We start from the raw sequence: 55,015 nt of genomic DNA, 5'->3' as shown, positions 1-55,015 counted from the left end.
ATTTCATCTTAGATCAACTCTTTAAATCTTTCATGGGACTAAAGCTGCAATATATCTCATTAAGATCTCATTAGTCTCTAATTTGGATGTCATCGATACACCAAAACCCACATAGAGGGCAAATGCACTTTCAGTTACGCCCAAGAAAAAAAGTGCGCGCGGTTACAATCAGGCGGGGTCCGCACCTGTCCTTTCTACGGGGCAACACATGGGAGCGCGTGCGACCACTCGTTCAGGGTGCATGCGGCGCGTGGGGCTAGGCTCGTGCATGCGCGTGACCACAAAGAGAGGACTGGCTGCCTGCTGCGTCCGCTACTGGCTAGAACAGCCGCCTAGGCCCCTAGCCATATGTGCCTAGGGCCGCTGGTCTCCCTGCCCCGCCTGCCCTCTGCTACCTAGCACCTAGGCTTATTGCTGCTTGTCGTGCTACTTTTCTCTCTCTCTATGTTGTATGCGCCCAGGCCAAGCTGCCCCTGCCGCATGTTGCCTGCTTGCGTTGCTGCTTTGGCCGACCGGCTTATGCGCTTAGCCAGTTGCAGGGCTGACCAGTCTGCTTGCCTGTTTGTGAGAGGAGTGCGGACCCACATCTGCATGGCAGCTGAGTGCTGACCCAAATTTTTCCGTCACTCCATGGTATCGAGCTCCGTTTCATACGTTTCAGATGTGTGTTTCATCTGGATGTTGCAAATGTTTTATTTGATGTTGCATATGTTTTAGTGGCCATACACATAGGTTGCAAGCGTCTGTTCAAAATGTTTCATTTGTTTCAGACGTATGTTGCAAGTGCTTTATCTATATGTTACAGTTGCTATACACATATGTTGCAAAGCATATATTGTAAATGTTTTAACTATTTCATACGGTGAGACACGCAACTCCATGTGTACATGTACCAGTAAGTGGGGCGGGCGTGTAGGCGCAGCAGTTACGTGTGGCATCCAAGGGTGGGCGTGAAGGTGCAATAATTGCATACGGGGCAGACGCTGTATGCAAGGTAGGCACGGATGTCCGGACGGAGGCTAGCGTCCATACGTGCGCTAGCCACGCCCTTGATAAAAGAGACCACTGAAGTATGTACGGTATTGTTTTCGGTCCAACCGTTTTGATCAGCTTGGGTAGTGTTTAGTTCCCAAAATTTTTTAAGATTCTCCGTCACATCGAATCTTTGGACGCATGCATGAAGCATTAAATATAAATAAAAAATAAAACTAATTACACAGTTTAGACGAAATTCACGAGACGAATCTTTTAAGCCTAATTAGACTATGATTGAACATTAATTACCAAATAACAATAAAAGTGCTACAGTATCATTTTTCAAAAAAAATTCGTCAACTAAACAAAGGCCTTATTGGGGGGAGGCCGTGCTCGGCCTGCACAGCACAAGAAATCTCGTCCCAAAGAGGACCAAAACATAATCTGAACAAGCCGTGGTCGGAAAGTACCACGTACGCTGTACGCGCCGGCGCGTGGCGCGGCTCGTTCCACACTTCCTCCTGCCCGAAACATATCGGCCACGCCGTTGCCATCCACGGCCACCAAACCATCACAGACTCAAAATATCTGCCTCACCGATCGCCACCGCGTTGTAGACTAGCCACACGACGATTTCACGGTTCATCGCCCTCGCAGGAAACGAGCTACGAGCTAGATCGAAATTCTCCAGCAACCAGGAATCAAGCGAGCGAGCAGTCCGCCATGGCCATGGTCGCGTCCACCTCCTTCGCGTACCACAAGGTATGTAAGCGCACGGTCACCGCTGTGATGTGATAGATATCCCAGATCGAACAGCTAGCTAGAGTTGCTGCTGTGAAAATCAATAGCAGATCGCTAAACTCTCTTGCTGCTGCTTCAAACTGCATGCAGCCGCGTTTCGCGGTGGTATGCAGGAAGAACAAGGACGGCCGGGACAGGGAGCGGGAGCGGGAGGACAAGGAGCACAAGCACCCCTACAAGGTCGTCGAGATCACGCCGCCGCCGCGGTGCCTCGGTGTCCGCTGCTTCCCCACCGTACGCGACATCTCTCTTCCCATATGTTTTCTTCTTCCATGTATGCTGCCATGTAGTATCTATAGAATGGTACTCACTAGTCACTACTCCGGTTAGCAACCCTTCGAGCTCTGAAGCTTGCATTCAGTTGATGTAACCTGACAGGTGCAGGGTTTGACACGAAGCAACTCGCAGATACTAAAGTTCAGTCGATGTAATCGGCTAGAAGGACTTTATTACCTTTCGCAAAGAAAAAAAAAACACTAACTTTAATTTGATGCCAAGAATATTCTTTCATCTGTCTGTAAAAGGAAAAAAAAAGGAAAACCCTTTCACGTATTCAATGCAACAATAATAACATAGCACTCACCAGTAGACGGCAAAATGCTCATTCATCCTGATTATAAGGCTGCAGCGACCAACAATAACACAGGCACTATGAGCAAGTGGAGTGGAGTAGCATCGTGCCCGCAGCCTGCTTGTCATGTTCAGAAACTGAATTTGCTGCACGCGTTCGAAAATTCACAGCTCCTTTGCTCAGATTCTGAACTTGTTGTTCTGAACATTTTTTTTCAGAGCTCCTTCTTCTGAATATTCAGTATTCGGAGAACGTCAGCAATTGCTGTCGCCACGAGTACTCTGCTAAAAAAAACACTGACGTAGTTTTCACATAGCTTGCCGCAGGGAGCTTCATATAGTTTGGTGCCTCTTTTTTATATATATCTCAACCTCTCTACTCTAGTACTCTTTGCATTGCATCTGCACTGCACACACAAGTTATCACTGAACTGCTGGCCGGTTCCTAGCTGACGATGTTGTTGTTCTTGGTTGTGTTGTGTGGCGGGGCATGGATGGCGACGGACGGACACGGACTACGCCAAGCAGAACATCCACTGCGGCGAGAGCGTGACGATCGAAGGGCAGGCGTACACGGTGTCGGCGGTGACGCATCGGTACCAGCTGCGCAAGGGGCGGTACGAGCCGAGCGAGAAGCGCCTCGACGTCCTCTCCACCGGCAGATACATCCTCAACCTCTACCTCCAAAACCTGCTCGACCAGTCCTAGCTAGGCGGATACATACCTAGCTACTGTCTGTCTGTATCTGTACATCAGCATCGCTTCACTCTATATACCACGCTATTATATATCTATGTAGATGTAAATAACAATCGATCGGTTCGGCTGCTGCTCCTGCTATGTCCATCGAACACTTGTCCCAGTGGGTGGTGGACGATCATGTCCGATCAATCGATCATGCGTCAGGGGATAGTGTTTCCCTTCGTGCTGCTCTGTGTAACTGAAAAGGCGAGATGAGGCATAAAGTTCACTAAAAAGGTTTCATATCTTTTCTGAAAACAAAAAAGTTCAGTAAAGGCGATGATGCCACTCGTGCGTGCTTAGCTTAATGCATCTTATCTGATCTGAAAGGAATAATCCCTCCTGTCCCTGTCATCAATTCATCATCGCCACGCCTCGGCGGCCTGCGCTAGTTTTCTGAAGAAGCCCTGAATGGATGACGATGCATCGATGGCGATACGCATCATCGATATACAGCCATACAGGTGTAAAGGCCGTTGGCGTCTCGCGGCCTCCCTCGTCATCCGGGCTCCCCTCCCCTCCGTCGGCCTCCCGTCGCCGTCGCCCATGTGACTGGCCAGCGCGAACGACACAACGTTCAGAAACGGAAGGAAGAAAAAAACAGGTTTCAGGCGTGAACGACGACCGTCTGGCGGGCTTTCTTGCCGCCGCCGCGGCTTTCCGCGTCAGCTGACGAGCAACGTGCGACACTGACGGCCATCTGGAGCTAGCGTCCACCGGCGGCGTCGCGTCGCCTTCCGGTTACGGTCTCGCTCTCGCTCCAGCCACGTGGCCGCCCTCAGCCCTGACGTGGCCGCGCCAAATCCCCACGCCGCCGCCCATCCCCCACCGTTGGGCGTTGGCGCTTGGCGGGGGTTCGCTGCATGGACGGCGTCCATACGCCGCTCCTCCGCGGGCGGTGACGTCCGATCACCAGCCGGTGTATACACCCGTTCTATCTGCATGTGCAGCCCCGCCCCCACAGCCGAAACAATCAACCGCGCAGCTCAACAGCCTTGCGCCACTGACAAGTGGGTCCGACTGCTAGTCTCGTCGTGGGCATGGCGGTGCTTTTGCCTGCTAGGGAGGTAAGAAAAGAAAACACGAGAAGGGAAAATGGAGCCTTGGATTTTTACCATTTAACCCCGGAGGGAGGACTAACTTAACACACCCGGGGTAATGATAATTAGGGGGGGCATATAAATGATTAACCGTCACAACGGGGGTGACCGGGTGAGGCCGATAGATAAAACGAGAAACTCCCTCTCGCCCCCTCTGCCCCCCTCGCGTCCCCTCTCGCTCGCGAACTCGCCGCGCGGCGGAAACGCCACGCCCGGGGTGAGATCTGCGCCGGCCTCCGCCGTCCTCGTCACCGCCCCGCGGCCTCCGATCTCCACAGGTGCGACCGACGCCCGCTCGTCCCGGATCGTCCTGCGCTGCGCTCGCAGCTTTCGGATTCGATTTCGCTCGATTTTGTTGCTGATTTTTGGTTCCTGTGTGGCGCTGTGCTGTGTGCGTACGTGTGGTGTAGGGCGTGCGGAGGAGGAGGAGGACGGGGGCAGAGGGAGATGGCGGCGGAGGAGGGGGCGATGTCGCCGACGAGGATGCTTGCGGAGGGGCACCTGCGGGTGGCCACCGGCGGGGGCGCGCCGGCGGACGGCGGGATCGCCGTCAGACACCTCCCGCACCATCACTCCACTAAGAAAGGTGACCGCTTTTCATCCGTACGAGTATATCTTTCGCTCTCCTAAGCACCGATTGTGTTATGAGATGCTACTGTGGCCAAATAAATGTTTAGAGTCGCTGTAGATACTGAACTTGAATGGAAATGTTTGGTTCTGTTGTTGCTTGAGGTTTTGGCCCTTAGATGCTTCCCCTATGGTCAGCACTGGTCATGATAGGAGAGGGATCTGTTGCCGTTAGGGCTGCCCAATCCTTGTTGCCCTGCGTGCAAATAGGTTATCTTCAATCAAGTTCAGTGATGTGTTTGAAGCTGGTGGGTATATTTCAGCATAGCATGAATGCTAGCGACTTAAGATTGTTTCTTTTTTTTTGGAAATGCTTATTTCCGCACGCCCGCGAGGGAACGTTTCCGCGCGCATGCACGAGAAGACAAAAAAAAATCCAGGACAACTCACCCATCACTACCACCGCCACCGCCGGATAAGAAGGCCGCGCTGTATCGCGATGGCGCTCGCCTTCTCTCTCCTTCTCTTCTTTCTCAACTCTGGCGGGATTAGAAGGGGCTCGGGGGAGGCAGTCCGCCCAGGCGGTGGGGACGGCGGGAGGGCGGCATTGGGGTTCCAGCGGCGTAGTTGGTGGCCAGGCCAGGTCGGGGTGGGGGCGCCCATAGCCATGGCGGCGGCGGAAGGGGGGGGGGGGGGGGGGGGGGGGAGGGGAAGAAGCAGGTCTCCGCGGGCGGTGGGCAGCGGCGGGGGCGAGGACGAAGACGAGGAGGAGGGCGGGGCTGAGAGGTGGGTGGCGCGGCCAGCAGCGAAGGAGCCGCTGGCCGGGGGTGGCGGGGGAGGAGGTGGGGGTTGGAAATGATTGGCTATGGTGTCTAGTGATTCTAGGCTCTCGTGCACTTGTCCGAAATGATTGGATCCCTGATTTCATTATGAAGCAAAATCCTTGCACCTCAGAAATCCAACAAAGTTAGAGCGCCCCTGTTTCCTTTGGGAAATAGTTCGTGCATTTGGTAACTCATTGGTCAGGTTTTCAATAGTGCCCAAATACTCCATGATTGATTGCTATATGTCATCAGATCTTTGGAGTGGCTTAAGCTTGAGCTTAAAGCCGACCAAGCTTCTGTCGGTACTGATGACATTTTTTTAATTGACAGAAAGGGTCGAAACACTCTATAGTGTTGATTTTTTTTTCTTCTAATTGGAAGTTACATTGTAATGATGTGCTATGGGCCAGCAATTATTATGCATTTGTCCGCTTCAAATTTCAGTACATGTTGAAGTTTCTGTTCTTTTGTTTCACAACCAATAGATATTTATGGCTAAGTGTTTGGGGATACTTAAGTTTGAGCACAAAGCTGCCATAGGATAAACCCAAAGTATGTGCCTTTCCTTCTTTTTTCTGTAAAAAGGTTAACTATGATTTGTTGTGAACCTCAAGTTATATGAAGGTAGTTTATTGGGTAGTTTTTTTTTGTTCGCAAACAGAACCCTTGTGGTCTGAATGAAATTTATGTGATATGTGCACCCTTAAAATTTTGGTGTCATTGTTTCAGTGGCATGGTTGTATGATCCATTTCTTAAATATCATGTTCAGCTGTGGCTGTCTAGACAATATTTAACTGTTTATTATGAATGCCTAACTTTTTGGCTCTTAGCAAGCCATGTCTAACTTGGCGTTTCAATGTCTTGTTTTGGCATTTTTATTTTAAAATCATCTGCACATTTCTTGATTACATGTTTGTGACTTTGCAATATGAATTTGTGAACATGGCAACTGAGAATCATTTATTTGCTATTGCGATGCAAATTGTGATGATCAGTAAGGCTTGATACTTGTATTTAGCCTGTGTCACGTCTTGCCAGAAAATAAGTAGAGCAAGTTACTAAAATTTATAGTCTAGAGCACGCAAAACCTGGCTATCTATATATAGAAGTGATGGTGATGAAATGGTTATGTATGAGGCATGTTTATATTTAGAAGCGGTAATGATGAATTGGTTATGTGATTTTTTTTAGTGTGGTTTGACTACATGCAATGCTTTTCTAGGAGGGTTTCTTTCATGCTGGTATCACCTAACTCCATGGTTTTATTTCAGATGGTGTTGGTGGGAAAACTGAACAAGACAATCATGAAGGTGTTGATTCTTTACCATCTCAAGAGTTGAAAAAACTAGCTAATGGGAATAGCAAGGTTCGATATACACTCCATGATGTTGCTTTCATTTATTATTTGTTGATATGGTACGCTTATTTAACAATGCTCTGTATCAATGCAAATGCAGATTCCTGGTACATTAGATGACTATAGAAAGCTTGTAGTTCCAATAATTGAGGAGTATTTTAGTACAGGAGATGTGGAATTTGCAGCTTCTGAGCTAAGGGGTCTTGGATCTGATCAGTTTCATTATTACTTTGTGAAGAAGCTCATATCTATGGCAATGGATCGCCATGACAAAGAAAAAGAAATGGCATCAATTCTGTTATCTTCTTTGTATGCTGATCTACTGAGCTCCTACACAATCAGTGAAGGTTATATGATGCTTCTGGAGTCTACAGAAGATCTGACTGTTGATATACCAGATGCTACTGATGTCTTGGCAGTTTTTATTGCACGGGCTATTGTTGATGAAATTTTACCTCCTGTTTTCCTCACTCGAGCTAGAGCACTACTTCCAGAATTTTCCAAGGGCATTCAAGTTCTGCAGGTTGTTGAAAAGAGCTATTTGTCAGCTCCCCACCATGCAGAGTTGGTCGAACGCAAATGGGGTGGAAGCACACACTTTACTGTAGAAGAAGCAAAAAGGAGGATTCAGAATATTCTCAGAGAGTATATTGAGAGTAGAGACATAGATGAAGCCTTTAGGTGTATAAGAGAGCTTAGCCTTCCGTTTTTCCATCATGAGGTTGTGAAGCGTGCTCTCACCTTTGGTATGGAGAACATATCCTCGCAGCCATTAATCCTTAAGTTATTGAAGGAGGCAGCTGCAGGTTGCTTGATCAGTCCTAATCAAATCTCAAAGGGTTTTTCTCGACTAGCTGAGGGTGTTGATGACCTGAGTCTTGATATTCCTTCTGCTAAAGCTCTTTTTGACAAGCTGGTTTCAACAGCTATATCTGAAGGATGGCTTGATGCTTCTTTTGGTAAATCTGCTGCCCCTGACGAAGAGATGCAAAATACAAGTGCTGTAAAGGTGAAGCGTTTTAAAGAAGAATCTGGCCACATAATTCATGAGTATTTTCTCTCAGACGATGTCCCAGAACTTATTCGAAGCCTTGAAGAGCTCTCTGCTCCAGAATTCAATCCCATTTTCCTCAAGAAGCTTGTCACACTTGCTATGGACAGAAAGAGTAGAGAGAAGGAGATGGCCTCTGTACTCCTTTCTTCACTGAGATTAGAATTGTTTTCGACTGAAGACATCATGAAGGGGTTTGTAATGCTCTTGCAGTCAGCCGAAGACACTGCCCTTGACATTGTGGATGCTCCAAGTGAACTTGCCCTCTTCCTAGCTAGGGCAGTGATTGATGAAGTATTAATTCCGCTGAATTTGGATGAAATCAGCATTAAGCTTCGCCCGAACAGCAGTGGTAGCCAAACTGTCCAGATGGCCCGTGCCCTACTGTCAGCTCGCCACTCTGGTGAGCGGATACTGCGGTGCTGGGGTGGTGGCACTGGATGGGCTGTGGAAGATGCCAAGGACAAGATCACTAAGCTCTTGGAGGAATACAACACGGGTGGTGACCTGGGAGAAGCCTGCAGATGTATCCGTGATCTTGGGATGCCCTTCTTCAACCATGAGGTGGTAAAGAAGGCACTAGTCATGGCGATGGAGAAGCAAAATGACACCAGCATCTTGGCCCTGCTGCAGGAGTGTTTCGGCGAGGGGCTGATAACCATCAACCAGATGACTAAAGGTTTTGCTCGTGTCAAGGAAGGCCTTGATGATCTGGTCCTCGACATCCCGAATGCCCAGGAGAAGTTTGGAGAGTATGTGGAGCTCGCAACAGAGCGCGGCTGGCTGCTGCCGACCTTCGCCTCCATTCCCTGAGCTTCCACCACTGGCGATACCTTCCCTGTGTGTACATTTGTGCCCATGATGTCATTAGCTCCATACCAAAGTTTTCCTGTTCCTAGTTTACTTATGTTATCGTATACTGGAGGATTGTAGGATGGATGTGGTGTCACTTGTTGAGATAGTGTTCTATTGGTCTGGTCTGGGAGGGTACTTTTGAGAGTTAAAAGAATAAAACCATTTCGTTTCAGGTTATGAGATGTATGCCGTAACCTTTGGTATTTTTGTAACTAGCTCCGCATGGTTTCTGTTTTTTCCCCGTATCTGGGCATCTGCCCTTACAGCAATGCTGCTCATTTTCTCCTACTCGGTTTCGTGTATAACTATAACCATAACTTAACTATATATATATTATATACACTTTCTTTAACAAGCCAGGAATTCCTGGCCTCTCAGGGTACTGTAGCTGACGCGAAGGTTTTTATATTTTATATATTTTTTTTTTCCCTTTCCACTTTTTCCTTTTCCCATTTTTTCTTTGCTTTTCATTTCCCGTTTCCCCTCTGCGTGTCCATGGATTCTGGCGAGGTTGTCAATGATGGTGACATCTAAAGGTGAAAATGGCGAAAAAGATGGTTTCCGGTGCTTCTCGTATACGGACAGTAGCGAATACGAATACAGCCAATACGACTACGTATTCAAATATGCATTTTTTTTCCCATAAACTTAAAGTTGGAGGAATTTGGTAAAACATTTTACATTGTCGAACAAAGGGATTGGATTAGTTAGTAGTCAAACAGTTTACATTTGATAAATGGCGTTAAATTTATAAAGAAATATTCCAAATAACTTAAAAGTCCGATATGGTTGCTAAATTTAAAAACACACTCCAACTCAATTTTGATGGTTGTTTTGGTTGATATGGTATGTGGCTCCACATATATATTTTAGTCTTACCATTTTTATTGAATATTTGGTTCCTATAAAAGATCTTAGATAAAAAAAATTAACTAAAAAGTTTCAGATTTATTCGTGTCTCCATCCAAGGTTATTTGGAAAATTTAAAAGTTCAAATTTCATAATCATAGAACTTAAAACAAATATTCGAGGCTCTAATAAACGGTCTCAAATTAAAAATATATAAACTATAAAGTTATAGATCATATTAAACTCAATAACTCTGGTATAGACCATATCAATATCCGAGATGATTTAAAAAAAACTAAAAATTAGATTTTAAAATTAATATAAATTAAAATAAAGAGTAAAACATGTGAGAAGTCCTTGAACTTGTCCCAAGGTGACACATACCCCCCCCCCCCCCCCGCCTCTTAAGATGCATTTTTATGTCTATGAAGTTGTCTTTGTGTCTAAAACACCAATGTGCAAATGTAAGTACTTGTCTAAAACACCGTTGTTCATTAGGCATAAGATAAATTGTTTGGTGAACAAAGGAGAAGTGTATTTCCTTTGTTCATCACCAAAACTGATAACCAGTGTCAAAATCATCTTTTTTTTCAAAATTAGGTAGGCCTTTAGAACCATAGCCTTCATCGTCATCACCATCGTGGTGATAGTCTTCACCGTCATTGTCATCTTCATCCTCATCTCCATGGTTATAGTATTTCACACTAATGCTTCCCTATAAAAAATAATTAGTTAGGAGTAGCAAGAGAGTTGGCACTGTAAAAAAACAGCAAGACTTCATTTAATTTAGTTTTATTGTTACTTCAAAAAAGTGTGTCCTATGGCTTGACTATCAATAGCAAGATACAATGATGATCTTTTAAGCAAAAACCTCAACAATACTTGTTTCATGGTTGAAAGGTCCTAAATAGCTAGAGGGGATTGAATAGCCTATAAAAAATCTCTACAAATTCACTAGAGCAATTGGTTGGAACACTAAATGGCGTAATACAATTTTGCTCTAGCTTTACAAGGGTTGCAAGCCACCTATACCAATAATTCTAGTTACTATGATCCCTAGATACACACAAGCCTAAGTCACTACTCTCTAAGTTAGTGAGCTCTCAAAAACTAACTAAAGAGCCTCACTAACCAAACTAACAAGCTCTCAAAGGCTAACTACACTAAAGAGCTTGACTAGGCAAGAATGTAAACAAAGTAAATACAAGAGAGCGTATAGGGTGATTATACCGCCGTGGCAAGAGAGATGAACCAATTAATGAATACCAAGACAATCACCGGGAGAAGTCCAATGCACAAGAGACAACCAATTTTTCTCCTGAGGTTCACGTGCTTGTCGGCACGCTAGTCCCCGTTGTGTCGACTAACACTTAGTGGTTCGGCGGCTAATTGACATCACACCAAGCCTTCACTAGGTGCTGCAAGAACCTACCACAAGTGAGGTAACTCAATGACACGAGCAATCCACTAGAGTTACCTTTCGGCTCTCCGTCGGGGAAGGTACAAGACCCCTCATAATCACCGGGAGATGGCCACGAACAATCACCAACACATGCCAATGCTCCTCCGCTGCTCCAAGCCATCTAGGTGGTGGCAACCACCAAGAGTAAAAAGAAATCTGTAGCCACAATGATCCCCAAATGCCACTAGATGCAATCACTCAAGTAAATGCACGAGGAATCACTCTCAATCTCACTATGATGATCAATCAATGATGGAGATAAGTGGGAGGTGTTTGCTTAGACTCACAAGGATGTCAAGAATGTCAAAGTGCCAAGAGTGTGAGCCCAAGGCCGACCAAGAGCCTTAAATAGGCCCCCAAGAAAATAGAGCCATTGCTCAGTCGGGGACCGACCGGACTCGCTTGACCGAATGCACCCCTACGTCCGGTCACCAGTGTCTGGTCCACGGATGGCGTCCACATGGCGCCCTTTGAATCTCACGCGTCGGATCTCAACGGTCACTTAGGCCTCGTTCGGTTTACCTTATAATCCACACTATTCAGCTTGTTTTTTCAACCGGAACAGTGTTTTTCTCACAATAATTCAGTTAGAACAGTGTTTTCAGCCAATTCAGCCAAGTTTCAGCAAGCCAAACGGGGTCTTAATGTTCACTCATGCAATTAAGTCATGACTGGACTCGCCTCTTGAAACGACCAGACTCACCACAGCGTGGCGTCTGATCAAGTACAGAAAGGCACCAGAGAGGATTTCAGGCAACCGGACGCGTCCTGTCACGTGCGACCAAACTCGCCGGTGCGTTTGGTCCTCTCTGCACCTCCACACTACGCCAACGTCAATGTACACCAGTCACGACCTGACGCACCCCCTGCGCGTCCGGTCGCGTGCTCGTCCCTGTGTCTGATCGTGAAGCCGAGCCACACCTTCTTTGGACCGAGTGACCGAACTTAGCTTCAGCGTCCAGTCTAGCGTCCGATCACACTGTAGCCCCCTCGGCCAAGGGCTGCGCCACCTAGGGTTTAGTACCGAACACGCCTAGTCATTCCGAGACCAGTGTCTGGTCAGCACCCTTCGCCTCCTTTTCTTTTTCTATCTCCTCAAGCACTTCAGCCTTGCTTCCAAGTTGCTAACCACAAAGTGTAGAACTTGTGTGCACGTGTGTTAGCATTTTTCTAAGCATTTTTCAAGGGTTAATTGTTAGCACACTAGGTGTCTAATGCATATGTAAGAATCATGTCACCTAGTGGCACTCAATAACCGCTTAGCCAAAGATTTCCCCTCTTTATAGTACGGCTATCGATCATAAACACACTCACACCCTCTATGGTGCCTTGAGTGCCAAAACAAAAACCTATTTGATATATTTGCCTTGATCAACCTTGTTTTTGTTTTTCTCTTTCTTCTTTTCTAAGTTGGAGCACTTGATTTTCAAGTTTGGTCGCCACCATCACCATGACCATCATCTAGCTTCACCACTAGGCTTTGGACCATGATCTCTTGTCTACACACTTAGCTCAAGGATTAGTCCATAAGTTTCATCAATTATCCAAAACCAAACTAGGGCTTTCAATGGTCCCCATCGAAATCATTGATAGATATAGTTGATATTAACCTGTTCAGTTTCATTTCCACCAACAATGTCAATACTCCCTATCGGGGACCATTATTAGGGTACCCAAAGAGGAGGAGCTAATAGTCATCAACATTGATTCATCTGAGCAGTCAAGAGCGCGATTATAACTCCAACCGATCCCTAGATGCGTAGGCTCCGTCTTGCCCGACCCTTGGGGGCGGGCTCCGTCTCGCCCGATCCCGAGGCCACAGGATCCACCTCGCCTAACCCCGAGGCCGCAGGCTTTGCCTCGCCCGACCGCTGGGGGCAAGCTCTGCCTCGCCTGGCCTCTAGGTCGGTAGCTCTGTCTCGCCTGACCCCTCAGGCGAGGCTTCGGTCACCTCTGTGAGCTCGTTTCTTCGCGATCTTGCGTACGGCTTGGTTCCTATCTTTGTGCTTGACTTTGCTTGATATCTTGGGTCTTCTCTTGTGCTCCCAGGGTCTTGCTTATGGTGTTGATCATCGGATCATCACGTCACCTTCGTCCAAGTCACGTCTTGCACCCTATTGAACTACAAAACAATCACTTGCAAATTCATTAGTCCAATTTGGTTGTGTTGGTCATCAAACACAAAAATCCAAAGTAAATGGGCCTAGGGTCCATTTTTCTTACAATCTCCCCCTTTTTGGTGATTGATGACAACACGACCAAAGCAAGCAAATAATAAAAATTTGGAATTTTAAAAACTCTCTACTTGCTAGGATGCAATGAAAGGAACAAGGTTATATGATGCTAAAAGATACTACTTGTAAGACTAGAAGATACCACTTGAAAACTTATCTTGCCCTTGCAAAAATCCCCATGTGGTATTATGGATTTAAGCCTTGCTTCCTACAAATTCTCCCCATTACATAGACTAATCCATAATCCACTATCCTCCCTTTTTCAGACCATTACCACTTGTAGACCATTAGTACTTGTAAATTATTATGATCTAGCTTTTGGTCCTATAAATTAATGCTTGCTTTTGGTCCTCTAAATTCTCCTCCTTTGGAATCAAGCACCAAAAAGGAAGACATTAGTAGCACAAGGGAGGGTCAAACTTTATGATCCTTTGTATATAGAGTGGAATAGGTCACAAAATTTGACTCTCATATTATATAGACTAAGCTCCCCCTAAATATATACATACATATGGTAGAAGGCAAAGAATATGCATAATTGGTAAATTATTACTCAAGGGAATTTAATCTATATAATGTATGGAGAAAGCATATAAATATCAAAATAAAATCAACACGATGATATTGGTTTAGAAATACCGCATGTGGAAATCAATTTGATTTCTACCACTTGCAATTGGTGGTGGATATTTGAAGTATGATGCTCAACTCTGGGGACTCTATTTTCCTTGCAATGAGACTACTGCACACATGATAAGCTTGAAAAGATGTTAGTCTCAAAGCATCCAACTTGTAGAGTAACCTCCTAAAAGCATCTAGGCCCCTAGTTGGGTTTCAGTGATTAATGACAATACATGATTACTGTGACTAATATGTGTTTTGCAGAGGCAATTAAGTTAGGTCATGGTAATAGAAATTGATTGGGCAATCATGGTTGTCATGCCCCTACGATGAAAATCGTTTCAGTTTTCAAAAGATGGACGACAAGGTTAAGGATGGACTAGTTCTAAGTGTCGTTTGGTGTTGAAGAGACACTTAGAGTAGTTTAGGACTTTGTTTTTCCTTTGGCCATACTATTAAGGGGGATATGGACGGGTAGCTTGACCTATGTGAGTCTAGTGGGTTAGGTGTGGTGCACACTTGTTAAAACTAGCACTAGGTAGCTCTAAAATAGCCCTTAGATCAATTGGAGCAAACTTCATTCACATATGATTGCGAGTTGGAAGTGAATGGAGGGTCAAATACTGACCGGACGTCTGGTGCGATCGGATGCTGAGAGGTGAGTGACCGGACGCTGGGTCCCAGAATCCGATCGACTCCAGTAAGGTTCCAGAGAGGGAAAATCATGACCAGACGTGTTCGGTCACAACTTCAACACTGGGTTTCGGAGAGAACTGACTGGAGCGTCTGGTCAACTTGACTGGAGCATCCGGTCACCCCGCAGAGGCACATAACGGTTTGTTTTGAATGAGGGGTTATAAATACTTCCTCTATTCACTCAAGGGATCACTTTTACTCATTCCAACAGTTGAGAAACACCCTTGAGAGTGCCAAGAAGAGCAAGGTCCTAGTGAGGTGATTGAGATTTGAGAATCCAAAAAAAGTCCTCATTAGTGAAAGCAAGAGTAGCAAAGTGTGCATTCACCCTTCTCATTAGGCTTGTTGTGGTCAAGTGAGAGTTCGTGCTTGTTACTCTTGGTGATCGCCATCACCTAGATGGCTTGGTGGTGATTGGGAGCTTGGTGATCATCCGATGGAGCTTGTTGATGACTCAACTCAAGTTGTGAGCGGTTGTAGGTGATTCACCATGATGGAGTGCCAAAGAATCAACCTAAAGGGAGCACTTGATCCTTGCACGGATCAAGGGGGAGCTACACCCTTGCGTGGGTGCTCCAACGAGGACTAGTGGAGAGTGGCGACTCTCTAATACCTCGGCAAAACATCACCGCGTTCCTCCTTCTCTCTTTACTTTGAGCAATTCAATTCTTGTCTTTACATTCATAGAATTGCCATGCTAGAGTAGGATTGAAACTTAGGTGGTTAGACTTTTTGTGCAGTAGAACATTAGAAACACTTTCTAGGCACAAGGGATGAAGTGGGCTAACCGTAGGGTTTAATTATTACAAAGAAATTTACAATGAGCCCAATTCACCCTCCCTCTTAGACATCTTGATCCTTTCAATTGGTATCGGAGCCTTGTGCTCACGAAATTAGACTTAACCATCTACAGAAAGATGTCTCACGGGGATGGTCCTCCTCCTATCTTTGAAGGGGATGATTTTCCTTATTAGAAAATCCACATGAAGGCGTATTTAGAAGCTCTAGATGTTGGAATACTTAGAGCCGCCTCACAAGGATTCCCAAAACCTTGGGATCCCACGCACCTTCAAGGCGATGAAGTAAATTATGAAAAATGGAATGCAAAGGCTTGAAACACCATCTTTAGAGGCCTTTGCAAAGATGTGTTTAATCAGGTGATGAACCACAAAGACACCCATGCACTATGGTCGGACATTTGTGCGCTCTATGAGAGAACAAAGAGCGAGCGTGAGAAACACTATCATCTTGTCATGAAAAAGCTAAATTCTTTTGAGATGCTTCCTAAAGGGAGTGCTAATGAAATGTACTCATGCTTGAATGTTCTTGTAGAGGAAGTCAATGGGCTTGGACTTACTCAAATGCAACCATCCGACATTGTAAGAAAAATCTTGAGTGTCCTCCCCATTGACAAATATGGGCATATTGTGACCGTGCTTCATCAAGGTGATCTTTCCACTGCTACACCAACATAAATCTTGGGAAAGATCAATGCTCATGAGATGTACATGCACATCACACCACAAGATGGCTCATCCTCTACTAAGAAGAAAGACAAGGACTTAGCATTCAAAGCTAGCCAAGAGAAGGGCAAAGCAAGGCTTGAGTATGAGAGCTCAAGTGATGATGAAATTAATGATACAAGTCTTGCTCTCATGGTGAGAAGAACCACCAAGATGCTAAAGAAGCTTAACAAGAGTGGCATCAAGTTTGATGGTAAGAAAAAGAAGTTCTTCACTAGCTCTAGAAGGAAGCCAATCTTGGAGATGGATTGCTACAATTGTGGAGAACTTGGTCATCTAGCACACCAATGCACAAAGCCCAAGAAAGACAAGTACAAGGGCAAGAAAGATGACTCAAGTAATGAAGAAGAAGATGAGAAGAAGAAAAACAAGCCATACAAGAAGAAGGATGGCAAGAAGAAGGACTTTCACAAGAAAAAGAAGAATGGCAAGGCATACATCGTCGGTGATTGGCTCACGGACATTGATTCATCAAGTTGCTCATCCGATGATGATAGTGATAATGAGAAGGTGGCCACCATTGTGATTGACTCTTCATCATCTTCACAGACACCACCGCCATCATCCTCTACACACCTATGCCTTATGGCCAAAGGTGAACGCAAGGTATCAAATGATGATGATAGTAGTGGTGATGATCATGCTAACAATGATGATAGTGATAGTGATGATGATGAATATGAATCACCTTCTTATGATGATCTTGTTAAATTGCTAAATCAATATACTAAGATCATTAGAAAGACTAGAGCTAAGAATGACAAGCTAGAAGCTAAGAATGATTCTCTTTTAGCCAAATGTGATATAGCCGAAAAGGCTAGTGTTGAGCTTAGAGAAGCAAATGATGCTATGTCATCCAAACTCAAAGAGCTCAAATCTTCTAAGAAAGAGCTTAAAAATAAACATGATAAACTTGAGAGGATACACAATGAGCTCATCACTAGCCATAATATGCTAAAAGAAGAATATACCAATCTTAAGATTAATCATGATAATCTTGTTATTGCTCAAGATTTTTTATCCAATGAGCCACATGATGCTACTAACGATGTTGTTAAGATTGATATAGCTACATCATATGATAATTTGATCATTGAGAGCATTGAGCAAAGTTCTAGTAGCAAGGGCAAGTAAGTGGTTGAGACCGATAATTATGATGAGTATGTCAAGCTCAAGAATGATAATGAAAAGCTCAAGAAAGATCTTGAAGAGATCAAAACCCACAACACTATTATGCTAGAAACTCTTGATCATGATGGTGATTTGATTCTTGAGAATGAGAAGCTTAAAGAAGAGAACAAGAAACTCAAGGAAGAGAAAAATAATGATGCACTTAAGGAAGAGAACAAGAAGCTCAAGTTAGAGAAAGAGCATCTCAAGATTGGATTGAGCAAGTTCATAAGAGGCAAGCATCTTCAAAGTGAGCTACTAATGAACACCGTCATAAAGATGGATAGAAGTGGCATTGGGTATTTAGCAAACCAAGAAAAGAAGGCTCAAGCTCAACAACAACAACACAAGTCAAAGCCAAAGCCAAAGAGGTGTTTTAAGTGTGGACAAGAAGGCCACTTTGCCCATGAGTGCCAAACTCCACCACCACAACCCTTGCCCAAGCATGCTAGACCTTTTGCTTTCAATGCTCATTACCTGCTTAGAAAGGACTCTAGTAGAAAGATGAAAGTTATGTTCTTAGGACCTCCCAACAAAAATAGACCTAAGAAAATTTGGGTTGTAAAGTCACTTGTTGAAAAAGTCAAGGGCCCTCAACAAGTTTGGGTTCCTAAAGCTTGATCTCTTGTGTGTAGGTGAACTACAAGACCGGTGGAAGTCATTGGATAATTGATAGTGGTTACACACAACATATGACCGATGATCCTCATATGTTCACCTCACTAGATGAAGAAGTAGATGGACAAGAAAGAATCACATTTGGAGATAATTCAAAGGGCAAGGTTAAAGGATTGGGCAAAGTGACAATATCAAATGATCATTCAATCTCAAATGTGTTATATGTTGCTTCATTGAGCTTCAACTTGCTATCCGTTGGACAATTGTGTGATCTTGACTTTCAATGCCTATTTACTGAGAAGGAAGTGGTTGTATCCAAGAAAGATGATGATCAAGTGATATTCAAGGGATTTAGATACAACAACCTATATCTAGTGGACTTCATCTCCGAAGATGCTAATTTGAAGACTTGCCTATTCACCAAAATAACACTTGGGTGACTATGACATAGAAGACTTGCTCATGTTGGGATGAGCTCACTCAAGAAGCTAATGAAGAATGATTTGGTGAGAGGGTTGAAGGATGTGAAGTTTGAGAAGGACAAGCTTTGTAGTGCATGTTAAGCCGGCAAGCAAGTTGCAAATACTCATCCTACAAAAGCTTTCATGTCAACTATAAGAGTGCTAGAACTCCTCACATGGACTTATTTGGACCAATAATATACAAGAGTTTGGAAGGAAATCTTTATTGTCTTGTGATTGTTGATGACTATTCAAGATATACATGGGTGTTCTTCCTTCATGATAAATCCAAAGTTGCATCATGCTTCAAGAAGTTTGCCAAGAGAGCACAAAATGAGTTTGAAGTAAAGCTCAAGAAGATTAGAAGCGACAATGGGAAAAAATTTGACAACACAAACATAGAAGCCTATTGTGATGAAGTTGGGATCAAGCATGAGGTCTCCTCAACATATACTCCTCAACAAAATGGTGTAGTTGAGAGAAAGAACCAGACATTGATCACTCTTGCAAGAACAATGCTTGATGAGTACAACACTCTTGAAGCTCTATGGGCAAAAGCTATCAACACCGCTTGCTATGCATCCAACCGCCTATTCCTTCAAAAGTTTCTTAGCAAGACACCTTATGAGTTGTTCAATGGGAAGAAGCCGGACATCTTCTTCTTTAGAGTGTTTGGTTGCAAATGCCACATCTACAAGAAGCGACAACACCTAGGGAAGTTTTAAAGACGTTGTGATGTTGGTTTTCTTGTTGGTTACTCATCAAAGTCCAAAGCATATAGAGTATTTAATCATGCCACTGGCTTAGTTGAAGAAACATATAATGTGGAATTTGATGAATCTAACGGCTCCCAAGGAGCACATGAGAATCTTGATGATGTAGGTGATGAACCATTGAGGGAGGCCATGAATAACAATCCAGTTGGAGACATCAAGCCTAATGATGAAGAAGATGATGTACAAGTGATAAATCCATCTTCTTCATCAAATCTGCCACAAGACGGTGATAAAGATGGAAGAGTAAAAAATAAAGATACTCGTATCTCCCATGAGCAAATAGTGACACAAGCACATGATGTTGATGCTCCACAACCTCCCCCTCAAGTGGTTGATAGAAGAAATACACCTCTACTACAAGCTCATCCACAAGATCTTATCATAGGGAGTCCATCAAAGAGAGTAATGACTCGCTCTCAAAAGCTTGCTTCGTTTATTGAACATCACTCTTTTGTCTCTTGCTTTGAGCCTACTAAGGTAGAAGAAGCTCTTCAAGATCTGGATTGGATAAATGCTATGCATGAAGAGTTGAACAACTTCACCCGCAATGAAGTTTGGACTCTTGAAGAGCGACCACAAGGTGCAAGAGTCATTAGAACAAAGTGGGTGTTCTGCAACAAGTAAGATGATCAAGGTATTGTTGTGAGGAACAAGGCAAGACTAGTTGCAAAGGGGTTCTCTCAAGTTGAAGGTTTGGATTTTGGAGAGACCTTTGCACCGGTTGCAAGACTAGAAGCCATTCGTATCCTCCTTGCATATGCATCACATCATGAAATGAAATTATATCAAATGGATGTGAAAAGTGCATTTTTAAATGACTTTATTAATGAACTAGTCTATGTTGATCAACCTCCTGGGTTTGAAGACCCTAGATATCCTAATCATGTTTATAGGTTGTCCAAGGCGTTATATGGGCTTAAGCAAGCCCCAAGAGCTTGGTATGAGCGCCTTCAGGATTTCCTCATTAAGAAGGGCTTCACCATTGGGAAGGTCGACACCACACTATTCACCAAGAAGCTTGATGGATATATGTTCATTTGTCAAGTGTATGTTGATGGTATCATCTTTGGATCATCAAATGAAGAGTCTTGCAAAGAGTTTGGTGAATTGATGTCGAAAGAGTTTGAGATGTCAATGATTGGAGAGCTTACATTCTTTCTTAGTTTTCAAGTCAAGCAAATGAGAGAAGGGATTTTCATCTCTCAAGAGAAATATACTAATGATCTTCTCAAGAGATTTAAGATGCATGAATGTAAGCCAATTAAGACACCAATGCCAACTAATGGACATCTCGACCTAGATGAGGGTGGTAACACGGTTGATCAAACTATCTACCGCTCTATGATTGGTAGCTTGTTATATTTAACTGCATCTAGGCCCGACATCATGTTTAGTGTGTGTATGTGTGCTAGATTTCAAGCTAATCCTAAGGAAACTCATTTGATTGGCGTTAAAAGAATCCTTAGGTATCTTAAGCACACATCAAGCATTGGCCTTTGGTATCCCAAAGGAGCTATATTTGAATTAGTTGGCTATTCTAATTCGGATTATGCCGGTTGCAAAGTTGATAGAAAAAGCATATCCGAAGGGTGCTATTTGCTTGGTAGATCACTTGTGTCTTGGTCCTCCAAGAAACAAAATAGTGTAGCTTTGTCCACCGCCGAAGCGAAATGTATTACCGCGGGTGCTTGTTGTGCACAAATACTTTATATGAAATAAACTTTGCTAGACTATGGTGTAGTTCTAGAAAAAGTACCTCTTTTATGTGACAATGAAAGTGCAGTAAAACTTGCAAATAATCTGGTTCAACACTCTCACACCAAGCACATAGATATCCACCATCACTTTCTTAGAGATCATGTTGCAAAAAATGATATTTCATTAGAAGGTGTGAGGACCGAGGATCAATTGGCGGATATCTTCATTAAACCGCTAGATGAGGTGACTTTTTGTCGATTGCGGAATGAGCTCAATGTTCTTGATTTTAGCAACTTCACTAGAAAATGAGCTTGTGTTGTCCCTTGCATTGCATTGTAATATACAACATGTTTAATCTTTGGTAATGCATATAGGGCTTGTCTAACATGGTTAAGATAATCGACGTAAAGCGTGTGAAGAAGGTTAACCTTGGATCAAACTTGATAAGCAACTAGATTTACTTTCAAGTATTGCATTGCATATGCATGAATGTTGTTTTGTCGTTTCTCTTCAATCGCCCTTTTATTTCCTATTTTCTTAAAAAGAATTATAGCCTAGTGCAAAATATTTTGAAAATTTTGAGGGTTTGAGAGAGGTCACTCACATTAGTCCCAATTAGTGTTTATTTGGGTCTTATTGAAGTTGGGACTTGATTAGGAACAGACAACGCGAAGGAACTTTGAAGATTTGCTGGAAAAGAGTGACCGGACACTGCACGAGACTCTAAAGTCCAGTGTTCGGTCAGTTCACAGGAGGTGAACCAATGCTACGATGGAGTGACTGGACTCTGCTGCTCAACGTCCGGTCAGAAGGCGTTCCTATGTCCAGTCGAGCGAAGACGTTCCTGCGTCCGGCAAGCCCTCGATTCTAATTTCATACCTAATGCTTGCTTCTTTGGGTTTCGTATCTTTAGATGTATATTAAAATTATTCATATATCCAATCTATTCCATTGTGTAGCGAGTCGGTGTTTCTGAGGTCACTTTGGTAGTTGTCAGTCAACTCGGGGCCAAGCTCGCGAGTACGGATCGAGGCCAAGCCTCGGAAGTGACAGTTGGTAGTTGATTCTTATCAGTGTAGTTGTTCTTTTCAACTCCATCAGATGGCTTATGTCAAGAATGTTGGAGGTGGTCCCGATGATGAGGATTCGAGGGCCCCACCTCATCTGCCTTCTGAGGCAAAAGGCAAGGCAACCAAGAAGCTTGCAATGAAGAAGCGCAAGTATCTAGATGTTAATACAGTGAGAGCAGCCGCAGTTGCAGCCACCGTAGAGCTTGCTGAGAGAGGAGGTGCTCGGAGTGGTGTTGTCATTGTAGATTAGCTTTCACTAGCTTAGAGGGCTGCTGTCCAGGAGGTTGAGTGTCGTCATGGTGGTCCAGCTAGGACAACTATGATTGGAGGACGGCGTGTCGCTATAGATGAGAGTTAGTCTTAGGAGGAGCCACAGCAGCAGGCATAGCCAGCAGAGCAGACTCAGGAGGGACAGCAGTTAGAGGAGATAGAGCAGGCACCTCAACCATAGCTTTGTCGCTCTGGTCATACTCGTACCTAGGTGACACCGAGGGCAGAGACATAGTGGAGGGGTTCTCATCCACCTCCTAGACCATAGACTCATCTGGACTTGAGGGCCGCCATGGCCACGCAGGTGCAACAGCTTAGGTTTGTTTAGTTTGAAGAGTGGTTTCCACCGAGGCAGGATGAGTGTGCATCAGAGGGCTTCTACACACCACTGTAGTAAGATTTTTATAATGCATATCTTAATAGTGGGGCAGCATTCAGGTCTCAGAGGGTGTGCAACATTAAGTCCATTGTAGCAGCAGCTAGAGAGCATATTCGCCCTTACCTATGTTACTTGCCAGGGCTAAAAGACTTACTCGAACGAACAGGCTTATATGTTCCATCTTGGGTCTATGAGTTCTATGCTACACTTTGGATTGACCCGCAGCATAGATTTATACACTTTGCATTCAGAGGCAGAGATTATAGGCTGATGAGCTTTAGCGTCAGAGAGATTCTCAGGCTCCAGGAGCAGCTCGTCCGGCTACATGAGGTGTGCTATGGTTAGACAGCGCCTCCGAGACGTCCTCATGATGATATGGTGCCTCCTACAGATTTGGTCCGTCATTGTTTCACAGAACCATTCGGCGAGGGGTCGAGCAGGACACCTAGTGACCTCACTCCTATAGCTAAAGTGCTTGATGCTATCATGAGGAGGACACTACTTCCAAGGATGGGATATTACAAGGGATTGACTCACACTCAGTTCAGTTGTGGCTACTAAACTCTCTAATGCAGTAGACTGTATTTGATATTTGGGATCTCCTACTATCTAAGATGGAGAATACTATTGCAGAGGGGTTCAGAGGTCACCAATAGTTGTCCTATGCTCACTGGATTACATTCTTGATTCACAGAGCAGTTATAGTGAGGCCACCTGAGATGTTGGTAGAGTATAGTGGTGCTACTACAGAGTTCCCTACATACAACATGACTCAGATGCTCCGCCATAGTGCAGTGAGGACACCTAGCTAGCCATGCCATCGCCTAGAGGTGCCTAAGACTGTAGCCTAGTAGGATGAGACTATCAGGGGTATAGCAGCTACAGAGGAGGAGGAGCTTGATGCTCAGCACGAGGGGATGGTCGAGAGCGACCTTAGTGATAATACTGATGATGACTACTAGGACATCCCTCAGATGCCTCCATGATGACATGACCATGAGGTCGGTAGCTCTAATTCAGCTCCACCTGCACCGTAGATAGACCCCGCTCTCCTTGCTATACTTGAGCGGATGAGGCAGGATCAGGCTTGCCAGACCTAGGAGACCGCTACTATATTTGCATAGTTTCAGACCAGGCAGGATGAGTTTCAGCAATAGTAGTAGGCGATCCAGCAGCAGCAGCAGGCTATACAGTAGCAGCAGTAGGCCATGCATCAGCAGCAGTTACTCGGATTTATGCAGCATGTCATCTCTGCTATTGGAGCTCCACGGCCACAGCATACACCTCAGCTTGGTTAGCCTGCCACCACTTCACAGACTCCAATTGTATAGCCCAGTGGGCTTTAGAGTTAGGGATAGACTGCTACTTAGTTTGCTTCACCTACAGAACAGGTGTCCCAATGGTTTACCTCGCCAGTGCCAGCCCCGCAGTTCATACCTTTTCATACGGGCTTCACACTGGCTCAGACTTCCTCGCTGCTTGTGACAGATACTACAGTCTCTAGGAGCCTTGGTGCTACCTTCAGTGAGTTGATAGGGTAGCCTACTCCGCCATTTCTACATGTCCTAGGTCCTTCCACAGTTGCACCTATTACTAGGACTACAGAGACGCTCCCTTCTTTAGTTGCATCATCAGAGCCTCCTGTTACAGTCATACCTACAGAGTCTCAGGCTACACCTATCCCTGATCCGACCTAGACCGCTTCAATATTGCTTCTAGCTACAGAGGGTCAGACAACTCAGAGCTCAGGATCAGATGATGATGGCACATAGTTCCAGCTCGCTCCTCACACCTCAGCGCCTGACTCGTTCGCTATAGCCCCGCCGACCGACCCTTAGGTTTTGCTATTTGACGCCAAAGGGGGAGAGGGATCGAGTATGTTAGACTTAGGGGGAGCGATTCATTTAGGGGGAGTTTATCTATAATATTTGGTCTTTTATGTGTGATACACTATTATGCATTCATGTGTTTACGTTCATGCATCGAACTATATTTATATGATAGTGATATCTACGTGATCGTGATTTTTATGTGATATGTGACATGTGTGCTCTCTACTTTGAATTATTTATGTCATATCACTTGTGTTATGCTCATTTGCTTTGCTTTCGTGTTTTACTCCGATGCAAATGAGCTTTATTACTTATACTCATGCTTATTTCATATTTTTTAGTACATTATGTTGGCTTAGGTCATATAAGCTTGCCTAACTCTTTTGTTCTTATTGTCAAAAGCTTATATGAACCAAGCATGTTAAAAACCTTATCTCTTTCAGGGTGGTATTGTCATCAATCACTAAAGAGGGGGAGATTGAAAGCATCTAGGCCCCTAGTTAGGTTTTGGTGATTAATGACAATACGTGATTACTGTGACTAATGTGTGTTTTGCAAAGGCAATTAAGTTAGGTCACGGTAGTGGAAATTGATTGGGCAATCATGGTTGTCATGTCCCTACGATGGAAATCATTTCAGTTTTTAAAGGATGGACGACAATGTTAAAGATGGACTAGTTCTAAGTGTCGTTTGGTGTTGAAGAGACACTTAGAGTAGTTTAGGACTTTGTTTTTCCTTTGGTCGTACTACTAAGGGGGTATGGATGGGTAGCTTGACCTAGGTGAGTCTAGTGGGTTAGGTGTGGTGCACACTTGTCAAAACCAGCACTAGGTAGCTCCAAAATAGCCCTTAGATCAATTGGAGCAAACTTCATTCACATATGATTGTGAGTTGGAAGTGAATGGAGGGTCAAATACTGACCGGATGCTGGTTCCAATGTGACCAAACGCTGGCGTAGAGTCCGATCAGCTCATTTGATCAAGGTGAAGTCATCTGGTGCGACCGGACGCTGAGAGGTGAGTGACCGAATGCTGGGTCCTAGCGTCCGGTTGACTCCAGAAAGGTTCCAGGGAGGGAAAATCGTGATCGGATGCGTCCGGTCAGTGCTGATTAGATGCTGTACAACGTCTAATCACAACTTAAACACTAGGTTTCGGGGAGAACTGACCGGAGCGTCCGGTCAACTTGATCGGAGTGTCCGGTCACCCTACAAAGGCACATAACGGTTCGTTTTAAATGAGGGGTTATAAATACTTCCTCTATTCACTCAAGGGATCACTTTTGCTTATTCCAACAGCTGAGAAACACCCTTGAGAGTGCTAAGAAGAGTAAGGTCCTAGTGAGGTGATTGAGATTTGAGAATCCAAAAGAAAGTCCTCATTAGTGAAAGCAAGAGTAGCAAAGTATGCATCCACCCTTCTCATTAGGCTTGTCGTGGTCAAGTGAGAGTTCGTGCTTGTTACTCTTGGTGATTGCCATCACCTAGACAGCTTGGTGGTGATTGGAAGCTTGGTGATCATCCCGCGGAGCTTGTGGATGACCCAACTCAAGTTATGAGCGGTTGTGGGTGATTCACCGCGACGGAGTGTCAAAAAATCAACTCGTAGAGAGCACTTGATTCTTGCGTGGATCAAGGGGGAGCTACACCCTTACGTGGGTGCTCCAACGAGGACTAGTGGTGAGTGGCAACTCTTTGATACCTCGACAAAACATCGCCGCGTTCCTCCTTCTCTCTTTACTTTGAGCATTTACTTTGAGCAATTCAATTCTTGTCTTTACATTCATAGAATTGCCATGCTAGAGTAGGATTGGAACTTAGGTTGCAAGACTTTTTGTGCGGTAGAACTTTAGAAACACTTTCTAGGCACAAGTGGTGAAGTGGACTAACTGTAGGGTTTAATTATTATAAAAAAATTAGAATTAGCCCAATTCACCCCCCCCCCTCTTGGGCATCTTGATCCTTTCACCTCCTCCTAAATTTGTGCACACAAGTATAGAATACTTGTAGGAAACATGCACATTGATTTTGGAATAAAAAATACCACTTGAAAGATGTCATCACATGAGTGTGAGAGTCATTTTCGAAGACGATATTAGGGAGAAATTATCTACAATTTGGACTTTGGCACATATTAGATGAACAATCAAAAGACAAGCTTTGTGTCGTGCTTCTAAACAATTTTAAACCATGTAGGTTTGCTTCAAGGGTTAAGAATGAAACCGAGCAAGCCTACCATAAGATATACCTAGTGTATGTATGACAAAGGATATAAGCATGCAAATGCAAACAAAGACATGAAAAGTAACTAGATGTTTAAAGGTACCAATTTAAAGTAATAATATCTAGTTACCTAACATGGGAAGGAGAATTTGGGTCCATAGTATTCACTAACCCACTTGGCAATGATCTTGTCCATCATGATGCACCCCATGAAATGCACCCATACTTCTGCCAAGTCTCCAAATTCCCCAAAGTCCATCGGACTTCTCACTTTCCTTTCAGGATCTAAACCTTGTTGGTGCTCTTTATGTTAAAAATAATTTCTTTTGGCACCCAAAAGCGTTTGACCCCATTGTTGGCTTGCTTGTTCACCTTGATGGCTACCACCTTGTCATTTTTCTTTTTCTTTAACAAGTATGGTGTGGAGGCCTTCTTGTCCACCTTGTTGGTGTAGGTGTTGGAGAGCTTGCTTGTTTGCTTCTTCTCTTTCTTCTTTGCTCCTCCCCCATTCTTCACCTTGCACTCATAGGACTTGTGACATTTCTTGTGGCACACGTAGCAAACCACAGTTTGTCCTTTATCAAGCTTCTTCACTCCTTTGACGGTGTTATCTTGATGAAGTTGGGCTTGCTTCGCCTTGCCTTTTACTTGAGTCAAGTCCTTGATGAGGCGAGCTACTTCTTGCTTGAGTTGCTCATTCTCCTTTGCAACCTCTTATGTGCATGTATCTACAACAACTTTCTCAACACAAACTTGGTTGCACAAAGATGAGTCTAAACATAAATCATTATAAGAAGTAGAGGCATCTTTTTTAGACATGTTAAAGATAAAACTTTTCTTTTTAGATGCCTTGGTGGGGGTTGTACTAACGGCTTCAAGATTAGCAACTTTATTAGTTAGCTCATCACAATGTTTGCACATGGTTTCCATTTTAGCAAGCAAACATTTATAAGCATTTTGTGAGTTAGCTAACTTTTCTTTTAATTTTTCATTTTTCTTTACAAGTTGCTCATTATTAATTGTCCATGCATTTGTTGTTGCACTAGCCTCAAGTTGCTCAATTTGTAGATAGTTCAACATTGAGATTAGCAAAGTTCTCATATTGTTCAAGCAAAGTTTTGTATGCTTCTTGTGAACTATCTAGCTTTTCTTTTAAATTTTCGAACTTCTTTTGTTGACTAGTGCAAACTTTAGCATAATTAAGATTTTATTGCACAATTTCATAATAAGAAGACATTTCATCCTCACTATCACTCTCACTAGAGGATGAGCTTTCGTTACCTCATGCCATAAGGCACATACGAGAAGAGCTTGATGATGAGTGCTTGCACCCTCACCTCTTGTGATGGTGTTCTTTTTCACTTGAAGAATCATTCCATGACCTTATTGATGTGAGGGTTTGGTTCTTACATGCCTTCTTCTTTGTCTTGGGTGTAGGCTTGTTTGGACAAACTTCCATAAAGTGCCCCAACTCGCCGCATCCATAGCATCCTCTTTTTCTTTGCTCATTTCTTTAATTGGTAAAAATGAGATCTTGGATTTGGATAGGCACACCCTTGACATTGAGCCTTTGGATCATCTTCTCCACCTTGTTGATAAGTTTGATTGATTCTTCATCAAGGTCGGAGGTGGAGGAGGAAGATTGATCATCTTCACTTGAATCATCATCATCATCGTCCTCATCTTCTTCTTCTCCTTCACTTGAGGAGCTTGAGCTTGAGCTTGTCTCAACTTGTTTGCCCTTCATCTTCTTTTTCTCGCTACATGCGAGAGCTTTGCCTTTGCTTGATGAAGAGGCTTCATCTTGACCCATCTTACGTGACATTTCAAATGCCACTAACTTGCTAATGACTATGCCTGGGGTCATGGTGCTCAAGTTCTCCATGTTGTGAAGGATGGTGATGATGCTTGCATATTTCTTTTGTGATAGCACGGAGATGATCTTCCTCACGATGTCCGCATCATCTAGCTTTGTTAATCCTATTGAATGGAGCTCATTGATAATTAGATTTAAACGAGAATACATATCACGAACAAGCTCATCATCATTCATTGTAAAGGAATCATAATTTTGTTTAGCGAGACAATATTTTTACTCACGGACATTAGATGTGCCGTCATGGAGCTCTTGGAGTTTTAACCAAATTTCATGTGTCGTATTTAAAGTGAACACTTGGTTAAACACATCCATGCTAAAAGATTCAAACAAGCAATTCTTAGCTCTAGCATTGAAATATATTTCCTTTTCTTCACTCTTTGTGGGTTTATTAGGATTCTTAATGGGTTTCATCCCATCACGAGTGACTCTCTAAACTCCTAAATCAACCACCTCAAGGTAGCAAGCCATTCTAGCTTTATAATAGAGGAAGTTAGTGCCATCAAAGTGCGGAGGCCTAGAGGTATCCATCCCAACCACTCTAAATAGCATCGGCTCAATGGTGGTTAAGCTAAAGGTCCAAATTGAGCCAACCTAGCTCTGATACCACTTGTAGGGGACCATGATGCCTAAGAAGAGGGGGTGAATTAGACAACTTAAAATTCTAACTCAAAATTATGGTCTCTTTTGCTAACCTTAGCAAAACCTATGCAAAAGATAAACTATCTAAATGTGCAACTACGGTTTTGCTAGTGTGTTGCTATCTCTACCGCAAAAGGAGTAATACAATCAATATAAATGTGGAAGCTAAAGAGCAAGGTAGAGATATGCAAACTCTTGTCGATGACTCCGGTATTTTTACCGAGGTATCAAGAAGCACGCAAGCTTCCCCCTAGTCCTCGTTAAAGCCCCGCACAAGGAATCCCTCGCAAGGGCCAAGCTTCTGGTCGAGTAACTCTGTGGATAGCCTCAGGCCTTCCCCACACGTAAGTGGGTCTCCAACGTGCCTTCCGATAAGACTCTCTTGGATGCTCCCCGCCGTCTTCACTATCAAGCTTCCGGCTGAAACACCGCGGGCCTTGTTTCCTCTGGTACACGGTGGCGGCAACACCACAAACGTGGTTGGTGTGATCTTGTAAGGCTACAAGCCCCTCTGATGTACAACAATGGTGCGCGCAAGCACCAAGTGGTAAGAGGTATGCAAACCTCACTAAACACTAGGCCTAAACCTAGAGCAAGCGTATAAGCGGTGGTCTAATCAACCTAAGCACTTTGCAAAGCACCTATGCTAATCACCTAATGAATCACTAAACACTATGCAAGTGGAGATCACTAAAATGGTGTATCAACACCCTTGATATGTTTCCTCAGCTCCACTATACTCAAATGGCTGGTTGGGGTCTATTTATAAGCCCCACTGAGAAAGTAGCCGTTTGGGACAAAATCTCGTTTTTCTGCTACCAACCGGACTCTGACCAGTGTTCGGTTAGTGGTCACAAAAATGACTCTCTGGAACCTTACTAATGTTGATCGGACTCTAGCATCCAACGTCCGGTCGCTGCTGTCGACGCCTGCTATTGCCGAGCCTCTTGGTCGGAGCGTCCGGTCCAGCGTCCGGTCACCTCTGTGAGCTCGTTTCTTCGCGATCTTACGTACGGCTTGGTTCCTATCTTTGTGCTTGGACTTTGCTTGATATCTTGGGTCTTCTCTTGTGCTCCTAGGGTCTTGCTTATGGTGTTGATCATCGGATCATCACGTCGCCTTCGTCCAAGTCACGTCTTGCACCCTATTGAACTACAAAACAATCACTTACAAATTCATTAGTCTAATTTGGTTGTGTTGGTCATCAAACACCAAAATCCAAAGTAAATGGGCCTAGGGTCCATTTTCCTTATAGTCACGACCCGCTAACAATGCCAGGGCGTGGTATCAGCAGCGAACAGGCGCCCTGCGTGGAGCCATCCCTGTCACCATCTGCAGTGTCGGTGGGACCCGCATAAAGGAAAAGAAAGGCCCAGCGGTCCTGGAAGCCTTCCTCTCCTTACCTCTTCTCCCTCTTTCTCTCGGTGTAACCTGCTCTTCCCCTTCGTCTATGAAAGGGAAAGCAAGACGTCCCAGGAAGAGGGCGGTTGACAACTCTACATGGCTGTAGACATCAAAACACACGTCCTAACACGCCTTAGGAGCACACGCACATCAGAGACTTGGGACCTGTCCCTCTCTTGCTCGTTTGTAGCCCCTACTTCAAACTTTCAGTGCTAGTAACATGAGCAGCAGCAACGAATTAGACGTAGGGACTTTCTGTCCGAACCAATATAAACCTCGTGTCCTCTAAGCACACCATCCGAGCCAGACGCGTAATAATACAAATTTACTCGTCGGTGGTAACTCGAAACACCGACACTCCCTTGCGAACCCAACCTCTGATTCAAATGTAGCCTGCATTAGGTATGTTTAGCGATCATCAAGAGAAGTGATATGGAAAAAATCACACTGCTGTAGGCATAGATAAAACTGATGCTAAACGACTGCTGTGATGAATACTTATAAATTCTTTGTATAAAAAAAGCTCAAACTATTTTTTCATCTAAATGATATGTATTCAATTTTCACTTTACTTAAACAAGGCTGAATCACATTCCTTGCATTAGTGGTTTCCCAAATATTGCTCTCATGTGCGTGCAAGAGGGCACCTATTGCAACTATATTAAGGTCTTGTTTGGATGTTATCGGATTCATCTCTTTCCACGTGTGTTGGAGTGAATTGGGGTGTAATTTAGTTTAAGTTTCACTCCAATCCACCCCAATACATGTGGATTGATGCAGATCGAACTACATCCACAGGCCTAAGTCTAGATGGAAGGGTATCTTTGCATCTACATGGTAGGATAATTACTTGTTGAATATATCATCTATAAATACAAAATACATATAGTATAGCTTCTCTTTGTCCCTAGTGGTACCATATTCTTAAAATAATTTATTGCCGATCTGGGAAGTGCTTGAAACTATCGCATGGATATCAACACACTTCATGGGGAGGTACATGACGTAATTCTCGCTATGTACTAACTAGGTTCAGATTTAGACAACAAGGACTATGAAATGGTGTAGGAGGAAAGTTTTAGCTCATCAGCAAAAGTAAGTTAGCTTTGTTTTGTGTTACGATGGACAACTGAGTTGTGAGCTTTCAAAAATTTGATGAAGGCAGTCTACTTGTAGTTGCTCTACAATCTGTCCTTATCTAATTCTTTTCTGTTTGACCATTTACTACGATTTTCTTTTCTCTATAAATGTTACCGTTTGTTTGTGCTATTGTAAACGCCGGTAACCTGAAATATTGCTTAAACTACTAGCTAGCTACTCTAGGATCATGCATGTGAACAATCTTAGATAAATTTAGTTCATTTTATTTTCATAATTAAAAGAGCTTGAAAAAGGCATCTCCTTAATTGCTAATTATCTTATTATCTAGTAGAGTTCTAATTAAGTATGTGATACCAGTCAAATTCAGAGGTAAACTCACCCAGTTTACTGAGCTAATGCATCATACTCCATGCCTCCTTTAGCAACAACTGTCTGTTAAGTGTTATAACCCTTTAAGATTAGCATCTGGAAAATTTTCACACATATGGGTATAGCAATAAATATATATTACTGTCAAGGGACGCCGGACCGCGACTACGTAACTCGTAGTCGCGCTCCAGTCTCTGCCGGTGGCTTGTTCAAGGTAGGAGAAGATAGATTAGATGGGTAATGTCTTACTCCCTTTATTCCTAAATAGGCCTTGAGCCTAACAACTAGGAGCTAATTACTCCTCAATCTTAGGAACTAATTTGATCTCTCTTTCTATTCCTAGCCACTGATTGAAATAGCCTGCTCCGCATGGCCTAAGGCCGGCAGCTATGAGCCAGCCGCGCATTCAGTAGCGCGACGGTCGTCTCTGGTGCGCCGTTTCCTAGAGTAGGGGCGGCCCCACATGACATCTCTCCCCCCTCGACGAGCAGCTCGTCCTCGAGCTGGAACGCTGGATGCTTGCCGCGGAAGGAGTCCAAATCTTCCCATGTAGCCGAGGCAGCAGGTTCGCCCTTCCACTGGATGAGCACTTGACGCACCCCACGGGCCAGCCGAGCGCACACAACGCGGTCCGGCTCTGGCTCCACTACACCATTGTGAATGACCGGCAGAGGAAGTGGAGCAACTGGCAGCTCGCCCACCCACTTCTTGAGGAGGCCGACGTGGAAGACATCATGAAGTTTGGCGCGTGGAGGAAGAGCGAGGCGGACGGCCACCTCGTTGATGAGTTCGGTGATGCGGTAGGGCCCAAAGAAGCGAGGCTGCAGCTTCCCTTTGGGTGCCTGGGATAGAGATGCGATTGGGCGATGGCGAAGGCGGAGCAGGACCTAGTCGCCCACGGCGTAGTAGATGTGATGGTGCTGCTTGTCGTAGTGGAGCTTCTGCACAGCCTAGGCTTGCTCCAGCCGGTACCGGACATCCCCCAGGAACTCCTCGCGCTCGGCCATGGTCTTGGCCACAACAGCCACCCGCGTGTCCCCCGGCTCGTAAGACCGGATGGTAGGAAGGTCGCGGCTGTAGACCACCCGGAATGGCATGTCGCGCAGTGACGTCTGGTACGCCATGTTGTAGGTGTACTCGGCCCATGGTAGCCAGCGAAGCCACTGGCGAGGACGGTCGCCGGTGAAGCAGCGAAGGTACATGGCGATGACGTGGTTGGCCACCTCCATTTGGCCATCCGACTGTGGGTGGAACGCCGATGTCATGTGCAGCTTGGCACCCATGAGCCGCATCAACTCCTTCCAGAACACAGAGGTGAACACCGGGTCATGGTCGGACACTATGGACTACAGCATCCCATGGAGGTGCACGATGTCGGTGAAGAACGCCTAAGCCACAGACTCCGCCGAGTACGGGTGGGCGAGGGGGATGAAATGGCAATACTTGCTGAAGCGATCCACCACCGTTAAGATGACAGACTTCCCTCGTACACACGGCAGTGCCTCCACGAAGTCCAGCCCGATGTCCGCCCAGATCGCCGTCGGAACCGGCAGGGGAAGCAGCAGCCCTGCGGGGTGAAGATGTTCCGACTTGTACCGCAGGCACGTGGCGCAGGCACGCACGAAATCTTGGACGATGCGGCGCATGTTGGGGAAGTGGAAGTCCCGGTGAAGGCGATGCAAGGTGCGCTGCACCCCCTCATGGCCGTCCTCGTGCACCGTAGCCAGGAGCTCAGGCAGGAGAGGCGACGCTGGTGGCACGTACAGCCGGCCATCATATGTCACCAAGTCATCAGTGAGAGCCCACGGCGCTCCACGTGAACCTACAGTGAGCTCGTCCTAGAGGGCGACCAAGGCAGGGTCAGTGGCCTGAGCCTGACGCAGGCGGTCGATGTAGTCAAAGCGTGGAGCGGAGACGGCCAGAATGGAGCCGTCCTCTGTGTCGTGGCGGGAGAGAGCGTCCACCACCGTGTTATGTGCGTTGGGCTTGTATTCCACTGTGAAGTCGAACCTGAGCAGCTTCCCGACCCAGTGGTGTTGCGGGATCGTGGTGAGGCGCTGGTCGAGGAGGAACGTCAAGCTGTAGTGGTCCGTACGTACGGTGAAACGACGTCCCCACAGGTATGGCCGCTAGTGTTGAATGGCGTGGACGAGACCGATGAGCTCTCGCTTGTACGCGGCGAGGGAGCGATGCCGTGGGGCCACTGGTCGACTGAAGTAAGCGATGGGGTGCTTGTCCTGGATCAGCACAGCCCTGAAGCCGTGGGTGGATGCGTCGCACTCGACGATGAACGGCCGTGTGAAGTCCGGTAGCGCTAGGACCGGCGCCGAGGTGACCACAGCTTTGAGGGCCTGGAATGCCGTGGCGGCGTCGTCGTTCCAGGAGAAGCCGTCCTTCTTTAGCAACACCGTAAGTGGGGCCGCGATGGCGCCGTAGTCATGGATGAACTTGCGGTAATAGCCCGCAAGGCCCAAGAACCCCCGCACTGTGCGAGCCAAACAGGGTTGGGGCCAGTCGGAGACTGCCTGCACCTTGGCAGGATCCATGGCGACGCCGGCGTCGGAGACGACATGCCCCAGGTAGGCAATGGAGCGCTCACCGAAAGCGCATTTGGAGCTTTGACGAACAGTCGGTGCTACTGTAGGATGACGAAGACGGCCCGCAGATGGCGCAGGTGATCCGCCCACGATGCACTGTAGATCAAAATGTCATCAAAAAATACCAGAACGAAGCGCTGAAGGAAGGGCCGCAGCACGTCATTCATCAGAGCCTGGAATGTTGCTGGGGTGTTGCACAACCCGAACGGCATGACCAGGAACTCGTAGAGGACATCATGGGTGCGGAACACCGTCTTGGCGATGTCGTCCATGCGCATGCAGACTTGGTGATAGCCAGAGCGAAGGTCTAGCTTGGTAAAGAACTTGGTGCCGTGGAGCTCGTCTAGCAGCTCGTCGACGACGGGAATGGGGAAGGCATCCTTGACAGTGATGGCATTCAGAGCGCGGTAGTCGACGCAGAACCGCCATGAGCCATCCACTTTCTTGACGAGGAGGACGGGCGAAGAGAACACCAAAGAGCTCCGACGAATGAAGCCTTGGTGCAGCATCACGGCGCACTGGCTTTCCAGCTCATCCTTGTGTGTCGCTAGGTAGCGGTAGGGGCGCACCACGACCGGCTGCGAACCCGGGACAAGAGTGATGCCGTGGTCCCATGAGCGGATCGACGACAGGCCATGTGGCTCGGCGAAGATGTCGTCGAAGGATGCGAGCAGCTCAGCCAACAGGGTCATTGTGGCAGTGGTGGTGCGGATGACGGGCGCCTTGGGCCCGGGAACCCCCAACCAACAGACGGACTGGCCCTACCGTTGGAACGTCATGGTGCAGGCGCCAAAATCCCACAGGACAGGGCCCAGCGTCGCCAGCCACTGTGTGCCCAACACCATGTCGTAACCTGCAAGCGGCATGACAAAAAGATCGGCGTGGAAGAGGTCGTCGTGGATGGTGACCGTGGCCTGGCGAATGACACCAACATAAGCCACACGTTCACCGTTCGCCACTGTAGCCGTGAGGCGAGGATGGCATTGGAGGGGAAGGCCGATGCACTGCGCTGCGGACTCGGAGATGAAGTTGTGAGTAGACCCTGAGTCCAGAAGCGCGATGAGTGAGGTACCGCCGATGTCCACGCCAAGTTGCATGGTGTCGGTGAAGCGGACGCCCGCGATGGCGTGAAGGGAGAAGATGGGCGACTCCTCCTCAGCAGTCGCCAGTTTGGAGGATTCTGTCAGATCCTCCTCGTCCTCCACGGCGGCGTCCAGTAAAAATAGGCGCTTGCAGACGCGGTTGTGACCGCGAACGAATTTTTCGTCGCAGTTGTAGCAGAGGCCCAGCCGGCGGCACTCTTCCTGTTCGGTTGTGGATAGACGCTTGATCGTCCGGCCCTCCACGACGATGGTGTTCGGGGCAGGGGGATTGGCCCCCGGTGGTGCAGGCTGCGCCAGGCGCTGCGGAGGCGCAGGCAGCAGTCCCCTTGTTGCTGCTCGCGGGGCGAGCGCCGCATACTACTCCCGTAACTCCAGCTTGCGGGCGAGGCTCATAGCGCCGGCGAGGGTTTGCGGATTGTGGACCTCAATGTCGAGGCTGAGCGGCGGCTGAAGACCCCCGGTGAAGAGCTGGACGCGTTGTTCCTCATCGAGACGCCCAGCACGGGGAAGGGGCGCTTGGAAGCGGTCCTGGTAGTCCACGACGGTGCCCGTGCGCTTGCAGGAGGCCAATTCGTGGAGGGGGTTGGAGCGCAACGGTGGCCCGTAGCGGAGGTGGAGAAGGTCCTTGAAGCGGCGCCACGAGGGAATGCCCTCGTCTTCCTAGACCTGGATGTACCACATCTGGGCGCCCTCTTCCAGGTTGTAGGAAGCCATCCACACCTTCTCTTCCTCCATGATCCGCTGCTGGTGGAAGTAGGACTCGCATCGGTTGATGAAGATTAGTGGATTGGACTTGCCATCATAGCGCGGAAAGTTGAGCTCCTGGAACCGTGGCGGTCGATCCTGATGGTGTTCGCCAGTCCCGCCCTTGGAGGATGACGACCACGAGGAGCGCTCCTCGCTCAGGCGCCTAATCGCCTGGGTATTGGCTTCGACGGAGGTATGGAGCGTCTTCAGGGTGGCGGCTAACGCGTCTAGAGTGGCCTGAAGGGCGGCATTGGGCTGCTCTCCCATGACGACGGCTGGAGGTGGTGCTGGGTGCGCGGAGGTAGTGGGGCGTGGTGGGGAAGGCTGGACGGAGTGAGCGCGAATCGGCGGCGGTGGCAGCGAGACGGAGGAGGACCTGGATCGCGATACCAGGTTGTCAAGGGCGTCGGCACCCAGGGACGCCGGACCGCGACTACGTAACTCGTAGTCGCGCTCCAGGCTCACCGCGAGGTTTTCCCCCTCTACCGGTGGCTTGTTTAAGGTAGAAGATAGATTAGATGGGTAATGTCTTACTCCCTTTATTCCTTGCCCACGTACATGGCTAAATAGGCCTTGAGCCTAACAACTAGGAGCTAATTATTGCTCAATCTTAGGAACTAATTTGATCTCTCTTTCTATTCCTAGCCACTGATTGAAATAGCCTGCTCCGCATGGCCTAAGGCCGGCGGCTGTGAGCCAGCCGCGCGTTCAGTAGCGCGACGGTCGTCTCTGGCGCGCCGTTTCCTAGAGTAGGGGTGGCCCCACATGACAATTACCCTGGGAACACGCCCTTTAAGATTAGCATCTGGTATTTTTTCACACATATGGGTATAGCAATAAATATATATTACCCTGAGAACACGCTGAACTTGATGAAGAACACTATTTTCCTTTCGCATCCGATGGGTATAGCAATAAATATATATTACCCTGAGAACTTTAAGTCAATGAAGCAAGAGGAAAAAGACAGCTTGAAGCAGCGGTGCGGCGGCTCTTGGAAGTTCGTCCTTATGTACCTGTTGATCGGCGAGAAGAATTACCACCGTGGGAAATCTCAGGTTGTAGCTGGACCAGGGCTCACTATCGCTGTCACATCGAAGGGGGATGTGTACTCATTCGGCGCGAATTCTTCGGGGCAACTTGGGCTTGGGGATACAGAAGAACAGTGCGAACCATGCCTTATTAGGTAACATAACATATGCTTATTTTGTCGATAACTAGTAGAACTATATATGCACAATTAATGTCACAACTCTCAAACCATGCCTTGTAGGTCTCTGCAGGGCATCGGAATCACACAAGCCGCAGTTGGCTCGAGGCGGACAATGCTCGTGAGTGACACAGGAAGCGTGTACGCGTTTGGACAGGATAGTTACGCGGGTTTGTCTTCACGTGGTACTTACACTAGCAGCCCTAAGGTCGTGGAATTACTGAAAGATGTATTTGTAGTCCAAGCATCTGTAGGAGGCTACCTCTCTGCTGTTCTATATAGAGAGGGTCAGGTTTATACTTTCTGTTGGGGGCGTGATGAGAGGCTTGGTCATGATTCAGACCCAACTGTGATAGGATTTACTGGACCTCTATATGCAGATAAACTTAACTTAGATGGGATAACTTGCTGATGTACCTCACTAAATCGTGTCGCGGTCGAGACACCGGTGACATAGTAGCCACAGCAGGTCGGAGTAGAGGTAGCCGTGCAGGCGCCCGCTAGGTCGTCGTAGGTAGCAGCAGTGCAGGCGCGGTGCTGTGGCGGCGGTGAAGGTGATTGAGCTTCCCGTCGCTCACAGCGCCCCTCTCGATCGGTCGAGGGATAGGACATCGGTGAGGGGCTGGCGGTTGCGGTGAACCTCATATGTTGTGCCCCAGCCCCCACCGTCCTTTTATAACGCTACACGACGGGGGCCCATCAGCCAGTAGAACTGGCTGAGCGCCCCCGATCAGAACGTGGATCAAGGATCCAATTGGCCGTTGGGCGAGATCATCCTCACGAACTGATCTCAATCCTCGCCTTCTCTCTGAACCGCTTGAGGATGCTCTTGTCGTCAGCATGTTCGTTTGGCTGTGGCTTGTCGTAAACGATCGTAAATTTCCAGTCGGAATAGTATTTTTCCCTCCGCTGGCAATTGCTATCTCCTTATGTTGGCCTACCAACCGACTGGAATAATGTAGGTGTCATTCATTGTTGCCCAGTATTCATTCATTGCTGGCCTTCTTCTTACAGTATTAAACAAGCATCGCCGTTCATATACATTGGACGAGCATGAGCTTTCTTTGAATTATTTACCTCTTTTTCATGCAATAAGATTGAATTTGTATCAATATTCAACTTGCAGGTCGGTTTACTCGGTAGGGTGCGGTTTAGGAGGCAAGCTTGGGCATGGATGCACGACAAACCTAACGGTCCCAAGAATGATCGAGCATTTGCAGGCACTGAACGTAAAACCGGTATCGATTGCAGCGGGCGCTTTCCATTGTGCAGTCCTGGTGAGTGATGGACGTGTGTTCACCTGGGGGTGGCACTACTATGGCTGTCTGGGACACGATGATGAACAAAAAAGTATTGACCTCCCCACGGCAGTGGCAGGCTTGGGGTCGGTGAAGGCTCGGTACGTCTCGGCTGGCTATTGCTCCACCTTCGTCGTCGCAGAGAATGGCGATGTCTACTCCTTTGGGTGCCATCTTTCGCATAATCTGGGTTTTCAGGTTTGTACTGGAGTCTCGGACAAATCCAGATAAAGTTATTAGATTTGATGTTCCGAATTCCTGACCTTGCCGTTTCATCGTCTCTCGTGGTTTCAGGCAGCCGGCGTGGGAGACGCGGGTGAACGGATTCCCAAGCTAGCCACTCAGATTGCTGCGCTGGATGAAAAGGCTGTGCAGATTAGCGCGACTAACACCTTGGACTGGGCTGGCGACAGTTACGTTCCGGATCACTCTCATACGTTCGTCCTCACCGAGTCCGGCAGGCTCTACTCCCTCGGTGCAGGTAGCAAGGGGCAGCTTGGTGTGAAGCTTGCTGAGGGACAGAAAACTAGACCGGCCCCAGATCGTGTCGCCATTGATCTCGCCTAGTTTCTTTCACCAGCATCGACCTCAACCATCTCCCATGCCCCATGGTAGCTGCTGGTGTATAAACATTCATTTACAAACATTTTAGCTCGACTTAGATTCTGGATGGACTATTAGGTTTCGTGGTGGCTTCTTTTCTGAACATTGGACAGCCATGGCTTCTGGTTGGTTTCAGTTTGTGTTGGATTGCGATGGTCATTCTCTGGTAAATGCAACCGGTTGCGCTGAAACAAACTTCACATGCTGACGCTGATGCTTCTGCGCACGAGCCAAATGCGACTCAAATGCTGATCGATTTATCTTTTGATTGAAAGGAAGATCAATCTATGAGTCGTGAGGAGTGTAGACGATGTTAATCATTCAGCTAACAAAAAGATGATATAAATGGGAGAGCTTCAAATCGTCCTGCAAAATTCAGAATAACAGAACTATTCAGTATACACAGGGTTTCATCATTGGCGCGCTGTACAACTGCCCACTAGTAGCATTATAAAGGACCTGCATTTCCAAGAAAATATCACTAAATAGTTTCTCAGCTGCCTACCAAGAACAAGAATAACACAGACCCCTCCTGGACTTTCCTTCAAAAATTGTCCCCGCAGGTGGTGTCCATGTCTCCAGCTTCAGGCAAAATTGGTAAATGTCATAGCAGAATTGCTGTCTTCCATCTAGCATGCTCTTCCCTTCCTGCAAATTCAGAGAGATGCAAAAGGTAAGCTGAATGATTTGACACTGTATTTCAGCATGTCAGCCTGGTATTTGGCTTATAAGCCATGGATTATCAGCCAACGAACAGTATTTTTCTCTCACACCAAACCAACCAACAGTACTTTCAGCCATAGCTTATAAGCCAAACCAGCCCAAACGAACAGGGCTGTGCTGGTTGTTGCAGTTACGCTTGTAAGAAAGCAACTTGCTGGTGTGGGGGATGCTCTGGCAGAACTGGGGTCAACATGTCACGTGAACACTAGCAAATAGCAACCGAGCAGGCCAAAACATTGAATCTACATGGCTATTCCGACCAAGTAATGTGAAAAATACAGAGTAATGTACCTCTGTTACATGGATTGTTTTGGGGCCCTCCAGCAGAGTAGATTAGAACCAAAGCGTGAATTCTTGCTCCACCTGTAGAAGAAACAAGATAGTTCAGCACTCGTTTGTCACGTCGCAGTAATGTAACTGAATATATCGTTGCATGAGATTGTATGGCTAAATAGTTGCCTGTGAAGAAGCAATAATCGAGGCTATCAATCAAAGTACAGTGGAATAGTGCCAAGTTCAGACTGCTTACAAGTCATCATCTCTTGAACTGTAAGTAGCTCTTGAATTTGATCTTGAACACTGCTCATAAGGTTCGTACGCACAGAAGTATGTATCGAATTCTTTCTTAGGAAGGAAGTCCATCTTGTTATGTGGCTGGATCCTCAAACAGATTGTGTGTGCTGCGCCAGAAGACAATAGCTTCTTTTGAAGCTTGAGTGTTCGTGAGAAGCAATTCGGCTGTAGGTCAGGCTCCTGGATGCTATCAAAGTGGCCCTGCTCACTTACACCCTTTGAGTAGTTAGCCTCCGACCTGCATGTCCTTGTCAGGTCATCTGTCATGGATCTGTTTGATGTCAAGGTACTCCGAGCATCATCCTCACAACCATGGACTGTTGGTTTTGAATCAACACGTTGCATGGTATATGGTGATTCCTGTTGACTAGAGGTGTAGCCTTTAAGTGGTGTCTCCCTTGCTCCTGGCCTCACAGCTTCATCTTCATCAGTCACAACTGAATCTGACAGCTCTTGCTTCCGGCCAGAGCAGTTGAGAAAACTGAACGACTGTCTCTTCAACCTAGCATCTTTTCTCACTGGACACTGTACAAGTTTGAATCTGATCTCCACATTGCACCCAAGAACATGTTGTAAAGAGCATTCTATTAGGCTTTGCATTTTCTCTGCTCTTGATAGGTGATCTGGGTGTCGAAAACCAACTTCTGCTATGGCCAGCTCTGAGAATTTGTACATAGTGTATCATTTTCAGCACAATCCATATATGAAAATTAAAATTCAATTGAGATGGCACGTTTGTTTATACCTTCAGTAACGTGAACCGATGATAAGAAGCCTTCTTTCCTGAGGAAACTTTTGGCTGACCTTGATCGACACTTTCCAATGGCTCTCCTCCATATGTTCTCAAGCTTAAGCCGCCTACAGTGTCTCTCAGAACAGTTGGACTTGCTGCTGTTACATGCCTGACAAAAATTGGCACTTGAGTGCACCTTGGAAACCCAGTCATCTACACAATGGGATATCAAAAATGGTTATCATTCCATTCTGTATGGAAATCGGAAATACATGGGATACTGCGAATTAGTATGTTTACCTGTATATCCAGTTACTGAATGTGCATGCATATCATTAGGTTCAGCAGCAAGGTTAGGTTCATTGGTGCTAAACTGCAAAAGCGCAACTGTAACCCAAGTAGCCTGATTCCTTGATGTCCTCAATTGTTTTTCAGTTTCTGATAGTATCTTCAGTGCATGTCTTAATTTCTTTATTCCAACCTCTGATACTGCATAATCGTGACAAAAAAGACCAGACTTGAGACGAAAACCTTTGTGGAACAAACAGGGATGTAGATAGACACAGTTTCAAAAATCAAGATAAAAGAAAGATCATGACAATTTTCCAACAATATATGTATGATCCTGTAGTTGGTTCAATTCAAGCATCTTGAAATATTAGCACGCAATTTTGAACAATAGGAGAATGCTCATGTGGCAAATAAGAAAGAAACATGGCAAGGAAAGGACACGTACATGCATATCTACCCAAGAAACTTTTGCTGACTTCAGTAAGTGCAGATTGACATCGCCCTGAGAGAATGTCCATAATAAGGTTGGCCAACTGAGACACCAGCTGCAGAGGATCAATTGCTGACCCCATAAGTTCTCGAGCTCGTCTTACAGTATTGGTTGTGTCGGATGACAATGCTAGGTCAAGCAATTCAATCAACTCGTCATCAGACACAGATCCTACCTGCAAATAACAGATATATAAACATGACAATACTGACTTTATGATATACTACTTAGAGCATGACAGATGACAGTAGATAACTCACAAGTTCATGCACAAGAGAAATTGTGATCTTCTTCCCAAGCAAACTGAGTTGATCAAGCATTATTTCTGAATCTCTAAGAGAACCATTAGACTTTGCAGCAATGAAGTACAACCCATCATGGTCAAATTCCAATCCTTCTTCTATACAGATTTTCTCCAACCTGTAGACAATATCCGCCACCTTTATCTTCGGAAAATGGAACTTCTGGCAATGTGTGATGGAAGTGCGAGGCAGGCTTTCTATGTCAGAAGTAATCATAATGTATACTGTATGCCGGTATGGCTCGTCAAGACTCTTCAGTATTGATGACCATGCATCTTCTTGCAAGAGATGGCATTCATCTATTATGAAAACCTTGAAGCGCGAAGAATATGGAACGAGAGATGCGCTCTTGAGAAGTGCCTTTACTCGACCTAAACGATCCATTTTCGCCGCATCAAGTTCTTTCACATCTCTACTCTTCCCAGAGAAAAGAATGACACACTCTTTACAGAACCCACATGGCCTTTGCTCTTCAAGAGATACACAATTTAGTGCCGCGGCAAAAATCCTTGCCGTGGATGTCTTGCCTGTACCCCGGGGGCCATGAAACAAGTACATTGGAGCAACTTTTCCTTTGCAAGAGGAATATAAGAGGGACTGGGCAACAACATTTAGGCCAATCAATTCACTGAAAGAACGAGGGCGGAATTTCTGGCTTAAACACCTCGGTGTCTCAGTGTATGGTACATTGCCTTGGAATGCTGCCTCAGTCCCATCTGTAGACAAGAGAGGTTGATCTGGACCATCACTATCAGAATAAAGTTCTCGGTACTTTGACGCTCCTGACCAGCAGTAGCTTATACCACAGCCACTAAAATTCGATCCCACGACATCATTTGACCTCAATCGTGTATCCTCAGTTCCATGCCCTAAAGTGCTTCTTCTTGACCCAACGGAGCGTACCTCACTGGCTGACATACAGGGGCTCCCAACACGGCTCATTGCAGCAGAAGACTTGCTCCTGAATTTGGAGTAGTCTGGCATTTTCACTTCTTCATCAGCCTTATCTGGCATTGCAAATTTTGGTCTTTCATAAGAATTCACTTCCTCCTCTTCCTTATCTGCATCCACATTGTTGACCATATTGTTTGACAACTGACGGATAGAACTATGATTTGAGTGGTTAGAATCCAATGACTTGCGGTGACCATCTTGGCGGACACGATGAACCTGCTTGTTTCTCGGTGGGTTCAAGCCTCTGATCCTGACAGCAGAAGATTTCCTATATGATGCAGTCCTTGCATTTGGTCCCCGAAAACTCCGCTCTGACCCCATTGTAGGCTCAGCTCCCACATCTTCGTCTTCTTCAACCAGGTGATGATGCGCTGACCTGCCAAGCTCCAGAGTCACCCCATTGCTAGAAGCAGTCTCCCAGATCATGTGATCAGAAGGAGATGCGTACTTGCTCATCGAGTTTGTCGCTGGATCCCGCAGCGATCTCACTCGCTTGAGCTGCACCAAGGTTCTTGACAGTGGGACATCCACAGACACAGAGTGACGCCTCATGTCCATCATCTTGAATATGCACTTCTCCGTTCCAACTTACCCAGCAATAATGAAAGATAGTATCTTCAATGTTGACATGGAAATGTGGTCCTTCTTTTGATTAGGACATGACCCATTGTAGCAAAGTCACTGCAGAAGATCAGACAAAAGAACCATAAGAACACAGGTTTCCGTACATGCCCTGATTCTCCCCTTGTACAGCCAACAAGGAGCTTCAACTCAGATGAGAGATCAGGTCAAGATCGTAGCTGGACACATCATCAAGTCTGATAAAACGGTACTAAAGTGAATCATTTGCATGGCTTTTGAGCTCAAACAGAAAATGCTGCATGTTCCGTATCTCCAGTATATATTAAATCCAGGCCAGAACTTGAGACAGATATATAAGCATAAAAGAGGAGGAGCAGATTTTTAAAAAAGAAGTAATGTTTAAGGCTATCTTAGTGCAGTATTGGAGCATTTATTTTGTATACTGGAACAGGCCCATAGAAACGAAGTATGAAATCTCGAGGTCCCAGAATCATTCAATAAGCACAGATCAAGGCAGTAAAAATGAAATGCCTCATTTTTGCTGTACAAAGGAATCAAGAATGAGGCGTCACTTCTCCCTTTTCTAACCGAAATGAAAGGTAAAACAGTGCAGATAATCCACACGTTCTCTCCTTTTCTAACGAACGTGGGGCTCCTAGGAAAAAACAAACAGCAAGTGTGGAGAAAACAATCAAAAAGTCAAATCCTGCCCCTAGCCTCAGCCCCAGACCCCCAGTAGCCTGCACTTAAAAGTAGAAGAGATTTGCACAATTGCAAGTACCAATCACCACCAACCTCTCGTAGAAATATGACATGGCACATTGGCACAGCAAACCAAAAAAAAATCCAAATAAAAACTACTCAAAGGACAGCGAAGAACCCCTCTCAGAACCTCAAATGAAATCACTGAAGATTGCAAAAATCTTTGGGCCCATCTCCCCCATCTCCCAACCAGCAATGGCCCTCTTCCTGCTACCGCATAGAGATGCAGCGACCGGTGCATTCCTTGTCGTTTAGCTCCTCGCAAGAACACGGATCAGAAACACAGTTCAAAAACCCCACAAAATTACAAATCAGTGCCGCGGCATTGCAAAAGAACCACGAGATCCAGCGACGGGGCAAGCAAACAACGAGACGCGCGGCGAGGGAGGCAGGAGACCCCGTCCGGAACGGAGGGGAAGGGAACCCGTCGGGATTAAAGCGATGAATGCGCGAGGAACAATGGAGGACGCCTTCTCACCAGAAGGAAACCCGGAGGAGGCGGCGGCGGCGGCGGCACGGGCCCAGGGAACGGCCAGGGCTTTTGCCTCGACGGGGTCGGGACAGCGCCGCGTGAGGCCTGCTCTGGTACGGTGCAGCGTGGTAATGGTAGCGGCGGGTACAGTCAGCTTGCTAATCAGCCGGTCGGCCCAGCATCTCACCACCTCACCTCACTCAGCTGAGCTCGCGCGGCTGGAGCCTGGAGGGGGGAGGAGAGCGGGGAGTGTGAGCAGCACCAGCCAGCGGCAGCTTGGGTGTGGCCATGTGCTCAGTGGCAGAACGGCACGGAAAAGGGCAGGTTTGGGGGTGATTAAACAAGTGCAGTGGACCAGTGGTCATGGCGACGGGTGCAGCGGCAGCACACCCCACAGTCCTGGGCGGTGGGGCCGCTGCAGTCTCGGCGATCGTGCCGTAGCGATGGCGTTTCTGTAGTTTTGCCAGAGGCCGGAGGGTGGTGCCGGCCGTGCGCAGCAGAGAGGGTGTGTGTGAGTGAGGGAAAGGCCGCTAGGCTTTTTGTTCGTTGCGGTGGCTGTCTCCGAACCAGAGGAGAGAGGAACGAAGAAGTGAGCCTTTCACGTGCACACGGCACCTCCGTTTTGCTTGAAATTACACAAGGGTCCTCTTTAAGTCCGGTTTTTGTGCTGTAGCACAAGAAGCGCACGGTGTAGGACAAATGAACCAACTTCAGATCGTTTTTCGTAGGTGACCTTGATTGGAGGAAGTACATCACTACTTTCTCTGACACTTTTTTTTGTAACGAATCAGCAGGAAAGCTACCTGTTATCTTAAAAAGCAGGAAAATCCTCATAGACACTGTATAGAGAGAAAAAGTTACGACAGCAACAACAATGACAATTTTGTTGCTAAGTAAAATATTTTGTATAGATAGCTCTTGGAGACTTGGTACAGAACATATATATACTACTGCACCACAAACTATGTATACTCCTTTTCCTCTCTTTTCTAATGACTGCAAACATTGGGACCAAATTATAGTTCACTTTTGTTTTGTCCAAAGTCAGACTTATCTATTTTTGACCAAATTTATAGAAAAATACACTAACATATAAAAGATGTTAATATGTGTTTTTGAAAATTTAGTTATTACTCTACCGTTTCATGCTTCGAACAAGTGCATTGGACGTGATGACCTCGCTCGAGCCCCCATTATTGCTATTCGGAGCATAATTGCATAAAGCCTCTGCCCCTTCTAAACCAGTAAACCATCTCTTCAAAAATTTATACCTCTCGAGGCCTGGATTAAGATGTCAAGGGGCTAAAAATGAAAAATAATACATGAGATCTCTTCTTTAAGTCCTAATAACTTACTTTTGTCGATCAAGGCCCTCAAACTAGTTCAACAGACCTCCATCTCATCATCTCAAAAAAAAAGAATTCCTTGTCCGCTTCCTCAAATAAATATCTTTTATTGTAGGGTTTGAACTGCAAATATGAGAGTCAAGGAATTCCAACAAATAGCGCCTTGAATGGCATGAAAAGACAGGATGACAAAATGGAAAGAAAAAAACACACACACGTTCGCGTCATGTCAATGCCTATGCCCAATGTCCCAGAAACGCAAAAAAGACGTGCCGTGAAATACTAGCAGGAAATTTTCTTCGAGAAGGACGAAAGAGAGAGAAAATTTTCTTTGGATGTGTGCCATGCGCGTCTGACGATGTGCGAGGAGCATGCCAATGGGTATCATCGCCAGAAACCTACTGTACGGAGTACTACCCCTACCGTTACAGAACGTGAAAGGCTATGCAATAGGGGAAAGCATCTCTGCTGCATGCCTCCAGTTGCGCCGTGCACTACGGAGAGGCCATGTGTTAGTTCGCGAAATTTAAGAATTTAGCTATTGTAGTATTTTTATTTTTATTTGGTAATTAATGTTTAATTATTACTAATTAAGCTTAAAACGTTCGTCTCGTGATTTTCAACCAAACTGTGCAATTAGTTTTTTTTCGTCTACATTTAATATTTTATACACGTATCGTAAGATTCGATGTAATAACTACTGTAGTATTTTTTAGGAAACTTTTTGAATCATCGCACGTCCAATCGAAATCCAGCCTTGCGTCGCGCAAACACATGGTGCCCACCCTTTGACCGGAATGAACGTTCTTCTCTGTTATTCCTCCGGCCAATTTTTTTTTAAAAAAAAAACAGCGTAATTTTAGCTTTTTTAATTTTAACCCTGTCTATAAAAAAAAATATTAATAGTATTATAGTAACATCGAACCAGTACTGATATTGAATTGGCCACAAAATATATTTTTGTAGCATATATGTTTTGATATAAATATGATATTTTTTATAAATTTAGTTAAACTTAAAAATAAATTGACTTGCATCAAATTTATAGTTATACTTTTGTACAAAACATGTCGGGACTTTTCATTTCCTGTGGCCCAGGTGGAATTAATTAAGTCGTTTGTCTTGTGTATGGAAAGTTGGAGGGAAGACACATCATTTAGAAATATATCTTGTGTATGAACAACGTAATCCATAGTCCGTGCTATTATCATTTCCTTTTATTCAGAGAGTGTTTGGATGCCGGCCACTGTTGGGCACGCCTAAAGTGCGGCATGGTGTGGCGTAGAGTTTTTCGGCGCCGCACCTGAGGCATAGTTTTCTAGGGCCAGCGCCACACTTCATGGCGAGTTTTCCATTATTGCAAGATTCTATGGCTGCCTCAACCACGTAATAAGCTTGCCACCGCTGTGGCATTGCGGTGTGTGGCTGGAAATCAAATGGTCTCTGATCCTCCATGCACGCACCGGCTCTATACACGTACTCCTACGTACGTCTTGTTCGATCGGTCGTCGTTTGTGTATCATTTGTTAGCTAAAAAGGCCTGATTATGATTACTAGAAGCTACTCCCTACGGTAACCTTCGACATGTGCAATCAAATCTCTGCTCCCTGTCTTCATGCATATTCCCTCCGTACTTAAAAAATGAAGTCGTTTTGGACAAGGCTTGGGTCAAATATTGAGAATATAAATCACGAATAACTTTTAAGTTGTTAAGTTTGGAAATATGAAAACCATATGTATAGATTTGTCGTGAAAAATACTTTCACAAAAATTTACATATATCACTTTTTGATAAATATCTTTATAAAAATAAGTAGTCAAAATTATGCTTTGGAGACCGTATTGCTGTCCAAGACAACTTTATTTTTGAGTATGGAGGGAGTGTGTGCTTGCTGGTTCTTCTAGGTTTTGTACCGGTACTAAGCCCTGTGTAGTAGTAGCAGAACTTAGGGTCTACAGACTCTACACGACGCCTAGCCCGAAAACTAAACACTTGCCTGAACAGGGCATAGATGAGCTAGACGAGTAGCTGCTGTGATATACTATGGCCTCTTGACATTGCAGTAGTTTTAGCAGGAGTGCACCGCTGAGTGCAGGAGACATCCGTGGTCTTCCAGCCATGATGCGCCATCATTAACCATGGCCAGCTTTCTTTTACTTTGCTCTCTAAGACGAGCGCTTAACACAGTTTTAAGCGATGGATCGAAGGGGAGAGCCTAAACGTACTACTGTACTGTACTCCCACATGCAATCACTGATGCCGGCTGCTGCTGCTGCCGCCGCCGCCTGTGCCCTGTAGAGAGCATCGATGATTGGGTCCTGGGCACGTGCCGAAAGCCTCGCTCCCAAAAGATTCTCAGCTCCAAGCCTGCGAGTGGCGATCGGTACTACTACTCGGTGTGTGTACTCATCACTCATCAGTAGTACACTGCTCTTTGTTGTAGCGGTGTTTCTCTTCTTGCTGTACAACATGCATGCATATGGATGATCATCTCAGAAGATGTGAAGCTTCAGTTCATTTCACCGCTCGTAGCAGGTGCGGTACGTGCAAGCTCTACATAGGACCACTATAAGAGTACGCAGCAGCATGCGGTGGATCAGGTTCGGGTGTGGTAACCTGAAGTCCTGAACTGAAAATGCTGAAATTAAGTTTCCTGCTGCCACTCTGATAAAAACCCAGCGCGAATTTTATGCCCCAACAGGCCATGGCTACGCTGCATGTCCTTGATGTTCTCCCATCGTCGTGCGTGCTGCAAGGGCTGCGACGCGTACGTGGTCCACGCAAAAAAAAAATGTATCTAGAAAAAAAACTTGCTTTGGGCCGGGACACTCAGCGGATGATCTACAGCTTAAGCGAGGATCGATCAGACAACTAGACAAGACTACACGTTGTACTGTAGAGTGTAGAGAGAGTAGAGAGTCTCGTGCGCCTCACTGGCGTCACCGGAAACCGGTGGCCTTGAGCATGCAGCTCTTGCACGGCCTCCCTTGGATTCTTGAACGACGACGACGAGAAGGGCCGGATTCGCGTCTGTTTGGCGCCACGTGCATGCATGCGCCCATCGTGCGTGGCACTGGCGCACACGCCGCCCGTTTCCGGTGTTCCAGATCGGCGCGGCAGAAGACGCAGATAAACAAAAGTGCTGCTGCTACGCCGGTGCCCCGCCCGATAGGTTTATTTGTCCCGGTGCGGCTTGTCATCCATGGCTCCCTCGTCCCCGCCTGCCTGGCTGCTCCGTGCCTCGTGCATCGATCGGCGTTCGCAAAAACAAGTGCAAGCTGCTTCCTCATCACCTTTTCCAACCGATCCTTTCACGAGGTTGCTAGCCAAAAAAGAAAAAAACGCACACATGCAAACGCAGCTTGGCGCGGTGCCTCTTCGTTCTCCTAATCTCGTTGTTTTTTAGGAAGAAAAAAAAAGAAATTGCTTTGCTGCCTGATCAAACCGCAACAGAGAAAGTTCACGTTACATCCTTAACTTTTGCGAAAGTCTGCTTTTCCTCTCTAAACTCTAAAACCGGATAAACCACCTCTTGAACTTTTAAAACCGTTCGTTTTACCTCCCTGACCGGTTATAAGCGGTTTTCAAAGGCGGTTTTGTCTTTGTCTTTTTTATTTATTTCTGCTGGATATTTGTAAAATCATGGTAAATCACAGAAAAATCATAAAATAGAAAATCCAATTTCGTTAGACTTTACATGATTAGATCTACACAGTGACCATATAATATGGTATGCTTTAGTATACTTTTTTTGCTATAGCTTTAGATCTATGTTTTTCTATAATTAATTCATAGCTGCAGTATCTATGGTCCAATTATGAAGAACTTTTTTGATGGGCTAATTATTGTATATTTGAACCGTAGTAAAAATTTCATACTCATTGGATCATGTATAACTTAGTTATAGATTTATTTTATAACTAAGTTATACATGATCCAATGAGTATGAATTTTTTACTACAATTCAAGTATACAATAGTTAGCCTACCATAAAAATTTCACCACATTTAGACAGTAGAAACTACAGCTATAAATTAATTACAGAAAAACATAGATCTAAAGCCATAACAAAAATGTGTACTAAAGCATACCATATTACATGTTCACTGTGTAGATCTACTCATGTGGAGTCTAACAAAATTGGATTTTCTATTTTATAATTTTTCTGTGATTTACTATGATTTTTCAAATATTCAATCGAAATAAATAAAAAAGAAAAAAGACAAAACCGCCTTTGAAAAGCGCTTATAACCGGTCAGGGAGGTAAAACGAATGGTTTTAAAAGTTCAGAAGGTGGTTTACCTGGTTTTAGAGTTCAGAAAGGAAAAACAGACTTTCGCAAAAGTTGAGAGATGTAACGTAGACTTTTTCCAACTGCAACGTCTATATCATCCTGTGTTGCAAGTTGCAGGGGCCTGTGGCAGTCCATTGTATTCCGCTAAGTTTTCGGCCCAACCACTTCCCGGCCCATGAAGCCCTGCGCCGCGTGACGAATCGCGAAGCCGACTGGCCTAAACCAACTCCCAACCAAGGCGGCGACGGGCCGACGGCTAAACCTAATTAAACCCCTCGACGCAGCCGCCGGCGGAGGGGAGGGGCACGGGGACAGAAAATGGCGGAGGGGAACGGCGGCAGCGGCAGCGGCGCCGCGGCGGGCGTCCGCGTGGGGGCCGAGTCCTCCGAGCCGAAGCGCGCCTCCCTCCGCGCCATGCCGCACGAAGAATGCGTCGAGGGCATCCGCTCCGCGCTCAAAAGTACGCGCCCGGCACCACCACGGCCGCCCGCTCCTGGTTCTTCCGTGTGCTGACCCCGTGCTGTCATGTCAATCCGGTGCGCAGATCCGACGGTGCGGTTTCTGAGGGAGCGGATGGAGAAGGCCGGATGCCAGGTGTGGCCGCGCCTCATCCAGGCGGCAACCTGCTCCAGTGCCGGCGGCTACGCCAGCGGGCATGGGGTATGCTCTTCTTTGCTTCCCTTTCCCCATCTTTTGGCTTCCAAAGGATCGTCGCCATTGCCCATTGGTAGATAGGGTGCAAGTAGAAGGCTAGAAACTTATCTTGACCAATAGCGCTGCTGTATAATCCGCTTGGAATGTGCTCCTATCAGTCTGCTCACAGTTAGGAATGATTCAGTGCAACATGCTACGAACGATCTATTCTTCATTTGGCAAATGACAGTCCTTTAGCTGTTTTTGATATGACTACTACATGCTAATTTGGCTCAGAATTGGCTACCATAGTGCTCAAGATTCGCCATCTCAGGGCACCTGAAACTGTGATATGCCAAAAGTGTGATATCTCCTCTCAAAATAAAAAGGGGTGTCAGAGCTAGTGATGAAGTATGTTGGACTGGCTTATGAGCTTGATTGCCTGTTCCCTTTAGGTAGATGTAGTTCATTGTATATCAATTGGTAACTTATTGCGTATAGTTAGAAACTAAAGACCCTTTCACCTTTTGTGTTGGATGGGGCTACAAGTTGGCAGTGTAGATTTCTATGCTATTGTTCGTTCCTGGGACACTGCTTTGATGAACACTTGGGTATTTGGACAGCATAAAGTTACTGTGGAATGTATGGGTCTCCTACTTGCAACACATCAGCTAATCTCATGGTTCACGTGGATATGGCACCTTTTTTTCTCAGTAATATCGTAAATCGTAATAACTATGTGCTTATGTGTTTGTCAAAAAACACTGAATTCTTTAATGCTTTGATTCATTTGTCATCTAGTACTCTATTTTCCTAGTCGACTACTAATGGCAGAATAGGCTTAATTTTGCAATGATTGTGTCCAGATAAAAGTTTGCTGCAATCACATGGCTTTTCAAGATCAGATTACCCAGGTCCTTATTCATGAACTGATACACGCTTATGACGACTGTGTTGCCAAAAATCTGGACTGGAAGAATTGTGCTCACCATGCTTGCTCTGAGGCAAGAAAGCTCTCCCCTTTTACAATGTCATGTATTGTTGCATGAAAACTTATGCTTGCTTTAATGCCTGCACATTCTTAGATTCGAGCCAATCACCTTAGTGGTGATTGCCATTACAAACGTGAATTGTTGCGTGGTTTCATGAAGATAAGGGGTCATGAACAAGTAAGTCTCTTTTCTAACCTTGTGACTCATATTCGAGCTACAAAGTACAAACCACATGCGCCTCTGTTACCTAGCTGTTTTTTCTCTGTTCTCTACTCGCATAACATAATTGTATATCTACTTGCTTCCTCCTCCACAACAACAACAACAACAAAGCCTTTAAGTCCAAACAAGTTGGGGTAGGCTAGAGTTGAAACCCAGCAGAAGCAATCAAGGTTCAGGCATGTGAATAGTTGTTTTCCAAGCACTCCTATATAAGGCTAAGTCTTTGGGTATATTCCATCCTTTCAAGTCTCCTTTTATTGCCTCTACCCAAGTCAACTTCGGTCTTCCTCTGTCTCTCTTCACGTTACTATTCTGGCTTAGGATTCTACTATGCACCGGTGCCTCTGGAGGTCTCTGTTGGACATGTCCAAACCATCTCAACCGGTGTTGGACAAGCTTTTCTTCAATTGATGCTACTCCTAATCTATCATGTATATCATCGTTCCGAACTCGATCCCTTCTTGTATGACCGCAAATCCAACGCAACATACGCATTTCCGCGACATTTATCTGTTGAACATGTCGTCTTTTCGTAGGTCAACATTCTGCACCATACAACATAGCAAGTCTAATCGCCGTCCTATAAAACTTGCATTTTAGCTTCTGTGGTACCCTTTTGTCACAATAGTTAATTTTGGCTTTGTTCTGAGTCAAACTTCTTTAACTTTGTCCAAGTTTGTAGAAAAACACTCAAACATCTAGAATATCAGATGAGTTTCATTAGATTCTTTATGCAATATATTTTGATAGAGAATTTATTTGAACTCGTAAATGCCAGTATATTTTCTAAAAGCATGGTCAAAGTTAGAGAAATTTGACTTAGGATAAACACAAAATGAACTATAATTTGTAATGGAGGGGGTATGAACTATCAAAATTTAATTTATGTGTGTTAGCAATAAAATACTCAGTTACTATTGCCAAATATAAAATGCATCTGAGGATACTGAGATTTTTCTTGTGCTTCCGATGGCTCTCTTGAGTTCATTTTTTTAGTTTCAACTAATATCCTCTAATTGTATTTTTTGCCTAATTGAATTTCATCTACTGTATCATTTCTGTTTATTTCTTAAAGGACTGTGTCAAAAGGCGGGCTCTGGTGTCTCTGAAAAACAACCCATACTGCTCAGAGACTGCTTCAAAAGATGCAATTGAAGCTGTATGGGATATATGCTACAATGACACGCGCCCATTTGATAGAGCTCCATGAAATCTTTTCAGGACTGGGATACACTAGCTATTTTGTGCAACCTGTTTTGATATTCTGACGCCCTACAGAAAACTGTATTTCAGCAAACTGTGACAGCAAAGTACAGCTTTTTTTTCCCCTGCTGTAGCCAAGCCGTGCTGCATCCGTGATGAGTCTGCGCACATTGTAACGATTTAGTTCGAGTAATTCAATTCTTTTGTGCGACATCCCGACAGTTCAATAAGTTATAAACATAAAGTTTGTCGGTAGCGTGCATACTCTTCAGAAGGAAATTGCTGTTGATGTTGGTGTGTTGTGCCATTATATTTGTTAGCATCAACATGTGGAAATGCATCCACCGAAGTTCTCAAGTCTCAACTCAACCATCTCAAGCCATTAAATTACCCACCAGGAACTAAAAGAACAGTAGGAGAATAAGTTAGAAGCTTCTTAGGGGAAGCTGAGATGATATGGAAATTTGAAGTTTGAACCATCTCTTGAAAACTCTTTGTTCTAGACCAGCTTGATCCGCAAGAGATAAATAGTCTATATATAAGGAGTACTCTACCTAGTTAACTAGAGCTATGTTCGTGGACGGAATTACTAGGTTATCTGGAACAAGTTTTCCAGAGACAAATTCATAATAGTCGGAATAACTCAACTTGAGCTTGAAAGAAAGGTTTCCTGGAGCTCCCTCCTATGAAAATGGAGTGGCAATGTAGAATGGTTGATCAACTAGCTATTTGGATTCAAGGTGCTTATCAGCCTAGTATTCTTTTCCGGG

At 45.6% G+C, this 55,015-nt stretch overlaps 5 protein-coding genes across 5 annotated transcripts; 4 read left to right on the top strand and 1 right to left on the bottom strand.

The window, feature by feature from the left end:
- The first annotated feature begins 1,472 nt into the window (after nt 1–1,472).
- Nucleotides 1,473–3,178, top strand: LOC136490824 (uncharacterized). Its single transcript, XM_066487011.1, has 3 exons — nt 1,473–1,737; nt 1,867–2,010; nt 2,875–3,178. The coding sequence occupies exons 1-3, from the start codon at nt 1,699–1,701 to the stop codon at nt 3,052–3,054; spliced, it is 363 nt and encodes a 120-aa protein (XP_066343108.1). The 5' UTR covers nt 1,473–1,698; the 3' UTR covers nt 3,055–3,178.
- A 1,112-nt stretch (nt 3,179–4,290) lies between these two features.
- On the top strand, nt 4,291–9,077 carry LOC136490823 (MA3 DOMAIN-CONTAINING TRANSLATION REGULATORY FACTOR 1-like). Its single transcript, XM_066487009.1, has 4 exons — nt 4,291–4,465; nt 4,598–4,773; nt 6,851–6,945; nt 7,037–9,077. Exons 2-4 carry the CDS (start codon nt 4,635–4,637, stop codon nt 8,798–8,800), a joined length of 1,998 nt encoding a protein of 665 aa, XP_066343106.1. The 5' UTR covers nt 4,291–4,465; nt 4,598–4,634; the 3' UTR covers nt 8,801–9,077.
- Nucleotides 9,078–37,463: 28,386 nt separating this feature from the next.
- LOC136491997 (ultraviolet-B receptor UVR8-like) lies at nt 37,464–39,636 on the top strand. The gene is made up of 6 exons (XM_066488172.1): nt 37,464–37,747; nt 37,835–38,116; nt 38,554–38,613; nt 38,667–38,729; nt 38,898–39,279; nt 39,364–39,636. The coding sequence occupies exons 1-6, from the start codon at nt 37,464–37,466 to the stop codon at nt 39,634–39,636; spliced, it is 1,344 nt and encodes a 447-aa protein (XP_066344269.1).
- A 371-nt stretch (nt 39,637–40,007) lies between these two features.
- Nucleotides 40,008–45,841, bottom strand: LOC136493408 (protein STICHEL-like 2). Its single transcript, XM_066489491.1, has 8 exons — nt 45,561–45,841; nt 42,743–44,419; nt 42,438–42,657; nt 42,002–42,190; nt 41,714–41,914; nt 40,925–41,627; nt 40,687–40,758; nt 40,008–40,320 (listed from the first exon to the last, which is right to left on the bottom strand). Exons 2-7 carry the CDS (start codon nt 44,297–44,299, stop codon nt 40,692–40,694), a joined length of 2,937 nt encoding a protein of 978 aa, XP_066345588.1. The 5' UTR covers nt 44,300–44,419; nt 45,561–45,841; the 3' UTR covers nt 40,008–40,320; nt 40,687–40,691.
- A 5,614-nt stretch (nt 45,842–51,455) lies between these two features.
- Nucleotides 51,456–54,500, top strand: LOC136493746 (mitochondrial inner membrane protease ATP23-like). Its single transcript, XM_066489891.1, has 5 exons — nt 51,456–51,655; nt 51,740–51,855; nt 52,695–52,832; nt 52,914–52,997; nt 54,118–54,500. The coding sequence occupies exons 1-5, from the start codon at nt 51,514–51,516 to the stop codon at nt 54,250–54,252; spliced, it is 615 nt and encodes a 204-aa protein (XP_066345988.1). The 5' UTR covers nt 51,456–51,513; the 3' UTR covers nt 54,253–54,500.
- The last annotated feature ends 515 nt before the right edge of the window (nt 54,501–55,015 follow it).

The sequence above is a fragment of the Miscanthus floridulus genome, chromosome 11 (assembly GCF_019320115.1).
Source record: "Miscanthus floridulus cultivar M001 chromosome 11, ASM1932011v1, whole genome shotgun sequence".
NCBI classification, from domain to species: domain Eukaryota; kingdom Viridiplantae; phylum Streptophyta; class Magnoliopsida; order Poales; family Poaceae; genus Miscanthus; species Miscanthus floridulus.
Note: the sequence above shows the minus strand (reverse complement) of the source record. Positions and strands in the feature narration are given on the sequence as shown.

What these genes read in the sequence shown, in the direction of transcription:
- LOC136490824 (XM_066487011.1), top strand. Translation starts at nt 1,699, where the DNA reads ATGGCCATGGTCGCGTCCACCTCCTTCGCGTACCACAAG. An exon ending in CCTCCTTCGCGTACCACAAG is followed by an intron (nt 1,738 to 1,866) that starts GTATGTAAGCGC and finishes AACTGCATGCAG; the next exon opens with CCGCGTTTCGCGGTGGTATG. An exon ending in GTGTCCGCTGCTTCCCCACC is followed by an intron (nt 2,011 to 2,874) that starts GTACGCGACATC and finishes TACGCCAAGCAG; the next exon opens with AACATCCACTGCGGCGAGAG.
- LOC136490823 (XM_066487009.1), top strand. Translation starts at nt 4,635, where the DNA reads ATGGCGGCGGAGGAGGGGGCGATGTCGCCGACGAGGATGCTTGCGGAG. An exon ending in CCATCACTCCACTAAGAAAG is followed by an intron (nt 4,774 to 6,850) that starts GTGACCGCTTTT and finishes GTTTTATTTCAG; the next exon opens with ATGGTGTTGGTGGGAAAACT. An exon ending in TAGCTAATGGGAATAGCAAG is followed by an intron (nt 6,946 to 7,036) that starts GTTCGATATACA and finishes ATGCAAATGCAG; the next exon opens with ATTCCTGGTACATTAGATGA.
- LOC136491997 (XM_066488172.1), top strand. Translation starts at nt 37,464, where the DNA reads ATGGGTATAGCAATAAATATATATTACCCTGAGAACTTTAAGTCAATG. An exon ending in GATGCTCTTGTCGTCAGCAT is followed by an intron (nt 38,614 to 38,666) that starts GTTCGTTTGGCT and finishes CAGTCGGAATAG; the next exon opens with TATTTTTCCCTCCGCTGGCA. An exon ending in TACCAACCGACTGGAATAAT is followed by an intron (nt 38,730 to 38,897) that starts GTAGGTGTCATT and finishes TTCAACTTGCAG; the next exon opens with GTCGGTTTACTCGGTAGGGT.
- LOC136493408 (XM_066489491.1), bottom strand. Translation starts at nt 44,299, where the DNA reads ATGATGGACATGAGGCGTCACTCTGTGTCTGTGGATGTCCCACTGTCA. An exon ending in TTTCTCTTGTGCATGAACTT is followed by an intron (nt 42,658 to 42,742) that starts GTGAGTTATCTA and finishes TGTTATTTGCAG; the next exon opens with GTAGGATCTGTGTCTGATGA. An exon ending in TTTCTTGGGTAGATATGCAT is followed by an intron (nt 42,191 to 42,437) that starts GTACGTGTCCTT and finishes ACGATTATGCAG; the next exon opens with TATCAGAGGTTGGAATAAAG.
- LOC136493746 (XM_066489891.1), top strand. Translation starts at nt 51,514, where the DNA reads ATGGCGGAGGGGAACGGCGGCAGCGGCAGCGGCGCCGCGGCGGGCGTC. An exon ending in CTCACCATGCTTGCTCTGAG is followed by an intron (nt 52,833 to 52,913) that starts GCAAGAAAGCTC and finishes GCACATTCTTAG; the next exon opens with ATTCGAGCCAATCACCTTAG. An exon ending in AGATAAGGGGTCATGAACAA is followed by an intron (nt 52,998 to 54,117) that starts GTAAGTCTCTTT and finishes TATTTCTTAAAG; the next exon opens with GACTGTGTCAAAAGGCGGGC.